This window comes from Esox lucius, chromosome 9, assembly GCF_011004845.1.
Source record: "Esox lucius isolate fEsoLuc1 chromosome 9, fEsoLuc1.pri, whole genome shotgun sequence".
Classification (NCBI taxonomy): Eukaryota; Metazoa; Chordata; class Actinopteri; order Esociformes; family Esocidae; genus Esox; species Esox lucius.
In genome coordinates, this window is record NC_047577.1 from 18,624,490 (window position 1) to 18,696,578 (window position 72,089).

The window sequence follows — 72,089 nt, forward strand, 5'->3', positions numbered from 1 at the left end:
ACACGCCTCCATACCACGGCATTAGCAGAGGATTACCAACCCAAGAGAAGTACACTAAAGCAGGCTAAGTGTGGCATGAGTATGCTTAATCCAACTCATTTGAAGACATTACGTTACGTCAGAGTTATTCCGTGGACACTTTTCTGGAGTTAGTTACACTATAATTTTTTTTTGTCATTTCCATTAATTCATATTAAGCAACTGGTTAAAAAAAACACAAACTTGGATTTCTGGAATCCAAGTTAGTGTTTTTTATTCATACAGATATTTTTGTGCGTATGCAGGATCCACAGCCGGCAACTTTCTGTTCCAAATCTCTGTGCTGAATCTCTGTGATGAATCTCTGTGCTCACTCACTCCGTCCAAAACAAAAAAAATATTTTGTCTGTTGCAATAATAACCAACTGAAAACTAACATGAACATCAGATATTACTTGTAAATAAGCAAAATACAGCAGGTAATCTCCCGATTTTATAACTTTTTTAGGGTTGGAGAAATGCTTACCTTTATGAAAAGACATTCCTGAATTACTACACAAAACCTATTTGTGTGTTCATATAAGAATACTTTTCTCATTGATCTTTCTCCTTGACCTGTTGCCAAGGAGGCCTTTGCTCATTGTTTGTAGGATTAAAACTGTAGAATAATAAAATGTGGTTCTGCGTTGTCTTATGTGAGCTCTGTTAGCAGATGATTGAGAATGTAATGACTGTGTAATTGGTTGTCTTTTGTTCTTGTCTTTAAATTTAAAAAAAAGTTTTGTGGCTGCGGAAATATGGCTGAAACAAAAAACATCTGAAGATATTCATGTTGAAGCTGAATGTAGACAAGGCCTCAAAGGCATTACCCAATGTGTAAACATGCTATATAATTTAATTTGTATGTAATTAATTAAACACATAAAAATGCAATTATATTTTGTATAAGCATATTTTCTCGTTTGATTATTTAATTGCAGTTTTAAAATTGATAAAATACAATATGTGCAATAGTCTAGCAGTGAAAGTATAGTGAAATATTGTCTGAAAAAGCTCAGAAGTTACATAATTTTCATTAAAACATTAAATTAGTAGTAAATAAACAGTGTTCCCAAGTAGAGAAATTACCAGATTTCTCATTTATTACTACTTAAATTAATAGATAAATCTAAACTGTTGACTACACAAATGGTTGTAGTTTTTAAGTTGTCCCAAAACCAAAAAGCTCAGTAGTTTACACAGTCATGATAATGATGTAGTGATTTTTGTTGTAAATATTTAGTGTTCACAAGTAACAACTCAATTTAAAAGTCATTACTACTTAAATTATGACATTGACTACTGGTTCTGTAGAGCTTGGTTGTAGTGACATGTAGTAATTAAATGGTAAACAAAACAAGACAGATAGACTGGCAGTCAATAGCCCATTCTTTTTCAGAAACTGGCTACAAGGCATAACTAAAAATATTACATTAGACACAGGGTTGATAGTTTTGCACAATGCAATGAGTAGACTTCATCCTGCTTGTTCAATTTGCATTCCATCAGACATGTAACTGTAATAACCTGAATTTGGTCCTTTTAGTAGTTCAGTCAACTTAAAACTGTGTTTTCTTAACTTGCATCATTTGTTCATTTAACTACAAATGTTTCTTTATAACTCATTATTATCATAAAAAAATGTTAATCCACATTTCTGCATGAGGGCATTGTGAATGTTCATTAGCAATTCATATTTAACATGTCCTTGTCTAGGAGTTGAAATCAAAATCTCAAAGGCATATCAATCTTCCTGCTAAGCCACCATTTATATGCCAATAAGTAATTCTATCAGCAGTGTTATACTAAGAAATCTCTGTTTAAAGTAACCCAGTATTTTTACTGATTATAGTGACAGGTAAGAACATTCGAACTGAGTAGAATGACCTACCAACATTAAGCAAACGAATAAACTAGATAAACTGCTGATATAAGTAAAAAACATCATCCTAGGAGCGAATAGTCTGCATTTCAGTTTAATTTGCACATGCCTCCCAACTCCTTCAATTTGCCTCGATTGCAAATTCCGAATGCCATTGAGAATTGCCACAACTATTTATCTCACTTGTACATACATTATACTTAATACCTGTGCTTTTTCAGTAATTGGACACCTATACATTCCACTTGAATATACATATTTCTGTACTGCACTCCTCTATTTGCACTTCTGGTTAGACACAAACTGCATTTCGTTGTACTGTACTTGTACTGTTTAATGACAATAAGGTTTAATCTAATCTTGTCTAAGGAACTGATAACTGACTGAGACGTGGTGGCATGACAGGAAGATAGGAATGCTGGAAACCAAAACATTGTTAGTTGAAATCCCAGGTGAAGACAAATGACTGTAAATATGCACAACCACAATGTAATTATGTCTGCCAGATATGGCAGTTCAAAACCATAACTTTTTTTTACAACATTATGCAGATTGCTTTAGCTTTGGTTGACTCAGTCTAAGCTAGCTAGCAAATGTAAGTGAAAACTATAACGAAAGGTTTTCCTATTAATTATCTTCTTTGGTATTGTAGAAAAACAAAGGGAAATCAAGTATTTTACTGCACTGGTCCTTTAATAATAATTCATTAGGTTTCTTATTGCTCATGCACTTCTTTTCCCAGAGTCCTATGATACCTCATCAAACATAGTACACTTAATAGAGAACAGTAAAAAATAGTCAGTAGGTTGTATAGGTTGATGCACATTCACATAATGTACAGATACATTACCAGTCAAAACTTTAGACACATAGTCATTCATGGGTATTTATTCATTTTTTAAAACCAATTCTCCACATTGGCCAATAATGGTGAAAACATCAAACTTTGAAATAACACATATAGAATCACGTAGTACCCAAAACAAAATACATGTATACCTTTGAAGTTGCATTGATGATAGCCTTGGCATTCTCCCAACCAGATTCATGAGGTATTCACCTGCTTTTCTAACAGTCTTCAAGGAGGAGCACTTGTTGGCTGCTTTTCCTTCACTCTGAGGTCCAGCTCATCCCAGACAATCTCAATTGAGTTTGGGTTGGGTGATTGTGGAGGCCAGCTCATCTGAAGCAGCACCATCACTCTCCTTCTTGGTCAAATAGCCCTTCCACAGCCTGGAGGTGTGTTTTGGGTCATTGTCTTGTTGAAAAACAAACGATATCCCTACTATGTGCAAACCAGAAGGGTTGGCATATCGCTGCAGAATTCTGTGGTAGCCATGCTGGTTGAGTGTACCATGAATTTGAAATAAAACAGTGTAACCAGCAAAGCACCCCGACACCATCACACCTCCTCCTCCATACTTAATGGGGGGAACCACACATGCAGAGATCATCCGTTCATCCACCCTTACAAAGACACTGCAGTAAGAAACATAAATCTCAAATTTGGATTAATCAGACCAAAGGACAGATTTTCTCAGGTCTAAATGACAATTACTTGTGTTTTTCTTGGACCAAAACATCTCTTCTTCTTAGTAGTGTTCTTCAATGGTGGTTTCTATGCAACAATTTGACCATAAAGGCCTGATTTAAGCAGTCTCTTCTGAACAGTTGATGTTGAGAGGTGTCTGTTACTTGAACTCATTGAAGCATTTATTTGGGCTACAATCTGAGGTGCAGTAATGTGCCGATTAATGAGGTTGGAGATGCTAATGGACACATTCTCCATTGCAGAGGAAACTCTTTGTCTTCCTTTCCACTGGTGGTCTTCATGAAAGCCAGTTTCATCAAAATGCTTGATGCTTTTTGTGATTGCAAAGTTTTAGAAATTTCTGGATTCCCTGACCATTTCTTGAGGTTGTGATGGACTGTCGTTTCTCTTTGCTTATTTGAGCTGTTCTTGCCATAATATGGACTCAAAGTACAGACATGATGATAGTCCTCCGTATACTCACCCTACCTTGTCACCCTGTGTACTCAATGTAAAATATTATGAAGGAAAGCAATTCCACAAATAAATCTTTAACAATGCACATAACTGAAATGCAGGCCAGGTGACTTCCCTGTCAAGCTGATTGAGGGTATGCCAAGGGTCTACAAAGCTGTTGGGGAGGCGAAGCTGGGCTAATTTCAAGAATCTGTTTAAAAAAAATTTGGTTGCTACATGATTCCATATTTGTTATTTTGTAGTTTTGATATCTTCAATATGGAAAATTATAAAGCAAAAGAAATACCTTTGAATAAGTATGTGTCCAAATCTTTGACTGGTTCTGTAAATAAAATTAGTTGAATGACAACAAAAAGCAATGTTAAAAACAAAAGAGACAGACTATGTGTTTTGGTTGCAATAAGAACTTATTGGTCACTATCAATTAGGGCGGTTGAGGGACCCAGGCCCCCAGCAGATGCTATGTAAATACACTGGCAAAGTTCAGCCAGAAAAACCCTTCACAAATAAATGGCCCTGTCACAGACAACCTTTCATTAATCTCAACTTGTCAACCTTGTTTATTCAGGTTGGGGTGGCTGTGTGCGTGCATGTGTGCGTGTGCACGTGTGCTCATTGTCTGCATAAGTCCAAGACTACAACATCATTGATCAATGAGCACATACAATGTTAATAATTACCATTTATTTGATACTTCTTAAAATAAATATAAAATATATTTTCTTAAAGATCAGATTTTTTTCAGCGTTGAACATAAATACCTTTTCCAAAATTGTTCTAAAATATAATATTTTGCCTTTTGCTTTTCTTAGATTTAAATTGAAAAACATGAAGCAAAGATAGGAGCAATGGATTGTTTTTGAAGCATTTTTTAAATAGTGACCAAATTATTTTCTTCAGGGCATATGGAAAGTGACTGCTTTGGGTGGTCAACTAGCACAGATACTATTATCTCATACAGATAATATTGTCAATGCAATTCACTGTATCGCTCAAAACCCAAAAGCAACCTTCATCTGTTTTTATGCTTGTGTTGGGAAGCCACAGTTGCATGTGAGTCACTGCAAGGCTTTATATAATGTCAATATGTTCTATACCTTTAACAAAATGTTCATCTCTGAACTTCACAACATTGGTAATGATATTGACCTTGCTAGTTACAACATGTGAAAGCATTACATGTGACTGACTGTATGAGGGTTCAGAGCTACTCCTGAAACTTTCCGTCGCTTCGCTGTTGATCAAGACCGCTGATAAGGAAGGATTTGAATGCTACTGAATTAAACAGAAATTAAACCCATTTTACTGAATGTATCTTATCTCCAACAAACTACGTTAAAAAATCCTTCCTTGGTAAGAGGAGATCTTCCTCCACCTCTCTCTCCTCTGGTGGGTCCAGGCTGAGTGGACGTGATGGCCGTGCCATGGCCCCTGCAGCACCCTGACACAGATGAGACCCAAACGCAGAGCAGTGGACCCACCTCAGGAGACAGAGTCATCCGTCACTGCATGTCGGGCCCCCGGGGGCACCAGGGGTCGTGGCCTACTGATTCTGTCCATTGTTTCAGGGTGACTGCTTCTCCAGGTCGCCTCAAAGACAAAAGCTATTTACACTCTCTGGATCTGGGATGTCTCCATTCTTCATCTTGATCACCATCAGCATGTCTTCTACGCAGCTGATTTACTCTAAATCCGGAGATGTTTTTTTTTTTTTAACCTTTCCTGTTCTGTGGCAAATTACTTTGTTAAAAGCTCTACATGAAATTAAACTTGGTATAATTCATTTAGATGGTTTCCATCGAATATATATCACTCCTTTAAGTTGTTTTTAGCTTAGTTCTGCATTTATTACAGTGTAATAAGTCAACACATTATCTCTCTTGGTTGATGTGCAACTTGAAATTGCCAAACACCATATAATCCCTGAAGTGACCCGCCACAAACTTCATGTATTTTAAATGGGTTGTTTACACAGGACTTTTAGCATTTTTAATCAAGTAGGTATGAAGTGGCATGAATTCTCAGCTGAAAGAAATTTGCAACTGATGTCTAATCAAACATTTAGGTCGTATCCCAAATGGGACCTTATTCCCTACATAGTCCACTATTTTTAAGCAGGAGCTATAGGACTCTGGTCCTATAGTATAGTAGGGCACTACGTAGGACATAGGGAACCATTTGGGATGAAGCTTGCTTAGAAAAACAAGATGAAGGCAGTTTCCTAAATCCCCTAAAGATGGCAGTCAAACATGGGACTTAGTTCACATTGGTTTTATCAGAGGAGATAGCTGTGTCACTGGAACTGGAGACTTGCAGTTGAATCTAACAGAGTAAGAAGATGAAGGGGCAAAACATTACCAGAGTTACATTCACTTTAACATTATGGTGCTCATTTATTTAAATAAAATCACATTATAAAAATTGCATTTGGGGTAAAAATAAGATTTGTGGCCAGTTTCAAAATGCTTTTCTTTGTGGACCATCATCTTCACTCTAGATGAAGTGGATTACCCACCAAAAATTCCACAATATCCCTCAGTCCTTACACCAAATGACTAATTTAATTTAAAAAGAAGATAGATGGTTTCTTTTGTGGCTGCTGGCTTCCAAATGAGGTGTATCTAGGAAACTCCCAGCGGATTGGGAGAGCCTGTCTATTGAGGGAGAGAAGTAGAGCGTGAGTGGGAACTAATCTCTCCATTTAAGTGTTTGGGGCAGATTTACACAAATCCCCCCCACACCTCAAATTCCAGGGAAGTCTCTCATTTGTATCTAGCAAGGACTTTCTTTATTTTAAGCATCTTGTTAGTAAATAGTGTATGTGCAGTCTCTAATGGACATCTAAACAACCCTTGTACAGTCTTCACATTTTTGCGGCATTAACATGAAATCTCCAAAGGGATTACATTTGATGTTTTTTTCCAACAGATCTACATGAACTACTACTGCATATTTTAAAAGTAAAAAAAAATATTTAGAACATTTTCAGAATGACCAAGAAATATGTATTGAAGATGCATCGATTGTGTATGTCCTCACAAGGCAGAGCAAATCATTATGAAGCAAGCATACCCGTAACATGATGCTGCCACCACAATACTTGTACAAAGAGATCAACAACATCACAACCAGACCAAATTACTGGCCTGTAGGTAAAGCAAAAGTAAGTAAGCCTGTGCTAAAGAAATTGGCTCCAAATCTATTACATTTACAACATGATTATAAAACTGCAAGAAAAAACTGCAAAGACATTGTCTGAGTAAAATTCAATGCAAGACAACACAAGTGAAACTATATATTCAAGTATTATGGAGGTAGCATCAATGGGCAAGCTTCTCATTGGCAGGGACTGGGGGATTTGTCAGGATAAGGTTATGAAAGGAGTAAAGCCCAGGTAAAAGGTAAAGGAAACTCCACCCTTTTCTTCTTTGAAAATTATCCGTCTGGATTATGCCCATTGGATATGGCAAAATGAACAGAAATACAATGAATACAACAGAAGTCCACGTTCAAGTCTATTATTCTTTTGTTCTATTCATATTATTTTGATAAATATAATCCTATAATCCAAAATGTGTTTTGAAAAAGTAACCCTGGGATAATGTTTTTACAATTTACAGTAAATTTTACAGTAGCGAGTGCATACATTTCTAAACAGTTCCCCCGTGAGAACCGAACCCACAAACGTTGGCATTGCATGGGCCATGCACTGACAATTGAGCTATGTGGGACCAGCAAAACAATTTTCCAGCAAGACAATTACTTACATTTTTATGACACACCAGAATGGCTTTCACCAACAGGCACTGGGTGTTCCTGGGTGGTCCAGTCATGAACATTTGCTTCATAATCAGAGTCATGGTTTTAATATTGTTGTCCATCAATCAAATTTACTTTTTTGACACAAAAAACTAAAACAACTAAAGTATTATCTTTGTGAGTGTAAAGACATACACAATAAATCATAATTTTTTTTAAATCCCTTTCTAGATGTAATTTAAGTCATCAAAATGTGAAGACTGCAAATTGTGTGTAGACTTTCACTGGGCAATGCAAATTGTTCCTGGAGTTTCACATAAGTATTTGCACTAACAGCAGCCTATATAAAAGGCGTCTGCTTATTTACAGTCCCTGAAATTCCAGGGTAGATTCCCATTTGTATCTAGCTCTTCTTCTCAGCATGGAGGATGTTTGGTAGTGGCTGGTGTAGTGTCAGCATATTTTTTTGTCTCAGATGCTCTCCAGTTGGAAGTGGCTGAGTTTCAGTTCAATGCATTTTATCTGTTGAAAATTCATGCAAATATTTGAGTATTGAGTATAATTGTGAACAGATCAGTGAACAGACCAACCTCGTCTGTCCTCGTCTTGGTTCTGATATGAATACAATATCCCATCAGGCAAGACAACCTGACCTGTCCTTGTCTTGGTTCTGACGTGAATACAATGTCCCATCAGCCAAGCCAACCTGGTCTGTGCTGATCTTGGTTTCTGATGTGAATACAGCGTCTCTTCAGGGAAGCCCATCTGGTCTGTCCTTGTCTTGGTTCTGACGTGAATACAACGTCCCAACAGGCAAGCCAACCTTATGTCCTCAACAGCTTGCTTCCTTCAGCCACACGTCAAACAACAGCTGAGAAACCAGAGAGAGAGAGATAGTGGTTCTTACCCCCACAAACAACACTATGGATCTCTCACAAATGGCACCCGTAAACGTAAATGGCACCACAATTCCCTTTTAGTGCACTACTCAGAACCCTATGGGGCCGGCCCAAATGTAGTGCACTACTCAGAACCCTATGGGGCCGGCCCAAATGTAGTGCACTACTCAGAACCCAAATGTAGTGCACTATATTGACGGTAGGGCACAATTTGCAAAGGCCTTTCCCATCGCAGTAGGTGAGTCGATCCATTAAGTAGTCAGTAAATACAAAACTACCCAGGTGAGGCAGGGATGGGTGCAGCTATTTATGTAAAAGGCTACCTCTGCATTTGAGCTATAATTATTACTCTCATGGGCTAACTGTGTTGCAACACTGTAGTAATTATAGTGAAGGTTAAGTGTTATGAAGCCCTTTACTGCATTTAATATACTGTATTAACAGTTCCTTTCTGGTTTCCATAGAGCAAACTAAGAGAAAGTGATTCACTTAAGTATTTTTTATTTTCAAATGCAAAGAGGTTTGTGGTAGGTTAGCAGATAAAAGTCTATGAAAAAAAGACACACACATAGTGTGAAATGTAAATAAGACTAGTCTTTTTTTTTCAAACAGCATAGTATGACAAACCAATACCAGAGCACTTGCAACAGCAATTGTCACTAGTCCATAGAGTTTGTGCCAAAACAGTAAACGGCACACTATTGCATGACATTATTGCCATTTCCCAGAATTACAACAATTTAATTATTAAAAAAAAAAGGTTTCCAGGGTTTGTAAAAAAAAAGTCCCTCCCAGAAAATACAGATATCGGCTTCTTCTCTTGGTAAAAGTCCACAGCCAAGGCAAGACTCCCACCTCTGTTTCCATCCATGCCATGCAACAAAATTGGGAAAAAAGTACAATTTGTCTGTTTTGGTTGAATTAAAAAAGTATTGAAGTATCCACTAGAGAACTCAGTATTTGTACTTCCCACAAGAACAGTCCTCACAATGTTAGAAGTCCTCACAAGGCATGATGGGGCTTCCAAGGCCTTTCACAGTCAGAGTGGTGGTTCGAAAACAGTAGGAAAAGTAGAAGGGTGGGCTTCACTGACTCTCAGTCAGGCGATGGTGGTGAGTTTCAGGCTTGGCACCAGCGCAATTGATACCACTGGGTCAGAGAAGAGTCACGGAGGGAGCGGCAGCACTGGCAGATCCAGCCCCAGAGGCAGGCTAGGCGATGGGAGGATGATGGTGGGGGCACCAGTGTAGGTCAGAGTGATACCCCTATCCGTGTCAATTGGACTGCCATGGCACACTGCATTTTCTGAAGTACCAAGCAGTTCTGCTGGGAAAAAATAAATAAAAGTGTTACTTTAACACTATAACAATATAGTATTACTTTGTACTATAACACATTGTAGTGTTACTTTAACTCAATAACACGGTAGTATTACTTTTGCAATATAACATTGTGTAGTGATACTTTAACTCTATAACACTGTAGTGTTCCTTTAATGTTATAACTCTAAGTAGTGTTACTTTTACACAATTGTATACTGTAGTATTACTTTAACACACAATACTGAGAACTGTATTGTTACATCTACTCTATAACACTGTGTAGTTTTACTATAATTCTGTAATAGTATACTGAAGCATAAGTGTTGAATGCAGTTTGGTGGAGCTACACTTTGGAGATAGGGAAGATGAACAGAAAATGATCAGCGCTGATCCGGCCACATATCACAGGATTTTAACTCTATCGTTTATTACAATAAGTAGTCTATTAACAACAAATGTGAAGTTTTAAAGGATAAATGTTTGACCATCAAACCTTTACTGGTAGTAGATTAAAGATAAATTAAAAATAAAGTGGTATTTTGAGTTCTATTTATCATTATCACATCAATTCAGGCATTTTGATACAACATGTTTGTGCATTGCCCAGCTGTACTACAACATCCCTCCATTTGGATTTCACCTATCTCACTAACTGTCAGATCGGTATTATTGAAGGAAAGGCGAAGAGGGGAGGAGGGGTAAAAGAGGCCATTAGTATTTGGAGCCAGCTGAAGTGCAGCAGTCTATGTCTGAGCAAGAGCCCGGCGAGGCTGACCCACTCCGTTTCACTGACGTCAGGGGACTCACTCAACAGGCGCTACTTCCCGACGGAGAGCAGAGGCTAAACGCCCCCAAAGCAGAGTTTTCTCTTTCTTCTCTTTCATTCCCTTTCTTTTCTACCCCTGTTAGCCCCTTTACAGGACACCCCCAACCCCCAAAGATGGCCACGCTGACCCGTCAGAACCAGGTCAGCTAACCTCGGCCAAATAATTGGCGGCGAGGCTTCCGTTAAACAATGGCCAGCAATGGCGTTAGGGCGACACACAGGGGTCAGCGAGGAAGTTCACCAAAGCAGGCCTGTGGGGGTTTCTGGGTAAGAGAAGAAGAAAAAAAAATTACCGGGGGGAAATAATCCTGTACGCTCGTTATTAATTTGTGGGCCCATAATCGCCTATTGTCTGGGAAGGGAAAATTCAGATTTTGCCCAGCCTTAGCTAATTTTGCGGAAGAAGAAGAAAAGGAATAAAGAGGGCCAGGCGGCCAGGGAACAGTCATTTCCGCGGCGCGGAGGGGTCCAGGGGGGCTTCTGCATGGCTTGCTGCATCGAATCTGAACTGACAGGTGTATTGTTTCCCAAGGACCCATAAGCTCGATAATCGCGAGGGGAAGAAAGCATAACGTTCCTTCCGAGGAGTCTGTAATTGACTTTGGTTCGAAGTAATGTTGCCGAGTGACTGCGTTAGGAAAACCAGCCCGGGTTCTGAGTCTCTGGCTCGGCCATAAACGGCTCGCTTAATCTGCCCCATTAGCCGAGCTTAATGAAAATAGCAAATGAAGGAACTGGAGCCCTTAATCAAATAAGAGCGGGAAACTGTTTTATGTCTCTCGTTAATGATAAATTCATTCAATGGGACATAAAATAATATTGCTCGTCTCATGATTAATTGACCCTGTCGTCTGAGGGAACTTTAATTAGCCACGCTATAAGGCCCAAATGTAAATGTGAGAGAACTGGATGGCGAAACACTTAGAATTCTATCTTTCTCACATCCACTCCTATGCTTTCAGTTGTCTCATTAACATGTAAATGTGACAAATTCTTAAGTACTACTTTTTTCAATAAGCAACCCAAAAGTTGCTTTAAAACAAACACCAGACATGGAAATCTTTTGAAGTAGTTGTCTGATTCGTTGACCCTCTAATGGTTAAAAACCATAACAGCGTCTTTCCCATAGTGTGTCAGCAGTGGGAGCAATGAAAGGTCGCTATTTTTGTCCACATGCCCAGTCAAATAAATCAGTTGGTCACACCACTGGCGAAGACATATTTAATTTGGACAAAGTCAATTAGCTTTTGCCAGCCTTTCCATCCTGCTGTAATGCGGTGCTTCGTGTGTCTGTGCTAGGACACTATTTAGAAAATGGACTATCAAACAAGGGATCGACATAGTCACAGGAATGAGCAACTGCAAATCTGCAATATTCATCTTGTTTACTGCCAAGAGTGTCATCATGGCTGTAACTTTTTTTATGGAGCAAGAAGTGCTTGTTGTTGACATTCTTCAATGGCCTAATAGGCAAGTAACTCCAAAGGTAAACAGATTTATGACACCCGAGCCAACTCATTCCTTGGCATTGCTTCAAAACCATTTGCTGATTAGGCTGTTGTCATGGTAACATTTCTACAGTCCAGTAGTCCCCTTAATGTCCAGTGAGAGTGAATGGCTGGATGGACTGACTGGACTGACAGACTGAGTGGACTGGCTCTAAATAAATAGATGATTGGCACCCTGACTGACTGATTGATCAATACCAGAGCACCATGCGCCCAATGAAAACAATAAACTACTAAATGTGAGATAACATGAAATTATGTCACCTGATGTGTACTGTATTCACCTGAGGTGACACTTCCTGTATATGACTTTACTGAAAAAAGCTAACTAGCTAAATAGTATAGCTCCAGTAGCTGGCTTGCTTTAAGTTTAAAGCATACCACCCCTCAAAAATGGGCTATTGTAATCGAATACCAGTCTGTCAGTATGTTTTCTCTGCCATAGCTTCTTTCGATCACAATTGAGTGTAGCTGACAGGAATCATGGAAGGAAACAACTGCTTTGTGAAAGTTAGGCATATGGTCACTAACTCAGCAACAGCAGCTAGCTAGCTTATGGTACAACATAATCAACTTTATATGTGCTACACTGGTTAGCAGCATTCCTATTCCCTTACTGTTTCATGTGAAGTTTGACAGCAGGCATAGCTATGTTAGCTAGCTAAACTGGGATTTGCTTGATAGCTAGCTAGCTAATTTTGGCATGTTTGTTTACACTGGAAATGCTGCCCATTGGTCCACAAACTAGATGTAAAATGGTACTATAAACCTCTTGCTAGGCTTATTTAATAATGAATAAGGATAGTGTGGAAATTAATTCTTATATCTGTATGAAGATCATATTTTGGCAAAGTTATATTAACATATTATTTAAATGTAATATTATTTAAGTTGTATTATTGTAAATGTTATTTAAATTGAAATCAAACCGATCACTCTAACTGTCCGGGCTTATGGTTTTTATTTAAAACGTGCATAAAGCCCCGGCTTGTAATTTCACCCACCTAAAGTAAGAGGACTACAGTGGGGAGACATCAGAGGGCTCCTTCATAGTCAGGGTACACCGGACACGTCACTAGACTAGTTCTTCTCCTGCATGTAACCTGTCACTTCCTTGTTGTCTGCATACTAAAAATTCAGATTTTAGCTGCTTGCATAGTCTTACTAACGCACAAAATCCTTGATACACTTTATGTACGTGGTGTTGCTATGCTTACAGTGTGTCCCCCTGGGTTCTGCGCTGGGTCTTTTGGCAAAGGGTCACATGTAATGCCACTGGCCCTCCACGCCCATACCCATGCCCATCCCACCCATGGGCCCTGTGGAAAGAAGAGGCACAAATGAGACCGGTGCGAGGAAGGAGAGGGCAGAAGAAAGGGACAAGGGGACAGAAAAAACAACACATTTGTGCACATGGAGATTCGGGTCAGTGAGGTGAGGCGATGCAAATCTTGCAATGTGACCAACCACACCTGGTCCAGAAAAGGGGGTGGATGAAGAGGGTGGGCAGGGGAAGTAAATCAAGACTGCAACACTTTGGGGGAGTGGGGTGTACACTGGGAAGTGGTCAGGTCTGCATTGATGGTCGGGCAACTTGATAGCGTATGTGTGTGTGTGTGTGTGTGTGTGTGTCTGGGCCGCAGGAGTTTGGAGATAAGGGCCTTTACCAGGTGGTCTGATTCCCATGTGTGTCTGGCCGTCCATGACGAAGCCTCCCATTGGTTGACCATCTGGGGTGTAGGGTCCTCCTCCAGTCACTGGCGAAGATACACAGGCCGGGACAGAAGGAGATGCTAATTAGAAGCTTGCATATGTTTTAATTACACCCTATACCCATAACCCTGACTCTGCTGGTCTGTACTCATTAGTGTCCCTCTATTGTCCTCGATTAGACGATTTTTCCAGATTATTTGGAAGGCAATTATCTTGATCAAATGGGTTCATTACTAACAAAACATGGCTTAGGTTGTGTATTGACGATTCATTTCAAGTTGTCCTTAAGGTGTAGAATGTTCCATAACATATCAACAAGTTTTTTAAAAGGGTGTGCAGAATATATATATATATATAGCTGTATATATATCACATATATACACAGCTCCGGAAAAGGAAGTTGAAAAGGAAGGTTTTGAGTGAGGAACAGAAGTGTTAAAATTAAGAGACCACAGCAATTTTGAACACTTCTGTTCCTCACCCAAAAAAGTTAAGGTGCAGTCGTCTCTTAATTTTTTCCGGAGCTGCATATTCAGGTGGAATGTATAGGTGTCCAATTAATGCATTAATTACATATGGCAATTCTAAATGTGCAGTGGAAAATTTACAAATTTACAGAAAATGTACAGGTATTAAGTATAATGTAAAGTGAGATAAGTAGTTGTGGAAATTCTCAATGGCATTCTGAATTTGCAATCGAGGCAAATGGAAGTAGTTGGGAGGCATGTGCAAATGAAACTGAAATGCAGACTATTCACTCCTAGGATGATATTTTTTTACTTATATCAGCAGTTTATCTAGTTTATTCGTTTGCTTAATGTTGGTAGGTCATTCTACTCTGTTCTAATGTTCCAAAGAGGTGACATAATGGTGAAAGGTAGAGACAGGAATTGAACACTTCTTTCCGTCAGGGAGCCACATACACACGTACGTAAAGCCGGGAGTGTTAGCACTGGACCACAACTCCGCATACAACGAATAATGTTTGATAACGCCAGATAGCTTACTGTTCTGGCAACACGAAGGCAATTCCCCCGAATTACACAGTGGCACTATAAACGGCAAATAAGTAACTTATAACAACACTTAGACTCGTTAAGCACGTGTTTGAGCAAACCGCTTAACCATGATTACTATACGTCATTAAAGAACTACTTTGCCATCGGGATACTATTTAATCCATCCACCATTGCTTATGGAACAATTAGTGGCAAAGGAAGGATAGGGCAGAGCGGGCTGTGATTGGGCATTTTGTCTCGCTCATATCATAAAAGCGTAGGCAGCATCAGGTATAGAAGCTGGTTCTGGTTACATGAGTCGGAGCAACAGTTCAAGCTCGTCAGTTTGTCTTTGAACTTAACAGAGTCCCCCTAACGCAACCCTCACCCCTAACCCTGATCACAGGTCATAAATTTTACAGCAGCTCCAAAACAAGCCATGCGCCTGGGTACTCCTCAATCTTTAGCAGAGAGAAAGAGGAAGAGATAGAAAGAGAGAGAGACTAATGGAGTAAACCAGGGAACAACGTTTTGTCTATATTGTTTAAACAATTCTGTTGTGGCCATGTGCTATTAACCAAAACATCACTCTGAAATTAAAATTACATTTTTTTAAAACAGCAAGGTCAAATGAGTGGTCACATTCTAGCGTCAGATTCACTTGCTACTTATTTGTTTTTAATCCAAGGTCAAACTTTCAGCGGACAGGCCAGTCAAAGCGATTAGCATCTTTGTCTGGACTAATCCACTGGGTTTGAGAGGCCATTCACTGCCAGAGTTGAATCCGTCCGTTCACTTAACCACATTGAACACCCGAAGGCGCCTGGCTAGAATAGCAGGAGAAGTGCAACCATTTAAGGCCTTCAGCTTTTTTGTTTGATGGTTTTTAAATAATTAAAAAAGTGTACATGTAAGTTGATCTTTCTGTGAGTTGGATGACATTTTATTCAAACCATGAAACATTTTTTACGCTGACCTATTTTTCCTTAAAAAAAAAAAAGCCCATTTAGAAAATTGTTTACTTGTCTTTTGAAAATTGACAGGGTCATATTCATGTGTTCTTCAATTGTCTAAAATTGAAACAATTTGTGAGCTTGAATTGAAAAAAACTCAAACATGACGGAAGACTTGCCTGCTCTGTTGGACTGGTCGATCATGGGCTGCACTATTCTCCGTCTCGCATTGATGAACCTGAAAGAGTGTCAAAGAGGGGGTGGAAGAGAGAGAAGACAGCAACACGTTATAGATGTGGTCTGGCGAGCAGCATATGATTTCAATGTACTGTTTCGGGACGACAGAGAAAAAACATTCATTCACTTTGGCGTTGTGAGGAGAAAAAAATAGACTTGCTGTCAGCAATGGTTGCCTGACGCTTTCCAGGCATCTGGTCTACACTTTGCTAAAGGAACGTGGAAACCTCAACTTCCTCTCAAATGGAGGTTTTCCAAGAAGAAGAAGAAAAAAAAATCACACCTTAATATCATTTCAATAGCAAATGGACATTGCTGTTGCAAACATATGCATCCCTTTTCTCCACCAACTCAATATAAACTTTGTACCTGCACTCTAAATGTGTTTTAGTGTTGGTCTATGTCCAAAAGAAATGTAATGAGCTTTTCATGACATAAAATGCAACAAAGCGATGCTAGTAACAGGTTCAGGTACTGTACCAGTGCTCTTTTCAGAGTACCATCCCTTAGCACACATGCAAACAAAGCACATGCAAGGTTACACCTAAACCTGTCAGCACCAGAATAGCCTAGTTGTATTATGGAATGGCTGTTTGAAGAGATACATTCACGCACGTCCGCTCTAAGTATGCTTGTGCTCTTGAAAGCCATGATCCTGGTATGCATGACCCCCAACCTTTGACCCTGGGCGGCCTTGTGACCCACCGCCCTCGGCAGAGGAGCACTCTGGTCTTGCTCAGGCTAAAGCCTTGTGAACCCTCCCCGCGACCCCTGCCGACCCCGGGGAGTGAAAGCTCAGTGGTTCCCACTTGATTTATGTCCTCCTGTGTCTTTACCCCTGGCGGGATGGTTCCATTTCATCTTTTCTCCGAAGGGGAAGAAAAAAAGAGAAAAGGGGAGGAACTGGGTTTCCTTTTCAGGGAAACAAAAGCCACGCCACCTCCTTTCAACAGGGCCCGAAAAAGGCAGAAGTAGGGGGCGGGAGGATGGCGGGGGTGGGGGTGAGCTTGAGAGGGAGAGGAAGACACTGGGGAGGAGAGGCGGCAGAGGGCGAGCTGAACGACGACCAAGCTCCGCTACGTATCGACTCTGATGCATGTGTCTCTATCGGCCCAATGGAAACATGGCCATCGGGGTGATGTTTTGGAGGGCCCGACCACAAAGGCAAAGGGGGACCAATTACTTTCAAATCAACGCCGGTTCAAAACAATCCCGGCTCAATCCTTTAGCCCTGAGAGCTGCCACAAAAACCCACAAATCCTTGATGCCACTGTGACGAACGGCATTCGGGGAGCCCAAGGGGGAGGTGTGCGTAGTGTTTAGGGTCTCAAAGGAGAGAAAGTTGGAGGGGTGGAGGAGCTGCGGGGCGCTCCGTTTGGAGAGAGGCGGAGGGGTGGAGGAGCCACGTTTGTGTGGGAGCCCGCGCGCCACCGCTAGCTCCGCCTGCTAAGCGGCCAATGAAAGGCAGAACACAGCGCCATGCGGCGCTGTCTAGGCCGCGCCCCTCCGTCAGGGAGTTAAAAAGTTTCACCCCTGTGCGACCCCTTTGCACCATGGGACTGCGTTTATGGCCCTGCTCCAGCCTCACCCGCCCCCGCCCCCCCCCCAGTTTCCAACGTACAATAAGCATGACTATCCATCTCTGTGGCTCCTGCCCTCACAATGGAGGCCTATTCTACACACTGGGCGCATCATAAAAACCCTGCGCCTTGGAAGACATGTTGTCTCCCCTGATAAAGCTGTGCGCTTAGCATGTAGTGTAGAACGAGAAGCACCTCCCTCAAAACGTAGATATTAGTGGCCCCTAAACAGGGTTGGCATCTGATAAATTTTTTGGTTTTCAGCCAACATAGGCGTTGAAAAAGAACATTTGAATTTTGAGTTCCACTCCCTCAATTGGAAAGGGATCAATCTCAACCCTGATCCACAGCGAATGCAATCAAGTTCCGTGCAAAAGCAGCGGCCCCAGAAAATACTTTCAAGAACTGCCCCCAGTAAAGAGCAGCCTCACAGAAATATCCTCCGTTAGCTAATTTGGTGCGGTGGCATCTGTTCTTGTCTGCAGGCACACACCTCTCCTGTGAGGATTAAAACAAACGAGCGCTCCCCTCCAGACTGGGCCCCCCTGGTCGTAAAATGGCCCCTAAACCCCGCCTCCCTGAGTGTCATTCTCAGGTCAGCCTACAACTCCACCCCACTCTACAGCACCCGACTCCCCCACTTGCACGCCCACCCCTGGGTGTGTTTAAATAAACCAGTCCAGCTGTTTGCCGTGAAAACGCCATTTACACCGACGACCCCCCCCCCCCACAATCCCCCCCACACACTCCCTACCCTGTCCTCTCCCGCTCTCCCCCGCTCTCCCCCCGCTCTCCCCCGCTCTCCCTTTTCTCACTCCCTCTTTGCTATTCGTTTTGCTCCCCTCTCCTTCCCTCTCTCTCCCCCTCCCCTCTTTCCTCTCACTCCTCTCAATCCCCCCCGACACCCCCTTCCCCCTTTTCTCACCTGTTCCGTTCTGCACATGGCCCAGGGTGGTGAGGGGAGCGAAAACGGTTCCGCAACCTCCCCGCAACTGATCCTACTGCACTTACATTGCCATGTGGCTGGGCAGGCTAGCCCATGCATGTGCAAGATATTCAATGCAGTAACACCATTGTCCATGAAACAATGACTATGCATTGACTGTGTGAGAGTTTCAGGACCCAGAGAAAAACAGGGAAGAATAAAAAAGTGGTCGGTGTAAAGTGTGTGTTCAAAGACACACTACTGTATTACTGTACCCAAAACGTTAACGCTGACGGCGATCAAGAGGAGTGTGTGTGTGTGTGTGTGTGTGATGGCACAAAGGCACGCGTCGATAAAAGTACATGTGTGTGTATGTCGGGGCACATTGGTGCATCTGCGCAGGATTCAAAGGTTGCTTTTAGGAAGGGGGACATTTGCAAGCCCCCCCCAGCATCAAGCTGTGTTGTCGAACAGTGGGTGGCCATTACTTCATCCCGTAACCCCCACCAAACCCCCCCACGCCCGTAGACACCTCTCGCCCAACGCAGGGGTGTTTTTCCATTAACTAAAACGGGAGCCCCCTGCCCCCTAAGCATTACACACACACACATTCACAATGACTGACGTGGACACAAACATACAGGTAGAACACGCATACACACAGATACGAGAGAAATGCTCCGTTTGCACACGCAGAAGTGCTCACGCACGCACAGGGATTTGAAGCAGGTATAGGCGGAGACAATGAAAGCACATTTGCCGTTTCCTGAAGGCAAAGTTGTGGGAACTGGCTAAAGCCTTTTCTGAACGTTCTGCAGGAGAACATCGTGGCCTGGAATCGAAAAATGGCTCGTCAGCCGAGTTACCACGGCAACAGACAAAATAACAGTTGACACACAGTACGAGTCAAAACCGTTACACCAGTATGGCCGCAATAAGAGCAGAACAAAACGCTCATCTCCATAAAAGAAACCGACGTTTTCTGTCAAGATATTTCACTTGAATGCATTTCACGAAGCCCGTTTCACATAAGCAGTTGTCGTAAAGTGTCGTCTCCTGTCCTTCACACCCCTGTGGCCCAGTCCAGAACGGGTCTGCATCCTTCCCCTGCCTCACCCGCCTTCCCTACACCTCAGATTCCTTTCAGGGCCCAAGTGCTGCAACCAGCGTGCTGGGTCGAGAGGCGAACGGATGACGCCCCCTCAGAGCCATCTCCGCCCACGCCCCAAAACCGCCAGGCATCCCCTACGCAGCACACCACTTCCCACCAGGCTGCGTTCGGGGGGAAAAACCTCACAGGATACGGGGGTGTCATTTGGGGTGCGCGTCACGACTTCCGCCGTCAGCGAAAGAAGAATCGCCGAGCGGGCATCAGAGACACACCGGGCACTCCCGCCAACCTGGCAACGGCACCGGCCGTCTGTGTGAAAAAAGCAAAAATAAATAACACTCTGAAATGGAACAAAACAATCTGGTACCGCGTCCAATTGTCCAACAAGAGCGCAGGTTCGCGGTTTGCGTTGATAAGCAGAATTATAATTATACGGCGCCTGACTGAACAGGGCCCAGGCAGGTGCTCGGTGCTGATTGCAGCCGAGTGTGCAGTGACACGCTGGGTGCTCCTCTCTACCTGACTTCGGCACCTGTTCCCTCCATGAGGGGGCCATTACCTTCCGCCCTAATAACCGCTGAAGGGCGGCAGGATGCATAGCCACCCTTGCCGGTTTCTCACCCTCGTCGTAACCGCGCAACTCGGGGAATTGTTTTTTTTTATATTTCAGACCTCAAATGTCCTGTTCTGAGGGTATACGTTTTGGCACAGAGAGAAATGGTGTGCATGGTACAACAAGGCCTTGTAGTTGGATTCGTGTATATGAACAGAGAGATCTCATCTGTGGAACAGAGCCATTGAAGCCGTCTCCATGTTAAAGTCTGTACACAAACATTATCAGTTGTGAATATTGTATTTCTCATCGAGTGACTGAATCACCATTCTCATCGAGTGACTGAATCACCATTCTCATCGAGTGACTGAATCACCATTCTCATCGAGTGACTGAATCACCATTCTCATCGAGTGACTGAATCACCATTCTCAACGAGTGACTGAATCACCATTCTCCTCTGTGTTTTCCCTCCACAAACACACTGAATGAAACACCTTGCAGGCTTTTACCTCACACCTCGTTAATGACTGTCAATATTTCTCCTTAAAATAGATCAAAGTGCAGCAACATTGTCCTTTCATTTGGATTTCATTCTAGAAGCTTCCTCTCATTCCAATTAACCGAATCCTACAAACTGTAAGGGGCGGAGGGGTTTTAGTCGGGTTGTTCCCAGAGGAATTAATCATTCAAATCATTAGACCCAGGCAGCCTGGGGGACGGTGGGGGGCTAAATTAGACTGAATCCTAAATGCAACCCTGTTGGCTATATAGTGCACCTCATTTAACTAGAGCCTGGAGGTCTAAAGTAGTGCACTATATATATAATAAGTGTGCCATTCGGGATGCAGGCTTGTTGTTGCTTCCATGTAAACGCACAGAGATGCCAAAGAAACCCAAACCAACTCACCAATTGTTTACTTGTAGGATTGTCAGGCCTGTGTCCTGAGCCAGCTGTTTCTTCTGCTCTTCTGAAGGATACGGGTGCTGTTGTAATAAGACAGATACAAAGACAGAACGAGAGAGAGAGAGACAGAGAGACAGAGAGAGAGAGAGAAAGAGAGAGTGTGTTAATATAAAGGAATGGAGGAGCTGAATAACAAGAAAAACTAAAAAAGGCTTTTTTGTTGTGTCGGCGCTAGCCTAAAAGCAGAGTTGCCTAATGAGCGTGAACAAACGGAGGTGTGGCTCGGAAGACTCATTAGGGCAATATGAAATGGAGCATAATTAATGGTGTGTGTGTGTGTGTGTGAGCCAATTAGAGAGTTTAGCCGAGTGGAAAAACAGCTACATTAATTAGAGGTGGTACGGGTGCTATACACACACACACAGAGAAGGAGAGAGACACCCAGAGACACACATACACACACAGAGACACACAATCTCCTGATACAGCCTAGAGTAGACTGATCTGGGTACCTTAGCAGTGGGTGGATACAGATACAGGCTTGAGGCTTGACAACGTGTGTGCGATTTGTGTGGTGTATGTGTGGTGTGTGTATTACTATTGTTGTGAGAACCAAATGTCCCTACAAGTATGGTAACCGTAGTGAGGACTTTTAGAAATGGCTTTTTTAGCCTTTTGGTTAAAGTTAGGGTTAGGCTTCTAATGAGATTTAGATTACTATTAGGGTTAAGGTTAGGAATTGAATATTAGGTTCAGGGTTATGTTTAGGAGTTTGAGTTAGGTTTAGATCTGGGGGTTGTTTGAGGGTTATGGTTAGTGTTAAAAAATATTAAAAAAAGATATTCCAATGGTAAATTTTTATCAAAAAAAATCCTCAAAAGAATTGTAAAACAAGTGTATGTATTTGGAGTGTGTGTTTGGTGTGTGTGTTTGGTGTGTGTGTTTGGTGTGTGTGTTTGGTGTGTGTGTTTGGTGTGTGTGTTTGGTGTGTGTGTTTGGTGTGTGTGTTTGGTGTGTGTGTTTGGTATGTGTGCAATGGCGGCTCCTGATTGTGCACTGTGCAGTAGGGGTGGTGCCAATTTTTTATATCAACAGACATGTATATTGCTCACATCAAGCAATTCATTATTGCTCTAATAAAACCAATAGCAAGTAATCTTTCGCTCTGTCAACATGCTTGGCAATAATAAGGAACACTGGCAGTAGCAAGCATGGGGTTAGTTCACAACATGACAACAGAGATTTCTCACCGAACCAGAAGTAACCGTACACATGAAGATTATCAAGACTAATCTAACAATCCCTCCTCCAACATTGTTGCCAAGGTTGCCTTTTTAGTTAGCTACAGACATGAGGTTTTTTAGCAGTAGCTAGCAATGAAAACAAAATGATAAATCTTTCTAATAATAGTTTCATGCTGATGGCCAATGCTAAACATGAGCCAACTGGTTATTCCAGCTAACCATGATTACACATCTGGCAACAACACTTGTAGCAAAATTGGCCTGGCTTGCAGTAGCTTTGACAGCAACAAAAGTAACTAGATATTAGCTAATCTTTAGTTATGAAAGGTTCCGTAGCCTGACAAATATTTATTACAGCGAAAATCATAAGGAATCTGCAAAAACATAGTTCTCCTCAACAAAGGCATGTGTAGAAACTCTAGGACTTAACTCACTGTCCAGGTGTTTTAAATTGATCTTCACTATTAACACTTTTTTTCCCCCCAGATGTAATTAACCTTCTGTGAGGCGGTGGAACATGAATTAGCTAAAATCTAGCTACTAGTTCCAGCTGAAGATTCATTAACCAATGCTCCCACCATACTAGACACGAGAGCAAGCCTACCTGTTGGCCTTTGAGTGGCCCTCCTTAAATCATTGAAATTAGGGCACATGAAAGGATATATGAACGGAGGATACAGGAAGGAGGACAAATTGAAACAATTTATCAAACCAAGGCACAGTGTCAAACCCTCTGCATCGAATGCCACACTTCTCGGCGCACTTGGATGGTGTTTGATGTTAATGAGGGTTTTTTCTTCAGTGCTGAACCAATCGGTAATGGCCGCCTCGCCCTCTTGTTTTCGCTTGATCTGATTGTAGGTAATTGGCCTAAACTTAGTCTAATTCGGCGTAGAACGGGATAATCGCGATGTCGCCTCATCAAATTCTCTGTCGCTGTCTGACAGATATGTTCTAAGTTTCTCCCAGTGGCCTTTGTTCCTGAAAAAATTGTGGATAATTCTATCAACCACAAGATGGAAAATAGCTACTACAAATTAGGAAGAAAGTGATAAAAATACCCGGGGCCAAAAACTCTTATCTTCACAATGCTCTGTTGTATTGAGCTGGAACATAGTACAATTTCGATGACCACTTGAAAGAATTCTAACAGAACGTTTGAGTCAAAATGCTCCCACAGTCAGGACACACAGTGAAATAACCTAGACACAAGCAACTTTAACTTGACTTGAACTAGCTCTACAATTACATGAATTAGGGGAAAACCAGCTAAGATGTATCATCTTTGCGGAGCACAAAAGCAAAAACTGTCTCTCACTCATACACAGAAAAGGCTGAAAACCTCAAACCTAATTTCAGAGTTTCCACTCTGGGATCTAATCCCGACCCACCCGCTCATTATGAATTATAATCCTATTAGTGAAGACTAGCGGCTCCATGGGTAACCCCAGAATTAAGGCCAGGCCTGGGCCCAGCAACATCCCCAACCCTGTAATCAGCACTGAGGCCTGGGTCCTGTTCAATAGCACACAAAAAAGGAAACATTTTTCAACAGAAAACTAAAACACGTGTTTCTGATGGATGTGTTTAGTTCATTTTTCTAAACAAATTCTCCCTACTGGACATAACCCTTAGAGCTGACACAAGGAAGCTAAACTTGCATCTCAATGCAAATCCTAAGTTGTTGTTTCCTTCATTATATAAAGGTATGGTTAGCATCCTCGGATTTAGAGCTGAGTCTAGATCGGGGCGTATGTGGATATTTTGCTCAGAGAATTCACATCAAAACTGATCTGCCGCCAGCGAGCAGCCACTCCATGCTCAGGCAAGGACTGTGCTCCTGCATGGTTGGATAGAACAAAACCCTGCCCTCTGGGAGAATGGCTAGCTGACGCCACCTGAGTGTGTCAAATCACAAAAGAGACAGAGGACCTCAACAAAAACCAAGTGGAGAAGATACCTTGGGGTGCTCTGTGCCAAGGCTTATCTTACAATCAAGCAACCTGAATATGAGCTTAAGGTGGCTTCCGTTTCCATTTTCCAAAGCCACTGACCCCCCATCAAACTGAAGTGAGCCGTTAGAAAGTCAGAAGGTTGTGTCACAGTCCCCTGGATGTACTAAGGACCTCCCCGAGGTTGCTTCTTAAAAATTAATGTTGCTTGTCTTTTATTTTCATTCATGTTTTTCCTTTATTTTATCAGGTAAGTTGACTGAGAACACAATCTCACTTACAGATGCTCTAACCACTAGGCTACCCGAATCTTGTCTTGTCTCAGACTTCAAAACAACTGACACTAACACTAAACGGGAAAAAAATTGTCTTAGCTTCTACACAGCTAACTTCTCCAAACCAACTGACTCAGCAAATTTCCGAATTGGGACTCTACCTGAAAGTGAAATATCGCTAGCGTTTAGCTGGGATACTGGAACTGTTAACAGTCAACAGGTCCGTAACAACAGGCCTTTGTTCCCCTCCCTCTCCACTTCAATCCAGCCTGACCACTCAGAGGGGAACACTCCCATCGCCATGCCTTTCAGCACCACATTAACAGGAACGTAGAGAAGCATTGTCAACCAGGCCGATCCTAGCAGGCAGGTCTGAACACATCAAATGGGAAGGGGCCCTTTCTCTCCCAGACCTAGAAAGTGCTGGTTGGAGGCCAGTAAACACAAGTGTGTGCATGTGTATTTGCACACACACACACCCACACATCACCTGGACATAGGCATGCCCACACACCCACCTACACACACACACACACACACATATATACATTCGGGAAAAAACATCACACATCCACACTACATTATAGCTGGAGATAGTGGACCCTGCCTGGCGTCAACCACTAAGTGGCGTCCGCTGGGCTGTGGGTTGTGAGATGGCTGAGGTGGTGACAGACCAGCTGAACCAGTCTCCAACCAGCCTCCCACACAGCCGGCCAGCCAGTAAAGCAGGCAGACAGGCCAGTCAAGGCTCTAAACGAGGACCCAAAGCCTCGGGCCACATTCCTCTCCTGCCAGCCCCAGAGAGGGAGCGTGTCACCCCCAGCAAAAACGTCTAATAAGGGGTACTACCTACCTTCCGACCATCTCATTAGTAAACGGCAGTAACAAAATACGATGCATTTCACAGCTATGAGGGAGAAGGCGAGGCACAGGGAGGTTCCACACCTGCTGGTTGAAGGAAAGCTGTGAGCTAACGTGGGGTCGGGGGGGGGGGGTTCTTGAGCAGCGAGCTCTTTGAGTTCACGACTGAGTGATCAGCCGGGGCCAATTCAGGAGGAGTTTGGGGAGGGTGATTATGTCATTTACTGGACCAGTAAACCTGTTAGGTGGTTGTAATTACTGCTCATTTGGAGGGAGGAGGCGCTCCGATGGCGGGCGGTCTGCCCCGCCTCCAACCTGACACAGTTGAAGAGGACGGGCTGGAGGTGAGAGGATCAGCTATGTAGCAAAGGGTAGGCATACCTAAAAAGAATGTACACACCTATTCCTTCATAGTTTCTGTTTCTTTTATTAACCTGCACTCACTTTTAGATTTTTTTTTAAACAATGAATCCATGGAGAAATCCTAGATGGGATGATTCAACCACAGTAACGCTAAACTCTAAACTGCCCAACATATTTAATTACCAGCGCTCTTAACAACTTATTTTACGATTTCACAATTGTGCAATTTACAAGAATATATAATGTTTATTTAAAGAGTTAAGAGAAGGATACACTCCAAAAAAGGCTATAAGCTGAACACATCCAATGTGGGTCTGGCTACTACAGAAAAGCAATCATAGCATTAGACACAGAAAGATTCCTGTACAAAGCCACAGTACTTCCACTCAGAACGACACCACAAAGAACCAACAAGTCTATCTGTAAAGGTCATCCTATTTCCCACATAAAACAGTTTTAGTGACCAATTTTTTTTTTATTTAATTCCTCAAAATTTGAGAAAATTGTATTATCTGCTCACACGCAGCCTTCTACTGTTTGATATGGTCCAGTCTACAGAGTAACAGCTCAAATGGAGAATATATATTAAAAAAATGACCAGGTAAGTATACTGACAACATAGAGCAATTAGTGTTAACGGTTGTGCCCAGGACATAACGTCTGGGCTGAGAGTACTAGTTAGCCAACATTTGTTAGCTAAGCTAACGTTAACATAAGCTTTAAGTGCTACTGTAACCTTATGAAACATTAGCATGCTAAGTAACCATAGCTAACAATAGCAAACATTAGAACCTGTATCACAAGTAGCATTGCTATTTAACTAAATATCTAGCACGTTTCACTGCTAGATCACACTGCTAACCTGGATAAATCAAGGAGGGCACAAAGCACGGGATGCATTAGTACTGAGCAGCTAACTGATGTCATCCTATCTGAGGATAATAATAATAAATAATTTGTACTCTAGTCAGGTCATTGGATTTCACCCTAGAACCTCTTTAACTTAAAACCCTAACCTGTGTCCCCTTTCCCCAATCTCTGTGTGCTGCCATCTGCCATCTACTTCCTTCTCCATCGGCCTCTTTCTCCTTATTTAATTATCTGTTCGGGTCTAAACACTGGCCATTTACCTTGTCAGAGACAAAAAAAGACCTGGCTTGTGATGTATGTGACCGCATGCTGGATTTCTGGGGAGGTCAATAAAGGCGACCCCCGCCAGGCGTTGAGTCCGGGGCCCCCCGGGGGTCCCTGGGGGCCTGTCAAAAAGGTAATGGATGATGTTTTCACTGCAGGGTGAGGGACCTAGAGAAAGAGCGAAGACTGTCCCCTGGCACAATGGGGCGCCAGCGTTGGATAAATGAACTCAGATGCCCCACCGCTCTCCTAAAAAGACCTTGTTTGGCTGCCCCTTCTTTTTGCCCCTTCCCTCTTTGTGTGTGTCCCAAATGACACCAACCATAGTACATAGTGCATTCCTTTTGTCCAGAGCCCTATGGGCTTATAGTGCACTAGGGTACCACAGGGGAAGCCCCTCGAACACTGACTTCAATCCTTGTCTTCTCATTAGCCCCAAATGTTTCCCTGGAACTGAACTAACTCTGCATTGAGTACAAAGAGGAACCCAAAGAAAGGTTTAAAAACAGTGGCCATAAGCATTTAGATATTGCGGCCATCAACAAAGGGCAGCATTCAGCTAAAAAGGGAGGTTAATATTTTTAGTCAGAAAGACTGAGACGCGATTATACACCATGTGCAATGGTCTTTATTCTTTAATTGGGTGGCGCCAATGATTCTGAATGCTTGCTCAGATAGAATTAAGGATTAATCAGGAACCATAGGTCCCAGGACTAAATTGAATTTACAAATATGAATATGGATGGACAGATCTGTAGATACGTTGAATGTACGTGGGCAAGTTCAGTCTGGCCACAGTAACTTATTAATTTGTATCATTTCATGTTCCAGATCTAATGACATCAGTGCAAGGCTGCATTATAAATGTGACTCCGGGCAGATGAACGAGGAGGGGGTTGGCTGGCGGCAGCCGCTGGCATGGGATGGCAATTCCCTCCCAGGGTATAGAATGCTGTGTTGCACGTCACGGGTTGCCATGGGTGACTGCCGCATCAACATCCAAGGGTTCTCTGGCAATAAACAACCAATGACGAATGGGTTCAGATGACCCGCTGAACTTTGACTTTTGATGATCCCAGGGTGAGAGGGGATGAGGTCATTTCAGGGCCTTCCTGTAAAACACTAGCCAGACTTATTTTTTTCTGCTTAGGGGGGGCATTCCTTTTCTCCAAAGACAGGAAACCAGGATGGAAAATGTTTCTGCATTGCATTCTAAGGTTCAAGAATCAGACCACCTCTGCTCTTATGATCTGCTCAGTTTGCCAGTTCAGAAGAACTCCTCACCCTCGTGTTTCATCAAAGCATTCCGTAACCCAGAGATTTGGGAGTTTCTTTAATTACAGGTAACTTGTAACTAATTCAAACCCAACTTCAACAAACAAAGTTACAGTACGCTAAGGGACCCAGTGCAACTCATTTCCCAGCTGTTTCTGATCAGATTTGGATAGAATGCGCTTGAGTTGGAACCTGCGTTATTATTACAGCACATCTGTGAGCAAGAGGGTGGCAAATTAGCCTCTAATTGCATTAACGAGGATTATGCCTTCCAGTTGATTTTTTGCGTTTTACATGAAACACTTTGTAAAAAGAGAAGGGGAAAAAATAAGTGAAAAAAACAGCATGTTCTGCTGTGGTTTCACTTTACGAGCTGTGGCTCTCCTCTCGCTCGCAGGCTCGAATAATGCAGAGTGCAACGAAAAGGGGGGAGGTAGTTACACCCATCCCGCCCCCTACCCCCCTCACTGTGGTAACGACCCGCCAATCCCTGCAGAACCTCCCACAATGCAGTGCAATGGCAACTATCTGTACGCCTGGATTTTGTCCCATTAGCCTATCACTTAATTACCTTTTCATTGGGGAGCCCTTCATGTAGAAAAACAGCAAAAGGCCCAAATGGCACCCCATTCACTATCTACTGCACTTCTTTTGACCAGAACCCTGGTTAAATGCAGTGCACTATATAGGGAACAGGGTGGCCTTTAGGATGAGACCAGGGCCTACATCGGAGCGATTGCTTTCGTTTACCACCCTTTACTTGATTAATTAAAAAAAGACCATGTGTGACTGTACTGAGAGGCAGACGAAAAGAGGACGAAAGGAACAGTGGTTCCATGCGTGCACGGTCACACTTGCACACACACGGCTCACTAGACATGTTCAAACCTCTACTAACTCCTTTATAGCAGAATCAATATGGTTGAAATAGAAGATACTGCTCTAAATACAAGTTCACTGAGCACACACACACACACACACACAACCCAAAAGAAATGAACACACTACGGAGAACCTGGGAATGTCTATGGTCAACCCTCCTTCTCTTTCCCTCTCTGCTTCTTTCTCCCTCTCTACCTGGTTTCTTTCTCTTCCCCTCACTGCTTTAGCCTGCAGCCACCCCCAGGTTTAGTGGTAGGTCCTGGCAGCCACCCTGACCCCCATCGAGACATCCCGATTTAGCCTCTCCTTGGAGCCTGGACAAAAAAAGGGAAGGAATGCCTGCATAGCATACTTCTCTAAGTAATTCCCTCTCTCTCAGTGTCTGGTGCAGGCCAGTTGGTGGTGGATAGGTCTCTATCTCTATTTCTATTTCTCCCTTTAACGTTCTGCGAGAGGAAAGGCTCTGTTATGGACAACGAGAACATGGCCTAGAATTTTATTCTAGTTCTACTGGAAGGCTTGAAGGGTTAACGAAGTCCAGCATAGCTCTTTTGTAGTGATTGGTATGTAAATAGGAGATTTGACATTCCTCGTCAAACACCTGCATGGATCGTCCCTTCTGATTACCTCGGTAGAGTCATCTGAACAGTAGTTTCCTCAAAAACCTGCCCGGCAACAGTGGAAATGTCTCCTCCCTCATTGCACCATTTCGGTCTTGTCACAACGATCACAAACACCCGTGAACAGGCTTTGAGGTAATGTGACGTACCTGAGGCATGACTGAGGTCAAAGAGCATGTCCAAGAGCTAAAAATGTCAGGCGGTATCACGTTGTTCTCACTACTGGCTCTAGGCTTCGAAACAAGAGCGGGATGGCGATCTGCTGCCTTGCTTTGCTCACCGTCAAGTGCTGGAAGAGCCATGCCCTCATGATGTTGGTGGCCACTTTGGGGAAGATGCCTCGTTTCTTGTTGTGACGATCCCTCTTGTCCTTGTCGGGGTCGTCATCGTCCCCCGTGCTGGGAGAGGCCGCCCCGTTGTCCAGGCAGTCACCTGTCCAAACAAATGGAACAGTCAAAGTGGGCGGGTTGGAAGGGTGGGGGGTCGGGACATTTCAGTACCAATTTGGCAATCCACAACCTTGGACTAATGGACAGAACCGCTCATTTAACATTGGACATGCTAACTCTCTGAGTAAAATGGAATGTATTTCTTCGTGATCAGCCATTCTGCTTTCCTGGTAATTGCTAGCTTAATGTGTTTAGTTGGTGCATTCAAATGAATTGTTTTTCAACTGTAGGACCAGAAAACTGGTCCTGCTATTATCCATTTTTACTTTTTTTTTTTTTTACACAGCTTCTTCAAAAACAACTGCTATGAAGTGATTAATCAAACTACACAATGGCATAGTAGAGGCTCTGCTTCACAGACTTTTAAGAGAATTCTGAAATGGATGATGTAGAGAGAACTAAAGGTCGCTCTAGACATCTCTACCGATTGACTCATCCAAATCTTCATCCAAGAATCTGATTTACATTGAGCAACAGAATAGCGCGGACAAACAGTGCGAGTCTTCAACACTACATGCAAAACACTTCTACTGTAAACACTCAGTGACGCATTTACCCTGGTGAAGAATGTAACACACACCATTGTTTATGTTCTTCACCAGAAAGACTTATGAATATACATCGCAGAAAGCTCTTAAGCCAGGGGTTGAGCTCTCTGACACCCACAGCACCCATCATTCACCCCCAAAATCCATGCAGTACATCTCTGAGAAATCACAGACCTATGGTCCCTTTCAAGTGGTACCCTGTTCCAGTGTCCTACTTCAGAACAGGGTTTGTAGTGTTTCACTCTATAAGAGTTAGGGAGCCATTTGGAACACTGGCAGAGTCCTACTTAATAAGCATTTTCTTTCCGCTTTTTAACTGTTGAAGTTTGTCTTTTATGTTTACATAGCTCCCATCTGGTCGGGAGAGCTACACTGCTGACCCTGGCTTCGTAATCCAAGGTGTCTCATTGGAAGTGAATGCTCCTTTGATCCAGTCTGGTCTGCGATCTGTATGTGCTGTCTTGCCAACTACCAGCAGAGGCTTGCTAAAGATGAAGTAGGGGAAAGTAGCCTGGACACAGTTCATGGTAGCCGGCATAAGAGCAGCGTTAGATTGGAGACAGGGTACCTTCAATACAACATTATATCCAGTTGATCTGTGGCAAAGCCTCAAACTGCTAAACTCTCATCCACCAAATGAAACTATTAATCATGGCCATATTTTCATTAAGAGAGAAACATCTGCGCTGGTCCTTTTAATTCACCTCTTCTGCAATTTTGATAAGAATAAAATAACACTAAACGGTTAACATTATGATAATGGCCTATTTATGTGAGAGTGGTTTGGAGAAAAAAAATGGAATTTCAGCCTGGAGGGAGGTGGTATATTTGGCCATGTGCATGATATCACAAGGTTGATTTGATTATAATCGACCAATGATTGTTCAGCTGGTTAAGGAGGTGGGATCTAAACCAGCCAATCTGGTTGGTGGTCACACAAATCTTCCAATTGGTTTCCCATCGCTCACCCCCAATCAGTCTGAGCATTTCAAGGTCCAAAGGAAGCTCAGGGAATACACTTATTAGGACTTATAAAACCAGATACAGTGATTTATTAGATATGAAGTGACGATTGAAAAAATATATTCAAAAGACTGCACAGGGACTTTAAAGCCTTCCAGGCATATGGCAGCAACTACTGACCATATTAGTATAATACCAGTGGTGACTTCACCTCACCACAGTAGCTTGGAGGTTGATTTCACTTCGTCTTCGCCTGTGTTTGCCTGCCCTTACCTCAGCAGCCAAAACTGAGATTCTATGGGGACCGGCGAGAGTCTGAAAAGGTGGAAATAATCATAAAAATTATGCTCAAGTCCATAAACAAGCTCTCAGCCTCATTAGGGGGACGCCAGCGGGCTCCCTCCGGCTGATTTACGCACAACACTGAGCCGCGGCACGGCAGCACTCTCTAGCCCAACGCCGACGATGGGGGGGAAAAACGCAGACATCGGTGTGACATCGGGCCAGACCTACTGATTTGTGACAGGTCGGCTTCGCTGCGGTTTCGCCCGTGTTTGCGGTGGCGGGGGCTTGGTAGATGCAGTACAGTGACTAAAAGCTTTGAATGTCAAATTCTGCCCTTCCGCAGCCAGCTACTGTGCGGGGGGAGGAGAGGGGAGTGAAAAGCGATGGGGTGACAAGGAGAGTTCCGGAAAAAGTGGCGGCTGCGCGGGAAGCCACTGCTGCTCTCAGCTTTCCTGTCTGGCTTCCAGCGAAGACAGCGAGGGTACACAGAGGAAAGCTCAGTACCGAAACAACACCGATCGCGAGGCTCAGCAGCAGTTATCCGGCCTTTACTGTCCTCCCCGCCAAAAAGCGGAGGAATTAACGGCTCATCCTTGTACTCCTTCTTCTTTTGCTTTCACTCGCTTTGACCTTGTTCTGTTCTCACCCTCTTTTCTTGTAACGTTCAATATCGTTGCTGGCTCCTTCCCTTTCTCTGCCATGTAAGAGGCCCAAGAATCTCCTTGCCGAACGTTATAAGTCAAGCTGTCAAACCCTCCGTGCTCGCAGCAGCTGCTGGCTTGCTCCATTGCTGAACTTTTTCAAAGTGTTCGCACAAAATGTTATTGGCCATGGTCTGGTGCAAGGGGCCTGGGAGGAGAGAAGACCTTTTATTTTGCACAACGCTTCCACCATGGGCCATTTGTTGCAAGGCCTACTTCCGGACGGGAGTTAGGCACGTCGCGTCAGCCAATCCAGGAGTTGGGGAAGAACGGCCTCGGTCAGGCTTGTGAAATTTTCATGGACCATGCACAAAGGTAAAATTGAGGTGAATTGACTACTTGTCTTGGAGGACATTTCTCTAGGCCTCATTAAAGCTCAAATGAACAATAGCTAAAATTTTTTACAAACTGCAGACATCCCCATAGCGATAGACTGTCCGGCTGAAACTATTTGCCTTTTTGGGGACATTATTTACCAGCTTGCACTGTTCTCTTTCTTTTATGGATCTCTGTTCCCGGCACTTACGCTACAGGTGTAAGATTTTTTCTTTCTTTGCCAGTGGTTCACATTCATAAAAATATTGGCAAATATCTTTCAAAGGTATGTCAGGTCTTTTCTTCCAAGTATTGTTAACATGGTCGCCTTCGCTCATCAAAGGGACCCAAGAAATCAGTGTAAATGTCTAAAAAGTCTACAACACCCAAAATGGATCATCCAGAAATCCACTCACCAACAACTCAACCGATACGTTTCTGCCCAGTACATCCTTGAAGGAGCCACAATTCCTCAAACATCCGAAGGGGAAATAAAAAGGGCATTAGCAGTGTTTGTGTTCTGGGCCTTTTGTTCTGGCTGCGTCTGACCGTGTTTGTGTTTGGGAGTTATCCCTGAAGCCGTCCACCCGTGGCGGTGCTAAACTGCAAATGTATGCAGGAGATAACAAAACCCAGAGCGCTTGTTGCACTTGGCACACAAAGCGCACGTTGCAAATGGCCCTGGTAATAGGTGATACACATCTGACTGCAACTACTGGGACAGTGAGGCAGGGGTCCACGAACCAAGAGCCCTGCAAATAAAGACGGCCAATAGGAAAGGAGAGAGAGTTCTTCTTCTACCTCAACTATTAGGAGCGAGCCTAGCATTTAATGTGTGTGCAGGGTCTGGTGTGTGTGTGTGTGTGTGCGCGTGCGTGTATACAGCCCTCTGTTATTTTTCTTTCCCCATGTCCAAATAAAAGAGGCGCAGAGGCTGCTATATAAATCGTCGCTCAGTCGTCTAGAACATAATGCGCCCTTTCTTCCAGCTCGGCGTTCGCTTTTTTCTGTCCACCCTCATCATTCACTCTCTCTTTCTCTCGGCTGTCTCCCTGTCTATTCAGCATCACATCCAATCCATCCTGACCAACACGTGACACTCGCTTGACATCGGATATGTCCCGATACTTTCGAATACTTTAGTTTGCCCGTTTCCACCGTTCTCGCTTGACGGTACGTGACGGGCCAAAACAACCCAGTCATGGTGGACCCAGTCATTTTTTTTCTTTCGCTTTTTTTTTTTTAAATCCTTTTAATTTCAGCCCATTTTTCTCGCCCAGGCATTTCACACTTAATTGAATCTGATCAGTGGCAATTCTCCAGAATAGTTTGACGTTCACGGCCCCTCCTACTGACCAGGAAGTAAAATGCGTCTGTTGGAGAGCCCTCACCTTGTTCACTGCTATTGTCTCCGCTGTGTGACGTGTGTCCCCCGCTGGAGGGTCCTGGCGTCCCCGACGAGCGAATGGATGCTGTGTCGTCGTGGTCCCTGTTCCACGAGATCTGATCGGACAACAAATGCACAGTGAGCTGACAGGCAGAAGTACAGTAAGGCAGGGAAGAACATTCATAGAACATACTGGCTAGACACCCTCCTTGGCTTGTGCGTCGTGGCTAAACTTAAGGTCAGAATGCAAACGCTATTATTTGTAATTGTCTTTGAACGATGAACGAATGACAACAAGTCGGCTTCGGGGGGAAAGGGGATAAGGGGAAAAATAGACAGTATATCATGTATTGCGCTGCATACCAAAAGAATGCTGTCAGGGTGGGGTAATATAAAACATATGCTCCGAACGCAAATGGTTAAAGCAGCGATGGCCAAGTCCAACAAGAGGATTTCCCAACGCAACGGGCAACGGGAATGGAATAGAGGCAATGGAAATAGCGCTGAAAAGATTTGTTCAATCAGAATCAAACCGCACCCGAGAGACAGAGGGTGGCAAGTGCCGAGACCCGAACATGCATACGCACAAACTTGCACGCATGCACACACACACACACACACACACACAGACACACACGCAACACTGCCACAACCCATTATTCACCCACTTGAGAGAAGAAATTAAGTGTGGAATTAAGTGTGAAAATGACATGCTAGTGGGCTTGCGATACAGGACCCAAGTGCTTGCGAGCTGGGGTGGTTATTGTGGGTGTTGTTCCATGGGCTTACTGGGAGAGTGGGGGCTGGTTGGACTGGTTGTTGGGCTGACCTCCAGATCTAGTTCTACAGTTTATGGGGCTACATTATGTATGCACTTTCTGCAGGCTCTTTTATCCTATGCGACTTGCATTTTAGTATGACCCTGAATAGGAATCGAACCCATGACAGTGCCACACACAATTTGTTTATTCAATGGTATAAAATGTATTGAGTACTCATGGAGCATGCCTTATCATTGATCACACTTTGATCATAACAGTAAGACACTGGCACGTGACAGCACAATCATAACTGACAATCCCAGTGCAGATCAGCCCACGTGACTAACTAGGCTGCCAGTACACAGAAGTGTGAACTGAAAGAGATGGGCATACATTTACGACATTGTTTTTGTATTACAGAGCTTGGAAACATCTAGTAAAGTAAATGGGACACTCTGGACGTCTCAACAACTGCCTGATATTGAGAGGGTGTTTGAAACTTAATACTGAGACATTTAAGTTGTGCGCCAACAGCGCCATTTGACACACCACTAAGCTGCCTGAATTTATGCTCGCTGCTGTGGTAAATAAAGGGTTAAATGGTTAACAAGTCGCTGTGGTTCATGATGACATGGCACAAGAAAGAAGGGATTCCATATTCTTAAAGCCTTGCTTGAAGGGTGGGTGCAAGTTGATCTAAACTTACTGGCTTGGTTGGTTGCATTCAAGTGAAGTAAAGGGCTTGACTTTAAACCTCTTGTGGCTTTTTTCGAACAAATGCAGCACAATCAACACGTAAAAACATTAGGTGTTAAAATGTTTTCTATCACAGCTAAGTAATATAACCATAATTAATCAATTGTTATCCAGATTCAATAAACAATTTGCGCAAATATCAAAATAAAGACATATTAGGAGAAGTATACTTGAAATGTAAAAACAACTGACGGCATTAAGGAATACATTTGGATATGCCACTTCTACACGGTTTGAACATCGATGCGTAGTTTAGCTACAACCACGAATTGAAGTTAGCCTATATTGTTCTTACTGTTTTATGGCTTACAGGTGAGATTTGAATTCTTTTTAAGTCACTTAACAATTTTTTTCAAAAGATTTACTAAAATCTATTTTTCATTATCTATTTGGACAAAATTATGAGTCAACATAAATTGAGCTACAAGTATTCTCAGCAGGCCAACTAGAATTGTAGTAATCCCTATGTGATAGTTTACCTGATCAAGAGGCCCAGACGATCTTGTAAAATCTTCACTGTCAGATTTATTTCCACCGTCCCTGTCGTCTATGACCAAATCAATAGGCATTTTTCCTTTCAAGCAGCTGATATATCGATGACAAAAATTATCACATAGCTCGTGTACCTGCAAACACAGAGGACAAAAAAGATAGGCTATTAAAAGCTAGTGAACTGCTGCAAACTCCTAAAAAGGTCTAATTGATGTTCTGGTATAAGTGACAAAAGTGCTATCTCTCGCCTTAACGTAATTACAATTAAAGCAAATTGTCTTTAAAAATATCAGAACTGTAGGCATTTATTCGATTTCAATTAACATCACTTTTAGAAATACAACTCATTACTTTCTTGTACTTTATTTTACAGATACTAAATGAAGAGACATAAATGGTTGACTTAAGTTATTTTTCTAACCTGATCTCATTAATAAAAGTTGCAAAAGATCTATGACAATATGGCGATCATTATATACATACTCGTCTTCGCCTCATATGCTGTAACCATTATCAACTCCATACATTTTTTATTTATTTTGGCAACCAATATTCTACCACAATTATAACACCGCTACTACGAATGTATAGCCTAGACTAAAACATCAGATTTTGCGGCAATACGCAGCAATATCAGTCACACGTGGAATCAGAGGATTGGGTAAATCTACCTTCTCCAGCTCGAGCAGATGAAACCGTAATACCTGAATTGCCTGAATCATCTAGGAGAGGGAAAGTTAGCATTAAAGACATTAAATCGCATTTCTATATGTATATAAAGATATATATTGTGTGTTAGCGTGGTCACGCCTATTAAAAACGTGTAGGCAATATGCCTAAAATCAGGATAAACAGAGATCAAAATAATTATCATAAAGGCAAACAAACTTCATGACAAGAAAATCGTTTTGACAGATTACCATTAACACAAACGTTTAGTGTCTGTAACTACACTAATAATAACGAGGACTGAGACGAAGTCAAATTCACACTAAAGTGTCAGCTACTCCAGGTTATATAACTGGGGCATGTATTCATAGGCCAACTGTTCGATGTAGGCTACTGGTGAACGGTCTGAAAAATGTGAGTTCTTACCAAATTATCCAGTTCTGGATTTGACGAAAATAAAGGCTTCTCTGATCTAATCTGAAAAAAACGGATAAAGCAAATTCACTTTTTGGGCGTCATATATCATTGATAACCTAATCATGGTGTTTCCGTACATTGGCCAGATTGTTCCTTACAAAGTTTTTATACGCAGAATGACAAAATATGCTAACATTCATAACGGTTAAACATTGAATATAACAGTTAAATCGAATAGGCGTATAATGGCTTGAAACAAAAAGTTAATGTATATGTCTAACCTGTTTTGAAAATACAGCTATATCTTCATTGAACGACTCAGAGGAACACACGTCGCCTCCAGCCACCCCAGTTTCTCTCGGCGTGCAAGTTGCTAATTCACATTTTTCAAAAATCAGTGCTAGAAGTGGGAAAAGGGGATGCCTGAAGAGAAGAAATATGATATTAATTTCATTAGCTTCATTAACCACGACAAACTAGCAAAGTTTGACAACACCTTATTTTGAACACATTTAAGGACAACAAATATATTCAGTGACTACGGTGAAAAAATAACATTGTGAATTTTATTGTAGTTTTAGACTATTAAATCTGTGACTAGGCGTATAATATGGCACACAAATATGCCTATAAAGTAGCCAAGTTAGTTTGAGAATTTGTCTGACGAAGCCTATATTTGGCTTTACAAACATCTTGGGGTAATGTTTTCTGAATCAGCCATGGATCCCAAAACAACAGGATACATGCAGATCTTGAAAAACTTTCAATGCTAATTAATAATGTATTAAAACTGAGAGACATATAAACGAAGCCATATGCAATTGCTTTGACCACAACAACTTCAGAAAAAAAACAGATTTTAAGGAGTTTTCAACAAGTAGCAAATTACATCATACGTAATAACCAACAACAAGGACGCAAATAACCTCTGAATGCCTTTAAATATAGATCTTTCTAGGGTAGATGAAGGGGTAATATATGTTGTAATATTATTCTTTTGGGCCATTCTCCTGAACATTTATAACAAAGAGCATCAACACTATTTGGCTAGAGAGAGTTTTCCGAAAGTCTCTTAAACTTTCCTCGCTCACAATTATCTGTTGGTTAATATCCCCAATGACCATCCATTTTACATTGGCAGTAAAGAAACCGTACCCATAAATGGCATCTTTGTCTCTTTTTATAGCGTCGTTGACGGAGGAGCCCATACTGGGCGGTATAGCATTGGCGTGTGTTGAGTGCGGGTACTGGTGCGAGTGGAACTGGGGCCCGTGGTTCAGGTGAACCGCTTGCATGGAGCGACCTGCGTGAGGGTCCCCGTATATGGTCGAGGGCAGCCCTACCCCGTCCATTCCGTAATGGGGAAGGTCTTCATACTGTTAAAAGTGCAGAGAATACAATATTATCAAATACTCAGTGGCACTGTTGTACTGCCTTTCCTAATGTTGAATTAAGGCCTATAGCCTACAAACAGGCGTATTACTAAAGGTAACTAAATATTGATAATAATGATAATGAAACGAATTATAAGTATTAATAATCATCCATTTGATAACAATAACGGGTAAAATAGATTAAATGAAGTTGTAAAACTGTAACTAAATGCAAATACGTTGAGGCCTACTAAAGGAGTGTATGAAAAAAGTGCTAATGTGTTAGGTATATGGTGGTAATAGAAGTCTATCATACGTTCACTGGTAGGAATAATATTTGTGGCAATAAAATAATACGCTGATTGTCTAATTGAAAATAATAAACAGACAATATAAAAAATGTAAAAAGTTAACTTTTATGTGTTTAAAACTTTCAAAGGTTTTGGAAGGCCAACTATACAATAGGGAGTAGTTTAGACAAAAAAATAGCGCAAGTATCTACATGTTCCAATCTGCGTTCTTGCTAATATTTCAAAGAAATAAATTGTCTTGTTTATCTTTATCAAACTAATAGCTTAGAGAAACGTTAAATAAAACATTTGTTTTTATTTTAAATAGGAGTAGCCATGCATAAACGCTATCTGAAATAATCACATATTTATGACTGTAAATGTTGGATTGATTTAAATATGAGACACATTAGCTACACATTTGAAAATAATATGATTTTTTGAAAAATATATCTCAACCCACAGCAAATATTATGTAAATAATTTATAATTGTTAATTAAATTCCATAACACATTTGTGAAATGTAGTCAATGCTCTTGTTGTCAAACTTACAGAAGTTTGATGTAAATATTTTAAGTTAATGTGTTACAAATTGGTTATAGCCTAGATTAAACATGGACACTGAAAGATGGAGACAGCTTCTACAAAATGCAGAATATAAAAACATGTCAAAATGGGGATGTTGAAATAAATTAGGCCTATCAGGTGGTCAAGTTTGCAGTCTAGAGTATCTAGCTCTTAATACAATATAAAACGCAATCATTTATTCCTCACACACACACTCTCTCTCTCTCTCATACACACACACACACTCGTTAAAATGCTGAGTAGTAGCCAAGTATGTAGCAGAAGTAGGCTACCAATAACAACTTAGACCTGCAGTCTACCGAAGGGTTAGAGGTGTCGGTTTGTAATGCCATATAAATTAAAATGTGCGCACTGTAAGCCACGTCTCAATTTTAGCTTAATAGTAATTGCTAAAAGTTCTGTTATACTCACACGTTGCGCCATCGGCCTGTCACTCTAGCCGACTCTCTTGGACTCCAAGCGTCTTCTACGAGGCCAGGGCTGTATATAAACACTTAACTCCAAATGCAAGATTATGAATCCCGTGCGCGTCTCTCCAGAGGATGATTGCCAGACTGAGCGTAAGTCCAGCAAAAGACAAAAACACCACAATCCAGTACCGTGCTCCTTTGCTTTCTTCTGTAGACGGTTCACAACAAGCTACACAATGTTACGACTTCACGCTGGAGACTGCTGTTAAATGCCCATTGCCGAAAAAACATTGAGACTATCTCTTAACAAGCAAGCTGTCAATCAATATTGGGGTTGTCAAGTTCCTTAATTAATGAGGACTCCTCTTGCGCTTCTCTCACTTGGAATGCTTCATATATTCATGTAGATGTTCAAAAACAGTCCCCATCGTCTCCTCGATCACTTGCAACTCCAGTGAAGGTTTCTTTGATGCAATAGCCTACCATCCAAGTGGGGATCTGAAGAAGGAGGGGTGATCTTTCCTGACTTAGTTTCTCTTAAAGGAGCCGTGGCTTGTCCGCCTGTTTTGGAGGCTCGCGATCTGCAGTGCTGTGTGACTGCGGTGCCTGGCTCTCGGAATGTGTGTATGTTGTATCAGTGTGCAGAACGCATAGCTCTGAACCATTAGAAACCCGGAAGTAGTGGTGGCCATAGCTGATCAAGTAATAGAGTGGGAATATAACTGTATAGATGGTGCTCAGCTGTAAGTTTCTAATAATAGAAACAGCTATGTATTTTTTCACATAAAAGTAGTCTATTTAAATAACCCATTCAAATTCATATTTAAGTGTGTCTGATAAGACTATCCGGTTAATTTTAGCATTCTTGAACATTTATTGGAGGTGGTGTGAAATAATTTGAAGCTGGCTCCCAGGATTGCCTGACAGACATTTTGTCCAGTTTGACAGTAGAAGTGAGAAGAAAATTACAAAAGACAATACGTTTAAACAGAGATATTGACAAAAAATTCCAATATGGCCTATTCACTATCGGTGATATGCGGACCCGTTTCAGTATGAACAGATTGAAGTTTTAAAAAACTTTTAAATATTTTGAGTAAGTTAAGCATTTCACAACAATTGCTATTGCATTATAGACCCACTTAGAAATTGGACGACCTTGGGTAGGCCTACACTAAACCTCTAACATTTCTATAATTGGTTGTAAGTATAAGATGTTATCTATTTAATAACCTTTCAAGAAATGTTATAACTAATTTAATGGAGAAACGTAATGAATCATATACAAAAACTGTAGGAAAGGCAAATAGCGTTTATTATAGCTTTTGCAATGAAATAATAATAATAATTCAGTTAAATGTATGAATGTATTTGTTTGGTATTCACATTTTCAGTCATTATTAACATTACCTTAATTTAAAACACACCACAATCCGCAGTGAAAATAATGTTTAACCTAAACAAAACTTGAACTGGACCCACCTTTATATTTTGGTCAAGTAAATCTACCAGGAGGGAGTTAACAATATTTGAGGCATACATATGAAAGTTCTCCATCTTCAGAATGTCTCATCAAATGTTTGTAACCGATCCAACTATAATTTTCTACTGTGTGGCCATAATTTAGCGTGTGAAACCATTGGTCCGAAATGTTTTTACACAAAGGCCGAAGATATTTTCTACTTCAATTAAATTCAAAAGTAATTTAAGTTAAAGAATGTTACAACTAAAAGTAGCAACGGAAAGACGTGCTCTTACTGTCTTTACATTTTTCCAGTTATGTTTTCGAACAATATTTTATATGCACAAACTGACAATAATCTGTTTTCAACATTTCTATAATGAAATGAAGGGATTGTATGTTGCAACATTGATTTATATTATTTTTGGCTTGCAATCGTCTCAAACAAGTATTTTAATTAACGACGGATAAACACGTTTTCAAGGTTTTTAATTAATACTGTTTCACTATGAAGTTTGATTTGTCGTTACTGGACCATTTGCGCCATCTAGTGCAAGTTCAATCATTACGTGTTAAAGTTGTTGTATACACTTAGAGCAGGGGTGTCAAACCGGTTCCACGGAGGGCCGAGTGTCTGCAGGTCTTTGGGTTTTCCTTTAAATTGGTTCCCAGGTCAGACCTGAACAACCAGGTGGGGGTAGAAATTAACCAATTAGTGAACTAATTAATCAATCAGGTACAAGGTGAGAGCGAAAACCTGCAGACACTCGGCCCTCCGTGGAACCGGTTTGACACCTGTGACTTAGAGTAAGAGAACATATTTCACTATGCATTAACATAGGTTATATTGCATTTGTATTGGACTCATTTGTGGAATTTAACAAGCAGTATACTTTTCTGGCTCTAGCAAAACTAGGTACGTTCCCTTTAAAAATAAGGAAGTTATTGTGTTAGACAACAGTGTCTACTTCCAAAAGTCTGTTCTGGGTTAAAAAAAAAAGGATTCACTGTTACATGATGTGCTTTACCAGGGACGTCACTAGAAAATCATGGATGGGGGTCTGGGCATACTTCCCAAAACATATTTTCCTAATGTATTTTTAAAGTAACAAAGGGTGTGAAATATATCAAAAGAAGGTTATTTTTGGTCAAGGTTGGCTAAAAGTATACCTGTCTCATAGTTTGTGTTAGACACTGATCTAATATGACTTAAATTCTATCAAAATAAAGAAATTAGTCCACTCTGTCTTCATCCATCCAACACCAACAAAAGTCACAAAAACGGCTGTACTATGTAGACAAAATACTCATGTCAACTATAGTTTGTAGTAAATTAACATTGACATACAGTATATTCTGTTTCTAAGCTAGTTTCTCATAATCATTCTGAATCATTTAAAAAACAGATTTAGCCATTAGCCCATTCACCTCGGTATAAAGTAATTAAAAAAGATATCATAATTAAAAAAGAAAAATTTAACAACACTTCCTCTGAACAGAATATGTTGCAACAAAAACAAACATGAATCTGTGAAATGCACAGTTTTGCAACTGTGTTCCTGATGATTATTAGCCAAGTGACATATAAATGTTAGCTAGCATGTGATTAATGGTAAATTCATATTTTCAGTAGTTCATTAGTGTTGTCGCTAAAAATTACAACCCCCTATTATCGGCCACCACATTTTTTACGATCTCCCAAAAAAATATAACCTCCATACATTTCTATAAAAAAAAATTGGGGGGCTAGCTGAAATCTTATAGTGATTAACAAAACGTACCATTGCTTTCCAGTGCATTTACATTTTGAACTTGAGAGGATTTACTTCTCTGACCAGTAGAAAGGTTAGCTATCATTTACACAAGACAGCTAGCTTCAGATGAGCAAGTTACGTTCAAAGCATCAAACTCAACCGAACATGCTGCCAAATGAACACGATTCTATACAATTTGTAAGAAGTTTGTATGTGATGGAAAGGTTGACGAAAAAAATGTATGACAGAGAAAATATATTTACTGATATTGATTTATTTAGGGGGGGCTAATTAATATTTGAGGGGGGCAAAATGCCTAGCGACGTCCCTGTTCTTCACTCATTCCAAATGTAAGCACACTAAATTTGAAATTACTTTGGTTCATGAGCAATGCAATTCATGCATGCGAATATCAAAATCAAATGGATGCTTTTTGCATGGACTGCTCTCTGATCAGAAACTGAGGCATATCTTTTTCATTCTGACATACATCTCATTATTATATATGTATGGATACATAATACTGCAAATATTATGCAAATGTATGTAATACAATATATGATTAATAGGAAGGAAATGCAATCCTCTAATGTACCAATCAACTTACTTTTTGCCTTCAATAACCATTTAATATTAAGTATGTGCTTGGGTTTACATACCCAATTCATTCCCCCGACCCCCCCAGGACCATCCCAAAATAACAAGACCCAAGGGCTGGATAATGACAGTGGGATATTTTGGGGATGACTGGGGACATTTTCAGTCATGGTATTGTTATTATTATTACAGGATGGTCACAAATCCCAAATGGCACTCTATTCCCTGCATAGAATGCTACTTGGTGCAATTTGGGGCCCAAAGCGTGGGACATTTCAGATTGCACTGGAATGTGAAAAGAGCGAGGTAATGGCCACCGGAAAAGGTCACGGCTGCAATTATCTTTGGCCTCAGACGACAGAGACAGCTGAGAAGGCCTGGTATTCTTCCTGTTGTAGCTTGCTGTTGCTGTTTTGGGGGCCAAAGGGACAATGATTCTTAAACCCTGTGGGCCCACTTGGTTGCTATTCTCATACTTTCAAAGAATCACAAAAATGTGATACGATTCAAATAGACTACCTGGAACAGGCATCTGCCAGGGATGAGAACAGTTTGTGTAATAGTTACTAAGAAACATTATATTGTAGATGCACACACACAGTAAGACAATCACACACACGACACATAAACAAACACACAGTTGTGACATGAGTCCACAGACGCACAGACATAACAATCTGGTTTTTTATCTGAATTGTGAAACAAAAAAAAGCATTGGATTGGTGAAAGACTTCCTCACACCAGTTCATTCCTTTAAAATCTATTAAAGGTGGCCTGGCTGGTGTAGTGTTCTAGTCAGCTGTCTCAAGAGCACATGCAGTGCCTATTGAAAGTCCACAACCCCCAGAACCTTTTAAAAAAAAATTCTCAGAACGTCATGCATTTAAAGTAGCGTGTTCCTGTTTTTCTACACACCATACTACACACTTAAAAACATTGGAAATAAAACTTTTCTTTAAAATAGGAAACCAAATCATATTTGGATAAGTCAGTACCCCTCTGAGTTAATACTTGGTGGAAGCACCATTGGCAATAATCGCAACAAAACTGGTCAAACTCTGTCAAGTTCCTTGGGTAGCACCGATGGACAATTATCTTCAAGTTACGCCACACATTTTCGATTGGATTTAGGTCAGGGCTCTATCTTGGCCACTCATGAACACAATGTACATTTCATTGCTAATTTATGGTCCTGCGTGTCCTTTAAATGTTGAATGGTTTGCTTTGGGAAACGAGACATGACGCGCCAACCGTAAAACCTTGTCATCAATACATCTTGCTACAGAGCAATAGAATCTCCTCCATCAAATGGGATTAAAGTTTTGACTTGCCCCCCACCAGGCAGGCCAGGTTCCTGTGCATTTGATATTCCTGTCCCATGCACACTTTAACCAGTCTTGGTCATACAAGCTGTAACCGTGTCAAAGTAGCCATGGGTGCTCTGATTAGTCTCCTACTTGCTTGGTTGTCCAGTTTGGAGGGAATGTCTGAGCTTGGAATATCTGCGCTAAAACTTCTTAGTAATTGTCTTGAATGTTTTCCAAGGAATATTCAAAGCCTTGGAAAGTTTTTCATATATGTCCCTGCATATATTACTGCAAATTTGTCCCTAAGTTCTTTTGAAAGCTCCTTTGGTAGTAATGGTTGAGCATTGACCTTGCAATTCACTACCCAAGAGACGGAACCTACAGATATTGCTGAATTCCCCTGTAATCAAATAAACCAATACAATTTAACACAGGTGGAGATCTGTTCTGATGCAAATTTTGCCAAGTCTATCCGTTTTTTTAATCTTGGTTCTCCCTCAACCAAGGAGTATTGGCCAGGACATAACCGCTGTTAGGATAGGGCAGACCCAACAACCACAATTGGACCTGTAGGCGCCAGCCCTACCACAAGGAGACACTAGAGGGCGTTGAGACAAGGCTCCCCTGTCCAGCATCTACTCGACCAACCGCCAGACTGTGCTGAGCCAATTTGCACTGTCTTATGCAAGACCCCTGGGCACTGTTGATATCCTGAGACACAGATTCAAACTGATGAAATGAAGCAGCTGTGAAGTCAGGCAGTGAGTTTTGGGGTTTATCTCTCTGTCGATAAAAAAATGCCAAAAATCGTTTCCGTTTATGTACAAGAAAACAGGCACACCTTAGGAAGAGGTTCGAAAATATTCAGACAAAACAAATATTGAATAGCCTTTATGTGATATTTGATACAGGTTTTAGGAATCAAAGAAGAGACATTTGCAGAATGTAGTACAATAAAATCAATGATTGGGCTATACTGATGTTAAACTAGAAGTGTTACCTGATAATAACCCAATGCAATATGTCTTAATACAATGCGTGAGAAGCTCATTTCATACTTAATTATCATATCATGAGATTTAATTCAATATTTATTTACGTTTAAAAGAAAAAGCACTGCAATAGAGTGAAAGGCATGGAGTTGGCCAGACATACAAAATATATTTTTCTTAAAAACAGCTTAATGACTACACCAGACTACATCTGCCCCCTTCGCTGTTCTTGTGTTGTTCCGGTCAACTGAATGTAATGTGGACATGCAAGAGTTAGAAAATTAATGAATAGCGTAGACTGACCAGAAGGTGGTGGAAGAACACAACTATTATATTGTACTTTGGTCAATGGCTCCTTGATGCGCATGTTAGCAAATTTCATTCATTGATACAGCCATTTTCGTTTTTACTTTGGCAGAAACAACTGTGATTGAGATGAGTTGAACATTACTGAAAATTATATAATACAACTGCTCAATGTGATAAATCCTTGATATATGCAGCTCCGGAAAAAATTAAGAGACCACTGCACCTTTTTCTTTCCTTTCCAAAAAAGTCGAAAAGAATGGTTAAAATCAAGAGACCACTGCAAATTTAAAGCTTCTGTTCTTCACTCAAAACTTTCCTTTTCAACTTTTTGGAAAGAAAAAGGTGCAGTGGGCTCTCAATTTTTTCCGGAGCTGTATATTTTTCCTTCAAATATTTTTAGTGAAGGACCATAGAGATTGATAGAGGGAAATCCATATGCTGCAGTCATTATGGCATCTGAGTGCAGAAGCACAGATCGTAATGGACCCAGATAGCCTATCGGACATATACATCTAAACCATCAGGTTATCATTTACAATACTAATAACAGAAGGAAAAAAGCAATTTTTTAATGCATTATGGGACTAATTGAGTTATTGCACACATACACGCACTTCTCAGAATATGTATTTTTGCTAGAAGAACACCTAAAGAGGAATAAACTAGCTCTGCCAACCTCCTTTCCTATGTCTTGCCCACTCCGCATCAATAGTCTCTCATTGGAAATGACAGCTCGTGATTCATCTTGGTTTAGTTACAAATCTTTGGCAGGAACATTATTTAGGCCATCCCCATTTAAAATGTATCAATATTATTTTGTATTGGCTTTTTGCTGATGACCTTGTTGACATCCACTTGCATAACCTTCCTGATCAAGATTGTCTAAAGTGCATTACTAAGGCCTGACAATACGATACCCCCTCTAAAGGTAAATCATTTGTAGCTAAATGTGTTGGTGTCATCCTGATGTCATTCCATTTATTTTAGATACAGTATAACATGAAGTAGCTATTTAATATTGTGGGAAGTATTCATTCCAAATGTTGTTGCCCTACCAAAAAAATTACTGCGTCACAATGGGATTCTAGTACTTCTAATGTCCATTATTAAGGCAGTTGCTATAACCTGCCAAATTCTGACCAAAACGTTGTGCTGTTGCTACAGTGGTTGCTTTGTTCAGTATTCCCTAGTAGAGTTTGTTCAGGGCTAGGATGGCGGACAGTTTATCTCATAAGTGCTTGCTCTCTTTGCGCAAGTAAATCACTCTCCAAGGACAGTGCAATTTACAGTTGTTAGCTAGCTAGTTTGGCTTTTTTAAAGTAAACACATTATATTTTCAAGTTATAAGTTAAACCAAAATTGCTATAGAAGCACAACTGTCACAGAAATAAGCTTAAACAGCATAATTGTTAAACAACATAGGGGGATGTTTTGTACCAGATGGACACTATTGGGCATGAAAGGGTCTGTATTTTAGCAAGCTAACATAGGGCATCATTAGCTATTCTTGAAAGACTGGCATCATTGTTTTCTATTAAATATTCGACAACATTAGCAATTTTGTCATATTTCCAAGCCCCTAGTGTAACAAAACAAAAGAGTAATTATCCCCAGTTTAAAGTCATTAGCCATTGTTTAACCTCCAGGTATCAATATGGCTGTAGTGTCTATGGAATGTTAGTGACCATGGCAACAACACGACCAAGTGATGGAGGTGCAATCCATGAAAAATTTAATTTTCAGTCCAATGCAACTAAACAAAGTAGAAAGTCATTATGGTATTGGAATCCACAGGCTACTTCCTGCCATTTTCCACTGTGTCTGGACATTGAAAAACAAATGAGAAATCATATATCAACATGGTCTTTGGCATATGTCCAGATTAAAATGTACACAGAAATGTAACTACGACTTTAAGGTCCTGGTCTTTGAAAACTTTGCATTTGTTTGGGATAACTGCAATTCCTCAAACTGTAGACATCCCACAAGGAACAGATGACCGACTCTTGCAGCTTTCCCCTGGGAATATAGAACCATGTTACGCTCATTGCCAATAGAACTCATTGCCAATAGAACTCATTGTAAATAGAACTCATTGCAATAAGCGTAATGTGATTGAAATGAGCGTAATTGTGATATTGGCTCATTGCCAATATCACAGTTTAACATATATTATAATCAACCAACATAAACATAACATTGCTAGTTAGCTATTGTTATAGCTGATTAAATGCTATTTTTATAGCTGAGCTGATGAAGACAGCATGTTGTGCTTACCCATTGCCAAGAAGAATAGCGCTGACCTGAGTTGTACCACTATTTTGCAAGAGATCCTCCAGCTCCATCTTTGGAAGTAACATCTGCCTCTTGCTGGTCTGGGGAACTTTATATTTTTGCACATGCGCAAAACATATTGTCTACAAGTGTTCCCTTCAGAGACCAGCCCAGGATGAACACAAGAAACGCTAATCGTGACTCACTGAGAGAGGTGTTAATTATACCACGTATATGTGCCCAAGCATTAACATCCAAATTGTATCCTCTACCCTTCTCTATGTGAATGACTAATCTCATGAACAGATTCTGGAAGTGACAAACTTTTGTGAGAATTTGATCTGTTTGGCAAAGAATGAAGGATGATGCCATCAAAAAGCTGTTGTAGTTGTAGTATTTCATACTATTTTATAAATAGGCTACATTTGGTATCATTAACCCTGTGTCCATATCTGCATAATAAAATACAGCACAATGTAATTAAGAGGAATACTGTGTGATGAATAGGCAAAACTGTGATATAAATGCAATGTAACCCTAATGGATGTGTCCACATTGGGTGAACTAGCGGAAATTGGGCAACATTTGGCTTTCTGTACTGTTTTTTGAAAAACATTTGATACAAAATGGGCAGGCAAATATCAATATTTTAATATTAGCTATCACTTCACCGAAAGTTATACTAAATCTACCTACTTATTTATTGCATAATCTAAAGTTACAGTATATTCTCTAGCGAAACAAATCGAGGCTACCCCAAAAACACACACACACAAAAAAAAACGATCCTACATAAGGCTTCCGTTTTGAACAAACTGAAATTGCTTTCACACTGTCAAGTCTACATTCATGAACTAAACAGGGAGTCTTATATAACCACACATCACTCGCTGGCTGGTTGATAGGATATTGTCCAGACCCCCACCCCCGTCCACTGCTGTCTTTGGACATCCCTAAATCCGGTCTGCAGTCCTTCGGGCCTGACGTCATTGCTTCCGCAAGGCCCCCTCCCTCTACTCTCCCCTTCACCTCTAGTGTCGGCAGCGTTGGCTTCTGCCTACAGAATCCAACATGGAGTAACTAGAGATGGGGCTCGTACGGGGCCATCCTCACCGACATCAACGCACGATTTCAATTACCGCATTTCAGCACGGGGCGCGACAGGATTAAATCGGTGGAGGTATTCCAGAAGGATTTACACTCTCGTGGATGCGCTCGAATAATCGTAGTGAAGCGCTGCGAGACGAAGAGAGGCGAAAAAGAACGCAAACACAGGAAAAAAACACACGGAAAACTCGACTGCTACAGCGTGTGAACGAGGTGTGTTGGACGAGAAGGGCAAGACAAAAATGAAGACACCACACCATGTAACCTCGGTCGGATATTATCGTAGGTGAAACTAAAAAAATGACAGAGGAAACACACCCAGACGAGTAAGTATAACTCTTTCATAAAGTAGTATATTAATATTGTGCATGTGATAGTCAATATTTTGTGCAATCATGTCTGTGTTTACGTCTGTACCATGCGATAGAGATGATGGGTATGGATCCTGGCCCTAAAGTTTTCCTCAAGTTGAAAATGCTTTGTTACAATGTAACGTCAGTGGAAAGAGGAGCGGGCTGCAGTGGACAGAGGAACGGGGTGGTTGGGCCCCCTCGTCCTCCTTGTTGAACGACTCAAGTCTTGAGAGAGAGAGGGAGGGACTAGGTGGGGGGGCTGGTTGGATCGGAAACATTTTGTAAAGGGATTTACAGTGAATAGACTTTCCAAAAACGACTTAATATTACAATTCGCCGTACAATTAATGTTAGAAGTGTAACAAACGCTATATGATGGTCGCAGTGTAAATCATGTGGGTGCACGGTTACGAAAAGTAGAATTCTCCAGCAGAGTGACGCTGCTGGAGAAAGTCTTTCTTTGTGGAGGACTGATATGCAATATCCGCCATTTCTTTTCTTGAATCGCTCTAATTTGCATACTGTCCTTCATTCATAAAAATACCAACGGCAAAGGCCGTGGGGTTGCGTGCGGCATTGGTAAAGCGACTCAAACAGTTGAACGTTTTATTTCTGAATAAGATAAACATGTCTGTCTATATCGCAAATTAATTCCGTTTAACCTTTAGCGTTAATGTCGCATTACGCTGCAGTCACTGAATAGCCTAGTAGTTAAGCTTTAATTAGGGGTTTAGCAAAACTATCGATTTTGTGAAAGTTATATTTTATTTTATACCTTGTATATAAAGCTATTAATTGATGATTTGAGGCTTCTCTCGTGACGAGAATGCATAGGCCTTGATAAGCAATATCTTACAAATGCGCACATTCTAAAATGTTCTGCTTCTTCCTTTCTTTTAGTACGCCTATTTTGAGCGATTTTCCCATACACATTCCAAATATCTTATTAATAGCTACTAATTTCAGTTTTTCCCCTAGAGTTTTTTTCAGCAGTTGGCGGTTGAATAGGGGGGTGTGATAGAAGCTCTGGTCGATGGCATGGTCTTCCAACCAAACTTGTTTGCAGAGATAACATTTTGTACATTTAGCTGTTTTGCACATTTTAGCATGGCCTGAGACAGCAAAAACCGTCTTGAAAAACACATTTCTTGCTATTCTACTCATTTTGCCATGTGCCATGGCTTATCAGGGCATGGTAAAATATAAAAAATACCATATTAAATGCATTAGTTTTTACACATTATTTTGCAGCGACGTCTGTAGCTGAGTAGATTTACTCAAATATTAACACTGATGAAGCCCAAGTTCACCATACAACCGATAGCTCCAACAACACTGAGTTAAGGCTTGTTTACATTACTCTACTTTTTCTGAGATGTATGGAAGAAGACGTGCGACTTTATTTTGTTGTGCAAACTTGCAGATGTCAAAGTTTATTCGCACGAATATTGCTTGATTTTCCCGCCATTGATGGCCACGACCCTGCATTGCACGTCTCAAACATTCCAATGTAAATTCAAAGGCTACGGAAATTGTTGTGCGGTCTATTTAGTGTTTTATTCTCTCTCGTATAGTAAACACGCTCTTCGATAGAGGTGGCAGATAGCCTAGTGGTCAAGAGCATTGGGCCAGTAAATGAAAAAATACTGGTTCCAATCAGCCCCCCGACAAGATAAACAGATCTGTCATTGTGCCCCTAAGCAAGGCACTTGACATAATTGCATTTGTAAGAGCAACTGCTAAATTACTAGAATGTAAATGTACAGATATATTTATGATACAGAAGGTCATAGTGTTCAATGATGACCGTATTTTTCATACCAACTCAGGGCTCTACACTGATTTTTTTTGTTGTTGTTGCAAGGAGCATATGTGCTCCTAAGCTGAGAAATGTAGATGTCTGGAAATACATTTAGGAGCACAATACAATTTTGTCTTGTGTAGTGCTGACAATTACCCACAACAATTATGCAAAATAACGGAGAGCTTTAACAAGAATTAACGTGCAATGTACCACAAAGTAATGTCAATATTCCTAGGTATTTAAATCCAAAGGTGGCCCTATAACTTATGTTTTGGATTTTAGCAAATTCAGTTGTCTCAGATGTATTTTTCTGGATCATATTTTGGTATTTTTATCAATGAATATTATAAATACTCAATTTCAATGATTCAGTCACGGCAGAATAAAAATGTAGGTTTTCCTTCAATAGCAAATGTCCCTTTGGTTGCACTTGTAGCAAGAGGAATATGTGGTATTTGATACATGTAGACTACTGCAGCTGCACATTTTTCAACAAATAACAAATTATTTCAAATTATGTAATAACTCTGTACGTGATGTAGCTGTTACAATTGCTGTATTAATGTGACGTTTAGGGATTGTACATTGGCATGCACTGTAGCTCCTATCACCTTATAATCAAATGCGCGAACAACAGAATGCAAGCAACATGCTGAAAATGAATTTGCCAGACATCGTGTTAGGTTTTGCTTTTAAGACAATAATGGCTAAACAGAGTTGGGATAGTTTCAATGATGCACTGATTAGATAGTAGCTGGGAGCCTGCAGTGTCTGATATGTGAGATTTATGAAGTATTTATGAAACACACGTTCCCTGCATTTACTTCTGAATTGTTTCTACATGAAGAGTGCACTAAAAGTAGATGAGAGCTTTCGTTTCTATGGTGCGTGATTTGACTTCTCATGCTCTTCATGACTTTAATCAATTAACATAATTTTGTTTGAATTAAACATAGAATTCTGTTGACAACCCAAAGTAGTTCCAGCCTCTGACCAAGCTTGACTACAATTGGCTTGTTGAGTTGCGGGGGACATTATAGTATCAATCAATTTATTTTTGTGGTTACCAACTATGAATTTAAACAGCAGAAACCCTACAACCATGGGATTATGGTTTTCTGGGTAGAAATTGGTAATCGCACAAATAAAAAAACAGCAACTTCATTTTGTACATTTGCAATTGAAGTTGTCATATTGTAGAGCCCCGCATCCTAAAATATTTCATTGAAAATTTACTAATTAAGTCAATGCCTGCCCTATCCATCAGGAAGTGTACACCAATTGATTTTAATGAATTTCAATGAACGGAAAGCTAGGCACTGCATATGGCGATCGGTAATTCAGAGCTAGTGCCACTCTTCAACATTTTTTGTTCTAAAGGCGTACTTTCCCACCCTCCGTCCCACTGCTTGCTTGTGAAGTGAAGCAGGGTTGGTCCTGTTTGCCTTCAGGATGGGAGACCAGAAATTGCTCCAGTTGGTGGCGGCACTCTCCTTTTGTCTGAGAGGTTCCCGATGTCCCAAATGTAGTTGCTTTTATGCTTTACTGGATGGAGAAATTAGGAGGGATACATGAGTTGCTGAAAGAGCATTGAGCTGGATTGCAAACCATGCTGCAGCAGAACATGTGCTGCGGAGTAGACCTCTGGACAACCCTAGGGGCCACAGTCATTTGTTCGTATGTTTTCTTGTATATATGTAGTAGGCCCTCCACCTTTTGGCAATAAATTGTTCTATTGCTCATAAGTTAGTGCTTTATCCTGGGTGTAGAGATTTGTCAGTAACTCATGAACTAAAGAAGGCTATGTTTTCTTACTATGATTTATAGTATGCTCACACACCCCTACAGGTAAACACGTGACTCAGACTGTAATGTGAAAGGAAATATAATAGTTTGAATTTGTGAAATGTTTACCCAAACTGAAAGAGTGCAAACAAAATAGAGGTTGTAACTTCAATCCATAACCGTTGGCGTTGACTTTTCTTCAGCAATTGAAAATGATTGCAAGGTGGGCATGTTGAATGTTGGAACAAACTCATCTTGGCAACTGTCCATATGTGCACAAAAGGATATGTGGGATGCCTCAAGTTCTCTAGGAATGATACTGCTAAGTGTTCGTACTCCCGAGAAACAAGCCGGGTTCTTACGCAACAGAATGTTCCGGCAAATTCCAACCACATACAGTAAACAATTGTTAAAGGCTGTTTTATTGTATCCAAATGGCTAATGGTGGTCCAGTTTTATTGGTTTAAGTGCAATAAAATTCAGCTGTACTGCTCAACACAGCAACTTTGTGAGGTGTTGCCTTGCCTTGCATTCCCCCAGTTCTAGGTTAGCTAGAATTGTATTGATTACGGTAATGACCCCCAGAACAAGCCAACCCAGAGTTGTCAATGATGCCATCGAGGGGAGAAAATTGAAAAGGACATAGAGGAAAGGTCAATGCAACTATCCTTGGTTTTCCAGCCCCAGTACTGCCCTTGATCGATTTCATATCAACTTTCTCCTTCCACAAGCTGGGCTGGCAGGGTTCAGCTCCAAAACGCCAAACTGTAGCAGGGATGAAAAGAAATGACTGGAGCCAAGTAGCTGCTCTTAGCTTTATTTCCTTCTCCTAAATGGTTGCAGGAATGCCAACACGGAGATTCCTTATTGGCACAAGATTTGTCTTCATACTGCCAATGACATGAAGCTTGTAATTATCTGAGGAATTCACCCCTACTCTTGCCTAACTTATAGGTGGGCTGTTCGATTCTGTGGTCTTGCTCTTGCCTGTCCTCAATGGGAGACAACTGGGACACACTGCAGAAACCATTGGGGCTTTTGTCTGTAGTAACTGGGAAAGTCACACACTAACAGGGCAGACATTGCGTTGGCCCGTAGCCCAAATGGCAACGTGACATGGCTAATGGAAGATGGATTTCCTTTACATCAGCTCAATATTGGCATCGCACTGGTCCACGTTCAGCCTCTCTATCGACCTTGCCACACAGACCCGCTCACATTTCAGATATCGGTCAATGGGGGAGCCTGCACGAAAGCACCACACAAGGTCAAATAGTACCCCTTTCCTTCTTTCTGTTTTGTTGACTTGGTTATAGGGGACAGTAACTCTTCGCGACGATGAGGGAACTAATTCTCAATGTTTTGGCAATTACCAAGTAATTGCATTCTTACTATGATTTATTGTATGCTCACACACCCCTACAGGTAAACACATGACTCACTTTTATGTGAAAGGAGATGTAATAGTTTGAGTTTGTGAAATGTTTACCCAAACTGAAAGAGTGCAAACAAAATAGAGGTTGTAACTTCAATCCATAACCGTTGGCGTTGACTTTTCTTCAGCAATTGAAAATGATTGCAAGGTGGGCATGTTGAATGTTGGAACAAACTCATCTTGGCAACTGTCCATATGTGCACAAAAGGATATGTGGGATGCCTCAAGTTCTCTAGCAATGATACTGCTAAGTGTTCGTACTCCCGAGAAACAAGCCGGGTTCTTACGCAACAGAATGTTCCGGCAAATTCCAACCACATACAGTAAACAATTGTTAAAGGCTGTTTTATTGTATCCAAATGGCTAATGGTGGTCCAGTTTTAATGGTCTAAATGCAATAAAATTCAGCTGTGCTGCTCAACACAGCAACTTTGTGAGGTGTTGCCTTGCCTTGCATTCCCCCAATTCTAGGTTAGCTAGAATTGTATTGATTACGGTAATGACCCCCAGAACAAGCCAACCCAGAGTTGTCAATGATGCCATCGAGGGGAGAAAATTGAAAAGGACATAGAGGAAAGGTCAATGCAACTATCCCTGGTTTTCCAGCCCCAGTACTGCCCTTGATCGATTTCATATCAACTTTCTCCTTCCACAAGCTGGGCAGGCAGGGTTCAGCTCCAAAACGCCAAACTAGCAGGGATGAAAAGAAATGACTGGAGCCAAGTAGCTGCTCTTAGCTTTATTTCCCTCTGCTAAATGGTTGCAGGAATGCCAACATGGAGATTCCTTATTGGCACAAGATTTGTCTTCATACTGCCAATGACATGAAACTTGTAATTATCTGAGGAATTCACCCGTACTCTTGCCTAAATTATAGGTGGGCTGTTCGATTCTGTGGTCTTGCTCTTGCCTGTCCTCAATGGGAGACACTGCAGAAACCATTGGGGCTTTTGTCTGTAGTAACTGGGAAAGTCACACACTAACAGGGCAGACATTGCATTGGCCCGTAGCCCAAATGGCAACGTGACATGGCTAATGGAAGATGGATTTCCTTTACATCAGCTCAATATTGGCATCACACGGGTCCACGTTCAGCCTCTTGTTTCGACCTTGCCACACAGACCTGCTCACATTTCAGATATCGGTCAATGGGGGAGCCTGCACGAAAGCACCGTACAAGATCAAATAGTACTCCTTTCCTATTTTGTCTGTTTTGTTGACTTGGTTAAAGGGGACAGTAACTCTTTGGGACGATGAGGGAACTAATTCTCAATGTTACCAAGTGATGCACCATCTGCTCCCTGCTGATAGGGGAACTGAGAACCGACCATAAGCATGTGAGGAGTTTGCATGTGTTTCAGTTGATGACCTGAGCCCACAGTGAGTTTAGCTCAATGGATAGGCTGAACAGGAACATCCCGGTGGAACTTTGGCACAAGATTCCCTCTACCAGCATCATTGGAATTTGCTCCTCTTTTGCTTGTGAACATCCAGGCTAGTTTTGCAGGTATTATATTTTGGCAGGTAAAATTGACATCTTCAATTTACTGTTGCAAACTAGAAATTCTAGTAATTCCGGGACCAGTGTACATTTACTCAAATTGTGAGGTAAAAAGTATATCCAGTGTCTCCACAACACATTTTTCCTAGTGGGGGGGAGGCGTTTGATGTGTGAAATGCTACAAATGTGTTTTTAATGTTAATGATTGTCAAATGATGTTAGAAGTATATGCTCAATCACTCAGTAGATCCACAAACGGTCGCATTCCCAGTCTGGAGGCCCTATTTGAGGACCTACCAAACTTAGCCAGTGGGTTTCTTAGCTAAGAGATTATTAGATTTGATATGGTTGTGTGTTTTGGGGTTTATAAGTAGGCCCAGTAAGATAAGGAATGTGTTATCACTTCCTTTATCAGCAGTAAAGGTGGAAGCAATTTGAGCTGAAACATTTTGGATCCCGTGTGTTGCATTTTAATTCCTTCATTTTGGCAGTATGTTTGGCAGTGTGGTTTTGGAACCGCTGCTTGAGTAACACTTGTGCAAAGCAAGGTACATGTCTTCCGTAATGCAAAAGCGTTGATGTCCCTACACACGTTTGAGGAGACTTTCTTATCCAGAGTGTCTTACAGCAGCAATTAGGGTTAAGTGCCCTAGGGCACAAGACAGATTTTCTTCACCTTTTTGGCTTGGGAATTCAAACAGGCAATCTTTCAGTCACAATGCTCTAACCACTATGCCATCTACACAATTTAGATGTTACTCCTCTTCCTAATGATCTCATATTTTGTTATGAGATCTGTTTTGCTAGTCCAAAGAGGTGAATCCTAGAGGAGTATCCTGTAGTAGTAGTAGTAGTAGTAGTAGTAGTAGTAGTAGTAGTAGTAGTAGTAGTAGTAGTAGTAGTAGTAGTAGTAGTAGTAGTAGTAGTAGTAGTAGTAGTAGTAGTAGTAGTAGTAGTAGTAGTAGTAGTAGTAGTAGTAGTAGTAGTAGTAGTAGTAGTAGTAGTAGGGGGAGTAGGGGGAGTAGGGGGAGTAGGGGGAGTAGGGGGAGTAGGGGGAGTAGGGGGAGTAGGGGGAGTAGGGGGAGTAGGAAGAGAAGTAGGAGTAGTGGCGATGGTGGTGTCTGGAGTATATTAATAAAGTGCAATGCTGCCCTTCGTCTGCACTGCAACCACTAGGTATGTGTGCTGGAGCCACAGATTACATGCCTCTTATTTTTGTTCTACTTTCGGCTGCCATCCACACTGTGACATCTTCATTCTGAAATTAGTATAGCTTCCACATAAAGGTCCTCGTAAAAACTATAACATACTGGTCTAGAGAGAAATATATTGGATTGAGTTGGATGCCGCCACTAGCAACTTGAGTTTCAGCTCTGGTAGTGCCTGACCGACCCTATTTTAGCCAAGAAAAGGACTGTTCAATGTCTGTCCTGGGTGGCTGAAACACTTCTGGTTTTCATTCTCTCCTAATAAGGGTCTAATATAAATACCAGGTGAGTGCAGCTTAAGTCTGACTTGTTCATTTGTTTTTACCTTCATTGGTGGGAAATCTGCTAATATCATGTCCAGTTATGAACTTTACCCATAGATGCTGTGCTTGTCCATTTGCTGTGCTTGTCCATTTGATAAATAAACGGACAGGACTAAGGCCAGTAGTTCTCAAACCACTTTTCAGGGCCCTCTCCTTCAACCAAATGGGTAACCCAGAATAAACTCACCTGATTCATCTCGTCAAGATCTGATTGATTAGCATAGGAGCTGAATCAGTTATCATACCCCTCTAGAATAAGTGAAAAGAATGGCTGAAGGTCCCTATGGAGTGGTTTGAGATCCACTGTCATTGGCTACAGGAAACTCACTCTCCTCCAATTCAAACTCTATATAATCCCTGGCCTAATCAAATGCCTGTCATTTCTGTTGACCTGTGATAAAGAATGGTGGTGGGGGGCTGATAAGCTATCCTGGAACAGAGCTGCCGTAAGTAGTGTGACCGAGAGAAGGAAAAAAATCGGACTATTGATCAATCCCCTATGTTCTTGTTTTCTGAGCCATGGATGACAGGTCTCTTTTAAAACCTGGCTGTGGGTTGGGTCTGTATGGGTGGAAACCTTTGTCCTTCCTTTATGGGCCTGATGAAGTTGGGACACCTTGCACAGGCGCTACTGATAAGGACGAACTCCGGTCAGAGTTATATTCAGCCCACGTTAAGATGAACTCCGGTCAGAGTTATATTCAGCCCACGTTAAGATGAACTCTGGTCAGAGTTCTATTCAGCCCACGTAAAGACCAACTCCGGCAGTTCTATTCAACCCACATATTCTCATCACTTGCCTGCAAGTTACGAATGTAGCGTGCGCCGTGCTCACGGCATTACACAACGGGCACTTTTACTGATAGGCGGGTTGTTCCAGTTGCTGCGGATGCCTTTTGCCGAGGCTCCAGCTTGCAAGAATTGGCAGGGGCTGGTTTTGGAATGGATGAAAGCCCCCCATCTCCATTCTGTGTTTCGGTAGTGGTGGGGCTCAGGCTAGCCCCCAACCCCACCCCCCCCCACACCCCCCGTGTGCCACTGCAGGCTGCCGGCAAATGCGGAATGGCTGCCGGGCGATGACTCATGCTCTACACACACACACATACATACTCTCTCTCTCACACACACACAAGCACCATCTGTTTGTCAAGGAGACTGAATCATACAGTAGACGAGGAAGCACTTTTTGAGCAAACAGCCCAGAAATCAGACGCGGTTGCCGCCAGGTTTCGAGGATGGTCCGGCCAGCGGCTGGGGTGCCGTGTGGTCTGCCGACGGAGGCCACGAGGAATTTGTGACCGGGGCCGCGGGGATGTAGGAGAGATGTCCGACTACAAAAGGTTTTGTCTTTCTGCTGCTCCCTTTTGTTTTTTGGCTAGCCCTGTTTTCCTCTTGTGTCTGCACTGCGATGTCCTCCTCCTCGCTCGGACTCTTGTGGACGTTGCTGAAGGGACTGCCGCCCGTGACTGCTGACGGGTTAGGATAAGGTTTTCATTTTGGCTGTTGCACCTTTTTCACAGAGGAGATTTCAGTCTTTATAGAAAGCTTTTGCACCTAGGGCTTTAGGTTTGCAGTCATAGGTGAGCACAACCGCTGGCACTCAGAGAGATTATGAATCATCCATGTGGGCTCCGTGTTCATGTATCCCCAGGAAGGCTCGACTGCCTTATTCGCGGAGATTGGCTTTAATCCAACTGATTCTTCTTTCTTTAGAAGGTTTATCTGTAAAAAGAACAACAATTTATATGTTTATATATGTAAGTAGCACCCGGGTATAATCATGTCCTGGCAAGTAGCCACGCATGCGTGCATGTGTCTGACTGACTGACTGACTGACTGGGTACCTAATTGTCTGTCTGACTGACTGTCTGTCTGTCTGTCCATGACAGAAGATGAGGAAAAAAAGAGAGGGGTGACCTCTGAGGAGGGAGAGGTATTATTCCTGTTCTTTAGTTTGTACTACCATGGCCACTGCATTCCAGGGGTATCAACAAAACCTGAGCTTATCGTGCTGTGGAGGAGGGCAGGCTGTGGAATCGTCTTCCCTCGTATGATATCAAACATCGCCTGTCCGACAGGATTTGATACACCCAATTAAAATGTGCGGTATATGCCCCCCCCCACCCCCAAGACTGAATACTATTGAGTCTGTACGCTCCCCCTTTTGCCTTCTCATATCCATCAAGGTGAGTGTACTTGGCAATGGTTTGTGCATGTCAGTGTTAGGCCTAACTTGTCCATGTGTGGGTGAGTGTGAGTGGAGGTGTACCGTAACTCATGCTCTCTTCAAACGCCAGATGGACAGTTAGTTTACTGCTCTAAATGCCAAGGACACATAAGCATATCTATCAACAGACATGGATGCAAAATTCCCTACAGTCTCATTGTGAAATAATGTAATCTTAGGTAATGCATACAGTTGTGCTGACTCTTACATTGATATGTAGTAGTAAAGTCAAATGCAATTGGACATCTTTATTTTAAAGTGTCTGGAGATTTAGGGACTTGACAGGTTTTTGAAAAAGAATGGAGGTTGTAGGGGACAGTACGTTCTGTAACTACGCTACGCATTTGGTTTCCATATCTGGTTTCAGGTTTTCGTTGCAGTACACCTTTAGGGGGTTACTTACCCCAAGAAGTTAATTTTGAAATATTAGGATTTTTGAGGGATACGCTTTATAAGATGTGTTATGGATGTTGGATAAAATGTATGTGAATATATTATCAAAAAGTGTGAATTGGTAAGTCTTTGGTCAAAAAAACTGAGACTGCCATTATAAAGAAAAGGCTGAAGAACACCAATTCAAAATGTATTGTAATTGTTCATTAGTATACATCCAAGTATAATTAACCATTGTGGGGGTTTTGAAAACAGTTTTTTTTTCCTCCATAATGTTAGCATTTGTAATACAATACACTTTCGGATCACATCACTACAGGAAGCCTGAATGCTATTTAAAGTCCGGCAACCAAACATATTGAACTGCCATCTTGGAGGGCCAAAACTCTTTTCATCCTCTTGTTATCAGGGACTTATGTAGATACAGAAGACTGAGTGAGTTCAATTAACAGCCAGATAGAGTGTAGTGTTTAGTATCCCTGATATGTACTATATATATATATATATATATATATATATATATATATATATATATATATATATATATATATATATATATATATATATATATATATATATATATATATATATATATATATATATATATATATATATATATATATTTAGTTAACATCTCTATTGTCTGTCATGAATGTGGGTAATTGTCAGTGTATTTAATTTTGAAAATTAAGGCCCAGCTTCAGAAGTTCAGTACATGATAAGAATTGAAGATTGAGACATTTCCTCCAATGCTAATCTGACCAAGCTTTTTGTCCCACTTTTTGTGGAACCTGGAAGTATTTACCAACACGTGTGCTTGGAGGACTGTAAATTAAGTGGCCAATCTCCACAACCGAGCTTGCAGGCCCCTGGCCTACTAAACCCTTTTGTCAATCACTTATATTTGTGCCTATACTGCCAGTCCACTTTTCTGGACATTGGTTGTAGAATATTATATGAGGATTTTACTTGAAGAAGTGTAAAAAAATTATTATATTTACAGATGGGGAAATCTATGTACCTAAAAAAAAGAAGTTGCATACTTTTAAAGAGAACTTTAACAAGTGTAGGGTCTAGATGCAGTCAACAATATATAGCAGAACAAGCAAACCCAATGTTCTGAACATGTGGGCCTCTGAAGCGAAGATATGATACATTATTATCCATCACACCCTTAAAAACTATACAGAAAATAAGTAACCTATTTCAGATTATGTATAATGTTATTTTTAATGTTAGATTATGTATAAAAAATCGTTCACCTTTGTTTTACCAAGTAAGCAGACAGAACCAATTCTAATTTGCAATGACTACCTGGCCAAAGGCATAACGATGCAAGACAGCACAATGTTACACAGAGTACTCAAAAGAAAATGGGGGAAGAAATCAAAAAAGCTTATCTGAAGTCCTGTGTGATCTGGATCAGGTGATTTTTAAGGATCTTTCTGTATTTGGCTCTGTTTATCTGTCCCTCAATTCTGACCATTCTCCTAGCCCCTGCTGCTGAGAATCATCCCCATAGCATTATGCTCCCACCACGTTTCATTGTAGTGGCAGTATTAGCAATGTGCATTACCTTGTTATTGCCATATGTAGCGCTTGGCATTCAGGCTTAATAGTTTGATTTTGGCCTAATCAGGCTGCTTTTTACTGAGGAGTGGCATTCATCTAGACACTGCAATAGGGGCCTGATTGATAGAGTGCTGCAGAGATGGTTGTCCTTCTGGCAGATTCTTGCAGAAGACCAGTAAAGCTTTTTCAGGGTTGCCACTGGGTTCTAGGTTATCTCTAAGAAGAGTCTTGGTGGACACCAGTTAAGTTCTAGAAACATCTACAATACTAGAGGTCTGAATACTTGTGGACAGATTTCTGTTTTTTTCAATACATTTGCACATGTTATTATGGGGTATTGTGTGTAGTTTCATGGCAATTAATGTACATTCAATCAATTATAAATTGATTGTAACACACCACATTTTGGAGAAAGTGAAGGGGTCTGAATACTTTTTCGAATGCATTTTACAGTACCCTGGTAGAAGCTCAGATAATAGTTTTTAAAGGAATGTATGGAGAGATGAATGTGACATTTTTGTTTCTGGGTCTTTTGCAGTTCATTTCAGTCATTGGCTGCAGAGAACTGAAAATAATGACGGTTGAAGGAAGGATTGACTTTAGAAATGATAAGGTACCTTTTGGAGTGTAGATTTCTGTTGGTTGGAAAGATGTTAAGGAGTGAGCTGAGAGTACATTTTGTGGACGTTTTGGACTTTTAAATAAGCTGGTATTATAGAGTTTGGCATTGCATGTGCACTGATGTCCCTTTAACTACAGTGCAAAGATCACGATGAGTGTTGTATTGGGTAGTGGTGATAAAGCCGATGTCATTGTGGAAAACAATGTCCAATTTGTTAAGGTGACTACTGTCAGCAAGTTTAAATTATGCTGCCACAGTCTAGGACTGGTAAAAACGTCATTTAAAAGGTTGCAACATGGGTGAACAAAGCCTTGTCATGACATAGAAAACCAAGACTGGATTGAATTTTAGACCGATAATGGTCTAACCAAATGCCAAGACAGCTAGGTATCGATATTCAGAATCCGAATTGAGATCCATTTTAAGTGACAATCTTTGTCAAGGATACAGGTAATTTCGGATTGAAAAACATACATTTTGCATTATTGGAATTTAGGAGTAGTTGAAATTTATGCAGTTGAAGCTGGGATGAAGAGTGGTTAGCACAGTTTAATAAGGGATCCAATGTTTACAAAACAATGTAATCTGCACAAAGGTGGATAAAAGAATCACCGTCGGCAAGTGCAGCACTGTTGATGTATGCTGAGAACAAGGTTGGCCTGACTACCAAACCCTGAGGAATACCGGCAATCACAACTAGTGCTTGGGAGTCAAAATGGCATAGTCTGTTTTTTCATATCAGACTTTCAAACATCTTAAATTGGCAGAGCAGGAGGGAAATCAGCCTATAGCAATTTGAGTCAACTTTGTCAACTCCTTTGTGATAGGTTAAACGGGCAAAAAAAGTGAATTCTTTATATTAAAATAAAACTTGCTTACCCAATTGACTGCGTACAGTGGTTTCTAATTTCCCTAAAGAGATGTCTGTCATGGGGAATATTGGTAGCTATTGCTATATGCCATAGCTGGTGTTTATGTTGGATAAGAAGTAGCCAGGTTAGTAGTGAACCAGAGGCTGTATTAAGTCTTTGATCACAGTTTTCTGAACCAGGCATGTTTATTAAGGACTGTAAGAAAAGCATTTTTAAAATTAGACCAGGCAGAGGGGTTAATGTTAATTCTGTGTCCGTGTACAAAAGTTACATAGGAAGGCATAGGAAGGCCCGCTTGTTAAAGTGTTTTAGAAAACATTTGACAATGAGGCGGACGTTTGATCTAGGTAATGTTGCATACACAGGCAATGATACGGTGATCACTAAGGTCTTTGTGAAGAACTGCAGAAGTGTCTTTCTCTGTCATGTTAGCAAGGATAACATCAATGAGAGTGCTGTTATTCATGGATTTAAGGATGAATCTGAGGGGTTCTTGAATGATTTGATAGAGATTTAGGTCATTCCAGTTGTGATCATATAGAAGGTGTTTTAAGCATGTCCCAATTTAAGTCACCTAATAACATAAACTCAGGTTAGGTACGATACAGAGGGTGTCCAGGACACAACTGGGTGCAGATGGAGGTTTATAGGAGGCAACCACATTAAGAGACTTGTTTCTAGATAATGTGATTTTTTTTTATATATATACATATGAGCAATATCACTACCAATGAGAGTTATTTTTAGAGGCTGTGTTAATTGGTGCCAGTTTGTGCACATTCAAAATGGCAGAAGGTGAGGGGGTGATGCAGTGAGCATTCACAGCTAATTTTCAAAGCGCAGATGTATGCTTGACTCATATTTCAGGTTTTTTTTTTCTCAGCAGGTAGCAATCCTCTATACATTCCACTTGTTTAAGGAGAGTGGACACACTTTTTACATAAAGTCTGTATGCGCGATACATTCTACATTTGCTAATTTTAATAGAGTCTACAGATGCTAATTTTAATAGAGTCTGCAGATTTAATTTGAATATACAGAACTTTCTCACTGTCCCCCTTTGCCATGCTGACTGACTCACCCCAACCTTTTGCCCCTCTTGCTAATGCAGTGACAGCTACATTGTGCGCGTCAAAGCAGTGGTCATGACCCGGGACGACTCGAGTGGCGGCTGGCTGGCCCAGGACGGGGGGTGCCTTAGCCGAGTGGGCGTGTGCAAGGTGTTGTCAACCGAGCTGCTGGGTCGAAGCAGCTTCCTCATCTACGGAGAGCGCCTTAAAGACAAACAGGTAAAGCTAATCTCAAAGATTCCAGAGCAGAGCTGCAGAGTTTAGGGCATGGGTGGGCAAATTAAGGCTTGGGGCCAAAAATGCCACGGCCCTTGAGCCATTTGAATCTGGCCCCATGGTACGTTTGGGAAGTAAACATATATTTTGTGGTTAATAAAAACACTCCAGCAATTGCATTTCAAGTCCCTATGTGGCCCTGGAACTGAAAAGGTTGCCCACCCTAGATACTGGCTTCTCGTTTCTTCTTTGGTCTTTCCTAGAAGAAAATGCAGGTAGTAGAATTGCTTGTTTTAAAGAGGACTGCGCACAACATGGCTCCCATCCCTCTGTGCTCTTAGTCAGGGCCATGGTTTAACTCATAGTCAGCTCAAACGTATATCTTCTGCCAGGTGATTCTGGAATGCTTTCTGAAGAAGGATCTGGTGTATACCAAGGCCACACCCACATTTCACCACTGGAAAGTGGACAACAAGAAGTGTGGCTTGACGTTCCAGAGCCCGGCTGATGCACGCGCCTTTGACCGCGGTGTCAGGAAAGCCATGGAGGACCTGACTGAAGGTACGGGAGGGAAAGGCGAGGACTACGACAGCTGTATCTCAATTCTGTTGGATGGTATACCTGACTAGTTTCCATTATAGCCACAGATAGGTGAAATAGGTGGTTAGAAAATTATGTTTAGAAAAGTAGGATGTTTGATGATATGTGGTTGAAGACCAGCCGAAGGTGGTTCAAAACAACACCCCCAACCTCCTTTGTTGCCGGTTTACTCACTATTGCTTGCTCTGCCATCTTTGTCTTCCAGGATCTACGACCTCTTCTTCAACCATACAAAACGAGGCAGAATTAGGTGATGATGACGTTTTCACAGTGAGTCTGCTTTTCCACGATTGTGGTTTCAAACACTAGTAAGTTCAGGGACTATAAACTCCTGAGAGACGTTAGTGTGTTTGGGTTTGGTATAACTCTGCACCCAAAATGGCTGGTCTGGATGTCAGTAGAACGATATACTATTCTCCATCTATTGTTAACACTGTCTACTTCCATGTCAGACACCATAATAGTTTGTGCTAGGTCATCTCTTGGTCAGGCTTTTCTCTTGGCTCGTCTTAGATAACTTCATTTTCTTTACCTTAGATTTTTGCCAAAAAATAACACATTTATTTTGGCCAAGCCAACGCGGTTTTGGTAAGAGATGGACCTTTTTAGCAGGATACGGCTGGTGTGATAGTAACAAGCTGCTGCTGCTGATGTGTGTGTGAAGTGACTGAGGGGGGCTAGGGATGAGGTTACAAAGAGGGTAGGGTTGAGAGGGCAGGTATCCAGCAGTGTTTCAACCAGACTCCTCCTGCTTGACATTTGGTTTGTTGCCGTCACAGGAGATAAGGAGCTGCATGTATGGGTCGTAAGGTCTCTCACTGCCTCCCCCTTACCCCTTATGACACCTTGGCACCTTTCCCTCCCCAGTCCCCTCCTGTAAAACTATCATTAACAGCTGCTTCCTAGCAAACTGCCTTAACAGAGGGGGTCTGAGAGAAGGGAAAGCCTTGTGTTCTTTCTCTCTTGCCTCATGTTGAACAGTCTGGAGGCAGATAGATTTTTTTTGGCCAGCACTTGTGGAGGAGTGGATTGCTGTGTGTGTCCTTGCACACGCACTGATGCTGCTTTCAACTGTGTTTTGACTTGCCTCCATTTCTGCAGATAGAGGTTTTGGTGATAGTGGGTGTTCAAGAGCACGTTTCGTGGCAAACTCTTAAATATTGTAATTTCATTGACAATGGTAGAGATTGAGTATCTCAAGTGCAGACATTGTGAATTGGTATGTGGTTAGCACAGTTTCCTTTTTCAAGCTGATTACTTTAATGTGTCAAACAAGATGTCCGCTTCCATCTCTTCTCTGGCTGTCCATTTGGCATACTCACACCACGTCTGCAGTCAAACTCTTGTAAACTAGGTGCAAACACATGTAGATAAAAGACAGGCTAAAACAAACAGGAGAAAGTGAAACCATTAGTCAATTGCCTATTTCATCCCTTATTAAGCGCTCTGCCGTTTGCACAAGACAGCTGTAACCTCAACTGGTTTGCAAACTCGCCAAGAGACAATTGCTAAGACCCCAGACCGAGGTGGAATGTGGCCACCTCCAGCAGTTTACCAGACCACTGACCAAAATGCCAGTTCTGTTCCATCTTGACATGTTTAACGGATAAAATGGAGACCTCACAAAGCAGGTAATTAGTCCGGTAAGTATACATACTTTTCTGCAGTGCTATTACTCAGCTGCTGTGTGACACTATTATGTCAGTGTTGCTGTTATATCACAGGGTTTTGAATAGGCCTAATTTTTTCAGGGAGGGAAACATACATGAGTCATAATGGTGCATCTGCCGTGGAGGCCTCAGCCTGGCAGCCCCCACTACTGCTGCCTGACCCAGTGTACTTTACCCAGTGTACTTTACCCAGTGTACTTTACCCAGTGTACTTTACCCAGCCTAAACACGGCTAGCTAGCCTAGCAAACGTGCTAAACACTTATTACCATGTATTCCGGCTGGACACCGTTTGCTAGCCTACAGGACATGCTAAACCGTACTACCCCTGTACGCACCCAAAATTAACCTAATTTCAAAATGACAAGGGGAAAAACACAACACAAGGACGCAGATGGTAGTCCTGTAGAAATGCGTACTACATTGCTGCAGTTAGAAAAGCCTTAATTTTGAAACTCCACTAAAGTAGTATTTGCAGACAACTACAAAATTACTGCAGTTAGTGTTATTTTGGATGCAATTAACCTATAGCAAACAAGCAAGTTTATTTATATAGCACAATTCATATACAGAAGCAGTTCAATGTGCTTTACAAAGAAAAAGAGAAATATAAAATACAATTGAATAGAAACAAATACTAGAAAAAAAACAATAAACAACAATAAAACATCATAATAATAAAACATTAAATTAATAGGTGATAGGTGGTTTAGCAAAACAAATCTTTGACTTGATCTTTATTTACATTTATTTATTTACACAAACATGCTAACCAGCAGATGCTAATTTACTAGTGTAGGAAGCAGACAATAGAATACTTAGCTAGACACGCTAGCTAACTGCTAAAAAGCGATGCTGACCATGCTAAATAGAAAAGACGCTACTAAACCACTAAAACAATGATTAAGTACTATGCACCTTCCTACTTGGCATACCTACTCTTCATCCGGAATGTGATGGTGATTAGAAGCCCAGGTCCCAGCACTTGCTTTCCCTCTTTCTGTTTTTCTTTTCTTTCTTCCGATGCCATCAAAGAGTGAAACGGCCTAGCGTGCCGTTTCCAGAGGAGGGAAGAAGGGCTGTCAGGGAAGAGTCCGGGCGTAGAGGACCCGGCAGTAATCCGTCACTGCCTCCATGTTTACATAGCTGGCCCTACTTAGAAAAAACAGGTCCGCTTTAGGGAACACTCTAATTCACCTCGGTTGCAGATCCTCTTATTTTGGAATCGAGCTGCATTCCCCTGTGGCCCTGAGAACTGGTCTGAAGGGGGAAGGTCACATTGTAGGACATAGGATCCGTCCTTTTTGAAAAGCCTGAGGGAACTTGAGTCCTGGCTCAGGGAGAAGAGAGGACAATGACGAATGACCTTTACCCCTGTCTGCCTCTCTCTCGCTGCCTCTCTCAACCCCACCAAGGAGCTATAACAATATTTGTCAAGAGTAAATAAGGCACTCCTTGAGATGACGCAACACTTCCTCCTCTTTTTTAGAAGGTCCGGGGTGACTTGGACATACTGTTGGAATGTCTTCCTTTGGGGAGTTCAGGGGGAACATTGGACAAGGGTGCAGGAGGCTCAAACACCTCACAGTGTGTGTGTGTATGACTAGACGACTGAAAGAGTAGTCACACAGTCAATCACAAAAACACTTATACACCAGGGTCTCTGTGAATGGGTTGCTGGCGTGCAGACTTGTTCACTCTGTAATGTTGACGAGGCCAAGTGTAGTTTTTAGAACTGCCAGCTGCTGTGAGTTCCATTCGTGTCTGGTCTGGCGGCTAAATTGATAATTAGCTCAGCCCCAAATACAACCCCCTCCCCAGTTGCAGCAATTATTATGAACACAGGAAAATACACACCCGCTCAAAAATATATCTCTTTAGTATGCACGCGCACACACACACACACACACACACACACACACACCAATTACACTTAGCAAAAGAATGCACATGCTCACACACAAAGTCCCGGATTACTAACCTTGAGGGGACGCAAGAATTCCATGTTCCATAAACTTAACCATAACCCTTATCCTAACCTTAACCTAACCACCCTAACTTCAACCTCGATAAACTAACCTTTATACCTAAACCTTTGCTGTGCTCAAGGGCACAGTGGCAAGTTGCTGGTGTTTATGTACACTACCGTTCAAAAGTGTGGGGTCACTTTGACATTTTCTTGTTTTCCATGAAAACATGCATGAAATGAGTTTGAATAGCAAATTTAATAGGAAATATAGTAATTGACAAGGTTAGAATTAACGATATACAGCTGAAATAATTGTGTCCTTCAAACTTTGCTTTTGTCAAAGAATTCTCCATTTGCAGCAATTACAGCCTTGCAGACCTTTGGCCTTCTAGTTGTCGGTTTGAGATTATCAGAAGAGATTTCACCTCATGCTTCCTGAAACACCTCCCACAAGTTGGATTGGCATGATGAACACTTCTTACACGGTCAAGCTGCTCCCACAACAGCTCAATAGGGTTGAGATCTGGTGACTGTGCTGGCCACTCCATTATAGACAGAATACCAGCTGACTGCTTCTTCCCTAAATACAGCTCTTAGACAGTCTGTGGCGCTACTTGGTGGCGTCAGATGCCCCAACACATAACATCCCAGAGGTTCTCAATTGGATTGTGAGGGCCAATCAATGGCATCAATACCTTCGTCATCCAGGAACTGCCTACACACTCTGGCCACATGAGGCCAGGCATTGTCCTGCACCAGGAGGGACCTAAGGCACACAGATCCTTCGTAAGGTCTGACGATGTGTTTCGTCTTGGTACGTAACAGCAGTCAGGGTACCGTTGGCTAGCATGTGGAGGTCTGTGCGACCTTCCAAGGATATGCCTCCCCAGACCATCACTGACCCACTGCCAACCGGTCATGCTAGATGATGTTGCAGTTAGCATAATGTTCACAACGGCATCTCCAGGCTATTTCACATATGTCCAGTATCTGTGTTATTTTGTTTATCTTAATCTTTTCATTTTATTGACCAGTCCGAGAGATGGCTTTTTCCTTGCAACTCTGCCTAGAAAGACAGCAGTGAAGAGGCGACTCCAGGATGTTGAGAATGGTGGTTTGCAGGTACTATTTAATGAAGCTGCCAGTTGTGGACCTGTGAGGTGTCGGTTTTTCAAACTAGACACTAATATATTCTCCTCTTGCTCAGTTGTGCACTGGGGCTTTCCACTCCTCTTTCTGTTCTGGTTTGAGCCAGTTTAAGCTGTTCTGTGAAGGGAGTAGTGCACAGCATTGTACAGGATTTCTTGGCAATTCCTCGCATGGAGTAGCCTTAATTTCTCAAGAATAGACTGACGAGTCTCAGAATAGAGTTCTTTGTTTCTGGCCATTTTGAGCCTGTAATCGAATCCACGATTGCTGATGCTCCAGATATTCAACTAGTATTTTAGAAGGACAGTGTTATTGTGTCTTTAATCAGAACAACAGTTATCAGCTGTGCAAAGGTAATTGCAAAAGTGTTTTCTAATGATCAATTAGCCTTTTAAAATTATAAACCTGGATTAGCAAACACAGTGTGCCATTGGAACACAGGATTAATGGAATTTTTTATTCCATTAAAATTCTGACTTTTCCAGCTACAGTAGTAATTTAAAACAGTAACACTGTATTTCTGATCTATTTTATTTTAATAAACAAAAAATAGCTTTTCATTTGAAAACAAGAAAATTTCAAACTGGCCCCAACATTTTGAATGGTGGTGTATGTGTGTTTTACTCTGTAATTACCTCAAAGGGCTCCTACCCTCCCCCAGATGCAGGCCCCTGCCTTAATCTGCAATCTTAATTTGCCCCCATTCACTCCCAAACCAAGAGATGATGAAAATCTCCAAACAAGCCTGAGGTATGCCTTTGAAACGAAAGGCTTCACCACACACATCCCATCTACCCCCAGTCAACATGCCAGCTGGACTACTGTGGCCTTTGTGATGAACATGGGCAATTTAGCCCTTTTTACATTCCATGGACCTTCAAGGGAGCACTGCATTTTATTTTGTTCTTTTTTTAATTATTATTTTCTCCTTTAAGAAGACATGATGTTGGAGTGAATATCTTTGTAATTATCGGCAAGAGACATGGGACCCCGGTTTGCCTCCTTAAGTCTTTCTCTACCCAAATGTGGCTCTTGGCATCATTGTCTTAGGAAGTGGCATAACAATAGGTTTTGTCTGTGCTCGCTGAATCTCCAGATATAATCCAAAGTGAATGATTGTGTATGAGAGATGTGCAAACCCGATTCCAAAAAAGTTGGGACACTGTATAATTGTGAATTAAAACAGAAAGCAATGATGTGGAAGTTCACATCCCCTCTTCTTTTTATAACAGACTGCAAACGTCTGGGGACTGAGGAGACAAGTTGCTCAAGTTTATGAATAGGAATGTTGTCACATTCTTGTCTAATA

At 41.5% G+C, this 72,089-nt stretch overlaps 2 protein-coding genes across 6 annotated transcripts in view; one reads left to right on the forward strand and one right to left on the reverse strand.

Annotated features, from left to right (window-relative positions):
* Positions 1-6,281: 6,281 nt before the first annotated feature.
* On the reverse strand, positions 6,282-40,799 carry meis1a (Meis homeobox 1 a). Of its 3 annotated transcripts, none has more exons than XM_010889259.3 (13): positions 40,212-40,799; positions 38,704-38,924; positions 37,830-37,971; positions 37,558-37,608; positions 37,134-37,184; positions 36,450-36,596; positions 34,458-34,569; positions 30,086-30,237; positions 21,203-21,279; positions 16,066-16,124; positions 13,890-13,952; positions 13,440-13,541; positions 6,282-9,892 (listed from the first exon to the last, which is right to left on the reverse strand). In XM_010889259.3, exons 1-12 carry the CDS (start codon positions 40,221-40,223, stop codon positions 13,483-13,485), a joined length of 1,146 nt encoding a protein of 381 aa, XP_010887561.1. In that variant the 5' UTR covers positions 40,224-40,799; the 3' UTR covers positions 6,282-9,892; positions 13,440-13,482. The 3 variants fall into 3 exon arrangements, with proteins under 3 accessions (XP_010887561.1, XP_019905444.1, XP_019905443.1); XM_020049885.3 differs by having other exon boundaries at positions 6,282-9,889; positions 13,890-13,979; positions 40,212-40,798; XM_020049884.3 differs by having other exon boundaries at positions 13,890-13,979; positions 40,212-40,798.
* A 9,023-nt stretch (positions 40,800-49,822) lies between these two features.
* The window catches only part of spred2a (sprouty related EVH1 domain containing 2a), a 28,169-nt gene continuing 5,902 nt past the window's right edge, over positions 49,823-72,089 (forward strand). Inside the window, exons 1-4 of one of the 3 annotated variants that reach the window (XM_010889261.4) lie at positions 49,823-50,338; positions 65,219-65,396; positions 65,786-66,008; positions 66,199-66,263. In XM_010889261.4, coding sequence (XP_010887563.1) covers positions 50,313-50,338; positions 65,219-65,396; positions 65,786-66,008; positions 66,199-66,263 — 492 coding nt within the window. In that variant the 5' untranslated portion in view covers positions 49,823-50,312. Of the gene's footprint in view, positions 50,339-59,585; positions 59,762-65,218; positions 65,397-65,785; positions 66,009-66,198; positions 66,264-72,089 lie in introns of those variants that run through there. The other 2 variants (XM_020049886.2, XM_020049887.3) reach the window with 2 other exon arrangements.

What these genes read in the sequence shown, in the direction of transcription:
- meis1a (XM_020049885.3), bottom strand. An exon ending in ATCTGCTCGAGCTGGAGAAG is followed by an intron (nt 36,597 to 37,133) that starts GTAGATTTACCC and finishes CTGTGTTTGCAG; the next exon opens with GTACACGAGCTATGTGATAA. An exon ending in ATCCTACAAGTAAACAATTG is followed by an intron (nt 16,125 to 21,202) that starts GTGAGTTGGTTT and finishes ACACTCTTTCAG; the next exon opens with GTTCATCAATGCGAGACGGA.